The sequence below is a fragment of the Simochromis diagramma genome, unplaced genomic scaffold (assembly GCF_900408965.1).
Source record: "Simochromis diagramma unplaced genomic scaffold, fSimDia1.1 OVJJ01000317.1, whole genome shotgun sequence".
NCBI lineage: Eukaryota > Metazoa > Chordata > Actinopteri > Cichliformes > Cichlidae > Simochromis > Simochromis diagramma.
The window spans coordinates 2,621,263-2,693,351 of NW_024386994.1; the positions used below are offsets into that span (position 1 = coordinate 2,621,263).

Below are 72,089 nucleotides of genomic sequence, written 5' to 3' on the forward strand. Positions count from 1 at the left end.
AGTGGAGAGCAGCAGCTGTAGCCGGCGCTGAGGAATGAGGAACATCTGTTTTACATGAAGAGAGTTAATGTTTCTGCGGGCGCCAGAGGATCACAGGTTGGGATCGGATCTCTCTTGAAGTCAGCAACAGTTTGTTGTGAAGCAAAATAAATAAATGTAATTAACAGTTTATTTTCTATTATAAGAGGATCAAATTAATACAGTGAGAAGTGAATTTACAGAAATGCCATTTCCCCCTCCTCAAAGTGTTTACATGATTTCCATGTGAAAAGTAACGGGCCACCTTCACAAACCACCTTCAGCTCAGTATCTCAGATGTGCTGAAAGAGGAACCTGTGGGGAAGAGACTGTTTATTAACAATATTTTTGAATTAATTTTTAAAAACAGTCATTTCAGACCGGTTGACTTATATGGGAGAGAGCTTGAAGCAGCTCGACCGTGTTTCAACTGACAATGCAAGTCTCTGTGCTGTGAAAATTTTAAACAGAGTCGATACAGAGCCAGTGGAGAGGAAACAGTTTGTGAGGGAGTGATGTGGAACCATCTGTTTGTTCCAGGATGTAGCCTAGCAGCAACAGAGCTGTTTTACACAAAAATCTTAGACTACACACACTGACGTGAACAGAGGATATAGGCTCGAGATTATCATGTAGGCAGCATTTTCTGGTGCAACAATTAAAGATTCTGCCTTATCATCAGTGTATTTGATAGTATTTAGACTGTCCATTACCTGGATAATCTGTAAACCTTATCATTTCAGTCACATGTTAAGCTGAATGGCATAAGTAATTAAGTAATAGTTCATGTTGAAATGCTTAGTAATCTGTTCCAAATACAGCAGAGATAAAATGAATAAACAGTGTCCCAGAAATGAGCCCTGGGGGACACCACAGGAGAGAGTGAAATATTTGGTTACTAATACTAATACATTTAGTTTATAAATTACTTTTTAAACAAAGGTAGAGAATTTAACTATGACTATAATATTTAAGATATTATAGTTTTGCTTTATGAAGGCATCAAACTTAAAAAAATAAGAGTCTTCAGAGTCACCTGATCTAGCTCTAACTATATGCTTTCTCAAAACCAGCAGTTTGAGAGTGAAGTGCTCTAATGGGGTGATAGGGTACTGTGAGGTCTTTAAGAAGGACTTTAAATTTGATTTTGGATTTACAAGCAGCCAAATGAAGAGAAGTCATTATAGGAGAAATCTGCTCTCTCTTTCTAGCCCCTGTCAGTACTCTTGCTGCAGCATTTTTGGATTAATTGGAGGCTTTCATGGAGTTTTTAGGACATCCTGATAATAATAAATTACAATAGTAACATCTCGAAGTAATAAATGCATGAACTAGTTTTTTAGTGTCACTCTGAGACAGGATTTTTATAATTTTAGAGATATTATACAAATGGTAGAAGGCAGTCCTACATATTTGTGTAATATGCGCATTGAAGGACATATTCTGTTAAAAAAAAAAAATGACTCCAAGATTCCTCACAGTGTTACCGGAGGCCAAGGTAAAACCATCTGGTTAGATACTCTGTTTCTAAGATTTTTAGAGCGGAGTACAATAACCTCAGTTTTACCTGAATTTAGAAGCAGGAAATTCTTTAAATAGTAAATGGCCTGTATTTGTATAGCGCTTTACTAGTCCCTAAGGACTCCAAAGCACTTTACACATCCAGTCATCCACCCATTCACACACTGGTGATTGCAAGCTACATTGTAGCCACAGCCACCCTGGGGCGCACTGACAGAGGCAAGGCTGCCGGACACTGGCGCCACCGGGCCTCTGACCACCACCAGTAGGCAACAGGTGAAGTGTCTTGCCCAAGGACACAACGACCGAGACTGTCCAAGCCGGGACTCGAACCGGCAACCTTCCGATTACAAGGCGAACTCCCAACTCTTGAGCCACAATCGCCCCATTAAGTGTAAGTAGTTGTTGTGTGTTATCTGGCTTCATGGATAGATAAAGATGGGCATCATCTACATCTAGCTTTAAGTAATATTGCCTAAGGGAAGCATGTATAATGAAAAAAATAATTGGTCCTAGCAAGGAACCCTGTGGAGCTCCATAACTACATGTACATATTAGAGTCTATTAGATAGATATAATTCAAACCACTGCGGTGCAGTAGCTACAGCATGCACTAATCTCTGCAGTAAATATTGTAGTCAGTGGTATTGAAGGCTGCACTCGTGTCTCACAGGACAAGCACAGACGAGTCTACTGTCAGAAGCCATAAGAAGATCATTAGTAACCATCACTAATGCTGTTTCTGTACTGTGATGGAATCCGACTGGCGATGTGGATGCAGATGATCAGCCAGCTGTTTGACAACTACTCTTTCAAGAATTCTTCAGAGGAAGGTTGAAGGGCTATAATCAGGTGGCACTGTCATGCATTGCTATGCTACACATCCTTTAAAATAATATTCTGCTCACAATCTGTACAAAGTAGAATTTCCAGCTGACTGTACTGGACAGTAAATGTATTCATGTTTAATATCTCCATATTTTGAATACATTTTAGCTCTGTATATTAGTCAGCTAAATACGTCTGTAGTTCAAACAGCTTGGATTGCCAGAAGGTTTGAATTCTTAAGACACTGTTTGTGTGCGTGTAAGGGTAGGGGGATTGAATATTTTAAGACAAAAATTAAAATATAAATTACCGTAAGAGTATTTGCTGTTATCTGAAGAAGATGGCTTTTGCTTCTGCTAAGCCGAGCCAACTTCATCTGTGCAGCCCTGACCAGCTATGCATGCATAAGTAACAGTAGTGCTGATACTGTGCTGGAAGGCAGGCGAGAACTCGTACAATCTAGGCCAGAGCACTTATCTCTGTTTGGTTTGCAGTCCTCGTTACTACGTGACATTGTAAACTTCACAGGGCCCTGTGGTAGCCTCTTCTGTACATTAGTCCTCTAGTTTTAAATTATTTTGTCTGGTTTATAAAGTCCTGGTCTGCTCTTTATACCAGTATTTTTTGTTTTTCATGAAATGTCTGAAAAATATCTTCTAAGATTTTTACAGGTATGTAACTTTTTAATTCACAACTTGAGCTTGGTTTAACTTTTGTATTGTCACAAAGCAAAGTGAGTTAATATAAAGTTGTCCAGCGTAGGTCAGACGAACCTGTTCACCAATCAAAAACTATTTTGCCTGTGCATTTGGTACAGAGCTACATCTGGCTAGCTCAAGACCCGGATTATGCACATTTGCAAACTCACATCCAGATAACTGCAAACATTGCACTAAAGCTGTTATTCTCACAGTCCACTTGGGAAAAAGTTGGGCATACAATAGTGTCGCGTGGATGTGTCTGTCTGGCAACAAAAGATTGTAACACCTTGTGTTTGCGTTCTATAATAAGATGCACAGACACAAGAGCACCTTCTTCTGATTCAAGCAGATAACCATCACTCCTACATTTACCATTCTTTTTCAATATTCAGTAGTATTCAGAATGTAGTGCACGAACGAAAATGAATCGCTCTATTTTTGAGCTAGTGCTAATGTAAATTGTAAGAAAGAGAAGCCTTCATGTCCTTGTGCTTTTACTATGTTGCAAAGGGTGAGAAATTGTTGCAGAGGCTACAGTGACTGATGACGGCAACAGAAACAACCTTGATCTGTGTTTGAGATGCTTTGACATTTTGTACTTACCAAAGTCAACCCAGCAGGAGCCTGTAAAGAACATATTTTACCTCACATCAAAAGCTCTCATTTCAACAACAGTTAAAATTCTTCTGTGCATGCCCTTTGGAAATACAACCTGGGTGTTAAGGAACAGAAATCCCTCGGTGAGAGGGATAGCCATGGCTGTTCCTATGGCACATTATAGTTCTATAGTGTTAAAGTATACGTGTGTGTTCATGTATCCAAGGTCTGTAATGATTGATGTTCCCTCAAAGGCCTCTGGGCTTTGGGGATGGCAAATATGACCTCTACAGAGGTGAGTGGATCAGCAGCTCTGCTATGACTGACTGCTTGCGTGGAGGAATACTCTAGATGCCTCCTGTGACCTTGTCCAGCTTGGAAAACACAAGGCGACACTTTGTACGCAGATCTGAGTTGTTCATGTGTGTGGCAGTTGCACACCGTTACCCAAATGCATCCCCAACATCTAGTGGGCAATCCTTATCTTCCTACAAGGGTAATGGACTGATAAACAAAATGCACCGCACCCCGCCTCTGAACCTCCAAAACCAACCAATCAGAGCAGAGTGTTTCTCTGATGTAATTCTTACACAATCCTTCTTATAGGTCTTGTGGAATACCACTGAGACACACAGAGACACACACAGATTAACAGAGCATTTTCTGTCTTTTGGCAACGCACAAAGACGTGAAAACAAGCTGGAAAATAAACCTCAGAAGTGTCATCCTTCATTTAAACAGTATCCCACTTCACACACATCATGAGAGTGCCTGTGTGGGCAGCTTACATACATGTCAGGATTCACATGGGCGACTGTGTGGGGAAGGGGACAGACGTAGTGTTAACAGGGAGACACACACCTCATAGCGGAGGTCCTAAATCTTCATCAGCAGTACCAGCTCGCCTGAGGATCGGAGCAGAGAAAAAACTCACTGATGAATGGCTCTATACAAGTGTGTCTGGCAAAGGCTGTGTGTGCGCGTGTGTGTGTGTGTGTGTGTGCATTCATCTGTGTGAGGATGTCCGTTAGTGCTAATGTTCCAGGGGGGATTAGCTTCAAACCAATCAGGACAGCACGTTGTGATTAACCCCAGTGTGATATAACAAACCAGGAACATGCACATCCACAAAGCAAGCATCCTCTGCAAATGATGCACACGCACACACACAGGGTCAGTCAGTAACACAATGCATTATTCCTGAACATATAGCTGTTCAGTTTTGAATTTTAATCTTTGAAATGCCATAACCAATTCCCCAAATATAGGCCTCTAACATTTGTCATGCATAAATCAGCAGCTGGCTTGCAGCATAAAGTTTTCATTTCAGTTTTTACCAATGTAACTTTGAAGCCACATCAATCTAGATTTTTATATTAACATCAGAATATTTGTATGTAATGTGAAAATGGTAGCTATTATGAGCACACGGGGAATTATTATTTAACTTTGCACTTTGCAAGCTGCATCCTTAAACCATACAGGTGCGATGCACAGACACACACTAACACTGCTACATCAGCGACTAATAAAATACTAGGAATTTACACACTAAAACAAAACCACAAACTTCTAGGACGGGCTGTACCTCACAGCGGGCCAAACTGAAACTCAGCTGCTTCTATTAAAATGCCAAAAAGTTACCACCAGCACAAACACATTGTTTGTGCTGGTGGTAAAACAATGCACAGGCACTCAAAATGCAGGGTCTTTTGCCCCTGCATTTTGAGTTTAAGTTTTACAGTTTAGCCTTGGGTTTAGTTTTTTCTGTGTTTTTGACTTTTCTTGTATTTCCAGTTTATGGTTTATTGGCTGCGAGATTCCTCTTGTGTCTTCGTCTGACCCCTGTGTCACTTGTGTGAGCCTGTTGTGTCATCTGTGTTTACGTCTCCCTTGCCCTCTGTGTGTCCTAGTCATGTCCTTGTTCCTCTCCTTGTGGTTCATCTCTCTGCCTCCTCAGTCCATCTCTTCCCCATGTCTGTTTCTTTCCTCCGGTCCCCATGTCAAGGGAGTTTTAGTGTGTGCCTTAGTGTGTTTCCTGTTTTATTTGACAGTCTCTCATCCAATGTTCAGTGTGTTGTTATTAATCTCTGTCTCTCTTCCACAGCATGTCTTCTATCCTGTCTTCCTTCTCTCACCCCAACCGGTTGTGGCAGATCGCCGCCCCCCCCCTGTGCCTGGTTCTGTCGGAGGTTTCTTCCTGTTAAAAGGGAGTTTTTCCTTCCCACTGTCGCCAAAGTGCTTGCTCATAGGGGGTCATAAGATTGTTGGGTTTTCTCTGTATGTATTATTGTAGGATCTGCCTTACAATATAAAGCCCCTTGAGGCGACTGTTGTTGTGATTTGGCGCTATATAAATAAAATTGAATTGAAATTGAATTGAATTTAGTTTTGCTTCCCCTGAGTGTCGTTTAGTCTATTTGCCTCCTCTGGGTTCACATGAGTTTCCTCTCTCCCTAATCACCTTTGTGCTTTTTATATTGTGTGAGTTTCCCTTTGTTCCCCGTCAGATCGTCTATTCCTTGTGTTTCATGTTCCAGGTCTTTCCATGTCCAGGTTTCAGTGTTTCAGTGTTCAGTGCTCATTGTTTAGGTTATTTTTTCCCAGTTTTGTTTGTGGTTAACTTCGTCTTTGTTCACTTCTGCCTTTCGTTTATATTGTTTCTACAGCCTAAATAAATGTAAGTAATACTTTCTAACATGGAAGTCTATGGGGACTTGCTTGGTTTGGGAGCCAAAAGAACTGCTAGTTACAATATGTGTCATGTGTGGTGTGTTAAAAAAAAAATCAAAAACCTTTTCTCATTCAAATTTGTCCGATCCCACCTTCAAGGTCTTCTTGGGCATGTCTTGTATAGCTCCAGACTGCTCTTTGTTTGTTCTCACCAGTTGGAGCTCAAACTTGCACAAAGAGCAATCATCAAAGTTCTATTTTAGACTGATCCACATTTTGCATCCATGATCACTTCCGGTGATGAGAACTGGAATCTATCCCAGCTGTCATTGGTCGAGAAGCAGGGTACACCCTGGGCAGGTCGCCAGCATAACACAGAGCTTACACAGAGAGACACACAACATGACATTCACATTCACACCTGACTCAGAATTGTGAGTTAGTATTCAGAGAGAACCCAAGCAGCCACAGTCACAACATGCAAACTCCACAGAGGAACTGGACCACAGGGCCAGACTGAGCTGTGTCAGAACTTTTCAATGACACCTTTTATCTTCATTGGCTGATTGTCATACCAAAAGCAATTTGTTCAGACTACACAGTTGTTGTGTCATCATCTAATGTTTTTCACCCCATTACACTTAAATACATTATTAAAAGGACTAGCAGGTCAAGCTGCCCATAAGCCATAGACCTTGTGTATAGTGACTGCGGTAATTACTTCTCATTAAAGGGGCTTAATCAAAATTAAATGTATGTTGAGCGCATTTATTGGCTCCAGGCTCCCGGAGTATTTGACCTTAATGCTACCTTATCATTTATTAAAGTTTGATTCTATTTGACTTCTGAATGCAAATATGAGTAAAAAGCTGTGACTCCTTTTGGGATCACTGCAAGCTGTAGAAATCTTAAATCTAATATTTAGAGCATGGTGCTAAAAGAATATGCCTTGCAGTATGCATCATACATGAGATATGAGCCCAACACAACAACAGAAGAGTTAGCAGAAAACACTGAGTGGGTGGACCCCGATGGAGCCCTCATCTTTAGCTCCGTTCTCTTATCAGTGTAACTCAAAGGAACCACATCTATAGATCTCCATCCAGCTTCAAGTCGTTGACCCAACCACTGGCTCAGCAAAAGATTCCAATTCCATTTATCGATCTGCTCTCCTTCGTTTGTGGTTTTGTCGTTATCCGCTTCAACTGATGCTTCCATTCGCAATTTGATATTGATGCCTCTGCTTTGATCTGCTTTTCGTAGCGCCACAAGATTTTTGACTTTCCTTTGAGGTTTTCCCATTAACTCGTGTTATTCTTTGACAGGGTTCCCTTTTCCACTCAATAGGAGCTAGTGAACCATGACAAATGACAATACAGGCGATTGGTTCAAATAATTGATTTGATTGACCAACTTATTGCCCTGTAATTAAAACTGGTTCATGTCCTACATTTAAATGCCTCGAGATAAGGAAAACAACAGCATATACTTTAATCAATACCAACTAAAGACTTGAATGTATGAGTATCCACAGTCGCATGCATGCTGTAGGAATCTCCTATTCAGCCATTTAGGGAGATGCAGCAGTTCTCTATGACAAGTCTTGATAAAAGACTTTTTAATCCAGACTAATCTTCATAGAAACCAACTAGCTGAGATGAAAAAAGTCAGTGGCATTCAGTGACTGCATGTGCTGATGACAGGAAATAACCACTGGCAACAGGAAGTGCACAACTATCAAGTTAAACTTTCGTCAAGGTGCTATAATTGAACAACAGTGCCAACAAAGGAGGCTGTTGTGACATCAACATACTTACGGCTTTGTTTCCTACAGCTACCTTTTGGTTCCTGTCATAAAGCAATGGTTACCAAAGATTAAAATGTTTTTAACCTGTTTTTCTTTCTTTTTCTCCAGTACAAAAATTGTAGGTCAGAAGTGATGGACACAACACAACTGCCATCCCAGAAGTCAGCTTTCATCTCGTTCCTCCATAATGAGCTGAACTGCATAACTTTGTGAGAGGACAGTGCGAGAATCCTTCAGATAGATGAGTCTGAAGATGACTCATGTGTTCTCACTTCTGCATCTTCCTCCAGCTCAGCTTCTCCTATGACCTTGTTTAGCGACACTAACCCATCTCCTGCCACACCCTCCACCCTGGCCCCTTGATTTGTTCCCATACACCTACTGAATACATTTGAGTGTACTGTTGAATAATGACGTGGATCAACTCTTCCTCCACACCCAAACGTGTCCTCTGCTATCAACCTTGCTTTTGAAAGCCTGTAATTGAAGATATTTTTGTTCCCAGCTGGCTGGAAAAGGTTTTGGCAACTCAAATCAAAGGGGGAAGGTTTGCAAGAAAAACACAAGGCAGGGATCCATAACACTCTGCTCCTAACAACATAGTGTCCTCTGCTAGATCTTCCATCCCAGAGTGTCTGCTCAAATGGACTGTTTACCAGGGCCGATTTATCACTGGGCAATCAATGAGAAGAAAGCAGAAGAAATGTTTTGCACCTACAACTGCTTAAGGAATGATATAAAGTATTTATAGTTGTGAAGGGTAACCCGGATCACCAGGTGCCTCTACTTTATCGACCTGAGGCTGATAAATTGCGATTGCAATGGAAGTGCAGTTCTTTGAATGGCCAACTGATGGAGGCTCAAAAAGCATGTTGATCTCTGGCCTCTAGAATTAATTTCTCCCTTTAAAATGTCGACTGACACAATGCTAAAAATGAGAAACCAATGGGCAACCTCATTGTGTAGCACTAATACATGTATAGACTACATTTAGGGTTCAACGTAAAGCGTTTTAAAGTGAATATAATGTTTGGAAAATGCACTTCGATGACAGCTGTAAACTCCAGTCACCACTCGCAGATGGAACGCTCTCGTAAGCAAATTTTTATTGCTACTGTAACACTGGGATGGACTACAGCAGGCTACAGGTGTGGCTGTAGCTCAGGAGGTAGCGCAGGTCACCTACTGATCAGAAGGTTAGTGGTTCAATCCCTGGCTCCTCCAGTCTGCATGCTCTGCCAGCATGTCCAGTACTGTCCCTGGAGCTTGCTGCATGACTCCTGTCCTGCAGCAGAACCAGAGATCACACCTCCGCAAACAACCATAGAAAGTTCTTAAAGTACATTTGAAGAACATACACAAAATATAACAAGTAAATACTGCCCAGAGAGTGAGCTACGTTCTTCAGGATCCGGAGCATCTTTCTAAGATGACGACTTATCCATAAAAACAGGAGCCATTTCACCAATTCTGTGTAGTTTTTCTTCAACATTACAAACATTCAGCATCTCATACGTACAACTTTGGAACCTTTCACTTAATAGCAATCACTTTGATATATTTTTTTGTTTTATATATTATATTTTACTTTGCACAAATGCATCATCATTCAATTTCTCTCTATAACTCAGTGCGGTTTCTATTCAAACACTCTGTCCCCCCTCCTGTCTGTCACTCATCCTTTTTCCTCCTATTTGCAGCAGGAGATTCGGCAGACACTAGGGTTGTTGGTTTTTTTTTTGCTTGTTTGCTTGTTTGTTTTTTCCTCTATGTGACTGTATGATGCTTTCTAGCCCTCTGTCACACTCTACAGCCCCTCTCTGCAGGTGTCTCTCCCCATTCTGTTTCGTTCACAGCGCAGTGCCGAGTGCGATGACTCATCCTACAGTGTGAAAGACGTGAATTGCTGTCTGTGTTCAGCGCAGCACTTGCTTCTCTTCTCGTCTCCCTCACTGTCCTTCCTGTGGTCTCTCTCGCTCCTGCACCCCCCCCCCCCCCCCTTTCTGTCTCCGTCTATGAAGCACTGAGCCGTAGCTCGGCTCTGTCACATGTAGACGTTGATGGACAAGAGGAGTAAGTGGCTGAGACAAAGGAGCACATGTTATATATGCAGATAGAGCTGAATGACAGCCACCTCATGTCACCTCGCTGCTGCTGGCTGTTACTGTACACATCACTAGATACTCAGCACCAGAGACTCGACATGAGCCAGAGTCCCGTTGCTCTCACGGTACATGTGTGCTCAAATTTTACTGTGGAAAAAAATATTAAAAAACTGAGTCATAGAATAAATGTGTGCCTATGATATCATTTTACAAATGTGTTGCCAACGGGGATCAGGAATATGTAGCCATTAATCACATTGGAAGCTACGTATTAGCATGCTAGCTGTATGCAGAAAATTTCCAAATTTCAAGAGGATTTAAATCAGCTTAGCTTCTTTCCTCAGATTAATCATCTCTGTGCACAAAGATTATTTCAAACTAGTGAATCAGACCTAACAAATGTTGTCCTTATGATACAAGGAAATCTGAGAAAATGCTTTAAAGTTACAAGAAAATGCAGAAAGGTGTAACCGTAGTTACATTATTATATCCCGACCGTCCTAAATTCCTGACATAGCATAGAGGTTTGTCTTAACTGTGTTTGGTTCCAAGGCTAGCCAATAGATAACAGCTAGCATGCAACGTAGCACCCAGGGCTGAAAAATAAAGCTAGCATACCACCGATGCACAAAAGGCAAGACTTGAACTGGGTCAGACTTCTTAAAATTGCCCAACTTTACATTAAAAAGCATGTTTACTCTGCCATGTCAAGCTGCTGAACTCAACCTCTCGATCAAGGTTGTGCTGTTGGTTCATTTTATAGCATTTCAATGGAAATATCTAACAAAAAATTTGGTTTTCTGTGAGGTACAGTCCATCTAAGAACGATGTGCTCCAGCTTTGGTAAGCGAAATTGTAGTGTTTGATTAGTGTGTTACTTAGCAGGAATTAGCAGGTATCGTGTGTCATTTTTTGTGCCTGTATAATTTATTAATGTCGGCTGCTAATCAAAGTTGTTACCCAATAAATCAATAACATGATATTTTTTGGCTCCAAGATGGTGGTGGCCATTTTGCTAACATTAATTTTGATTACTAAAGTCCAGAAACAATGGGTGGCAGACAAAATTCTGTTGAAACTACGTGAGAATTAACAGTATTTTTATTAAATGTGTAAAAGAGACTTTTGTAGAAGCAGAAATCTTTTAACAAACGCAGCTATCATCATCATATGGCTTTCACATGGAATGCATTTTTAGGCACCTCCTCATGGGCTTCATTTTTCCAGCCGGGAGCAACGTCGATGTTTATTTTTGCAGAGGTTTAACTCCATATAAACACCCTTTTGTGTTTATAATGGTTTGCTCCACTAGCATACAGCTTCTTCCTGTTAAAAGGGAGTTTTTCCTTCCTACTCTCGCCAAGTGCTGGCTTGTAGGGGGTCGTCTGACTGTAACATTGCAGGGTCTTTGCCTTACAATGTAAAGCGCCCTGGGGCAACTGTTATAAAAATGAAATGAATTAAGCAGTATTTTCATGTAGCAGTCTTTTAGTTGATCTCTTTTATTATCATCGCTTTTAGGTAATAATTTTGTCATATTTTATGGTTTAAAATAAAACCCACTTTTTGAACACTACAGCTCTGCCTTCCTACACACTCTACAAAACAATCTGATATGTTTTTGTTTTGTTTTTTGTAGCTGTCGCATGTTTCTTGTCAGTATTAAATCCCAACAACATACACAGCAGTGAGTGTAAACAGCATTCTGCACTTTGGGTGCCGGAGGTCTGCTGTAACAATGTGTGTGTGTGTGTGTGTGCGAGCCACAGAGTGAGTTACTACAACAGTTCTGTTGTGGTGCTTTTGTGGGCTGTAATCTCTCTGTATGTTTACTTGTAAAATTGCTTTGATTTGTAAGTAGAGCAAATGATGAATTACCCACAAAAAACATGCACACACATAGTATGAATACACATACACACATGCACCAGCTCTCTGGCTGCTGCTCTTGTGCTGTTTGTATAATGTAAGTTCGCACCACTGCCCGTACATGAAAGGTAATATAAGGCTGAGATTATTACTCTATATCATACCTCCATATTTTTCTGCTCCTTTCATCTGTTTCCATTATCTCTCCCTGGAGTATTCACCGTTCTTCCAATCAGCCTGTTTTCACCTCTTTTTTCCCGTCACTACAGCCTCCCATCGTTTCCCCAAACACACACCCAGAGGAAAAAGTGTGTGCAAAAATGGATTACCTGCCTTTTTAAGTCATATCTGAAATAGCACCTTTGAGCCCAATCATAAGCTCTGCATATATATGTATACATATATATGTGTGTGTGTGTGTGTGTGTGTGTGTGTGTGTGTGTGTGTGTGTGTGTGTGTGTATGAATCTGTGTGCTTAGTGTATGTAAATATATGCACATACACTCACAGAAATACAGTACACATGTAGATTTTAGGGAAAAGTACAGTTTTGTAAAAGCACACATTTAAAGGCTAACACATAGACACACACATGCGTGCGTGCAGACACACATACAGAGGTTTCTTCTTCTGTTCATTACTTTACTTATTTTCCCTGTCATCAGTGTCAATAAAAGCTGGAACAACACATACACAATGTTGCATCATGGACCATGGATATTCACGATGAGAGGGACATTTCTATTCATGCCAACAAGCTTCATCTCTGTGTAGAGAATACAATTGACGGAGGACAAATTGATGGGTGAAAGAGAGGCTCACATGCACAAACACATACACACTCATATTAGTCTCAGTCCTATTAAACTAAATGCAAGAATAAATACAGCTCTGCTAGAATTATTCATGTGTTCTGCCGTCCCCTGGCCTGAGCGGTTCATGTAGGAGGGATGGTGAATAATCACAGAATGAAGAGTCGATGATGGCAGCAGGTTAGCCTGGAGGGAAAGAGGATGATTGACATCTCACATGTTATTAGTCTGGAATAAGGTTGAAGCACTTTTGTGAACTTGAGACTGGCGAGCGACCAGGGAACAAAGACATGTAAACACTTGGAATTTAGTGATATAACATTTGCTTTACAAACAGCATTAGAACATTATGCAACATTGCAACTGTGAAAATCATAGACTTTATTTGAAAGATGGATGAAGCCACCGTGACATCACCCAGTGAAATCAGGTAGGTTTGGTGGTGGTGGGCAATAAAGCAGTGGTCCCCAATCCCCGGGCCATGGACTGGTACCAGTCCGTGAGTCGTTTGGTTTCGGGCCATGAGAGTTGAGGCTCAGGTTTATGGTTTTCAGGGTGTTTCTCATCATTTTTTTATCGTGTTTATTGTTAACTCAGTTTCCCTGGGTTTTTTCCCGTGTTATGAATAAATCTTTTTTTTTTTGGTACTGGTTTTATTTAGTTGTATTTATCCACAACACCTTAAAGGCCTGTCCGTGAAAATATTGTCGGACATAAATTGGTCTCCGGCACAAAAAAGGTTGGGGACCGCTGCAATAAAGGATGTGGCAATATGTGAACGTGAGGGTAGAGCTGGAAAACGTTTGCTTTGTGTAATTAGCACTGGCTACCTAGCTTGCCTCGGATCACAAAGTTGCTGGGTGCTATATTTTTATTATACTGTAGGTCTTTTTTTTCTAAGCAAGTGTCCTAGCTGATCGTGCCTCAAGAGTTGGCAGTTCATCTTGTAATTGGAAGGTTGCCGGTTCGAGCCCTGGCTCCGACAGTCTCGGTCGTTGTGTCCTTGGGCAAGACACTTCACCCGTTGCCTACTGGTGGTGGTCAGAGTGTCCAGCAGCCTCGCCTCTGTCAGTGCGCCCCAGGGCAGCTGTGGCTATAATGTAGCTTGCCATCACCAGTGTGTGAATGACTGAATGTAGTGTAAAGCACTCTGGGGTCCTTAGGGACTAAGTAAAGCGCTATACAAATACAGGCCATTTACCATTTATCTGTAAATATGATTAAAAACCCTTTGGGACAAAAAATTGTTTAAGCAATGCAAATGCAATCTCTGTCATTTAAAAAAAACATTGTTTTTACAAGGCTACCAAAATACATCGATTTTACCATCAGTATGACAATCCCACTCGGTGTAATCTATTTTAAACAACAGATAAGAAATTAGCACTGGTAACAGGTAGATTTCTAAGTGTGTTCACCATCACTGACCCCCTGAAAACAACCCACCTTTTGGGAAAAAATGTGAATTCCTTGAGTGGTTGAAAGAGGTTACCTGCACAACTAAGTGAAGCTGACTGTGCTAGGGACTGTGATTAGTTAGCATATGTTTACAGACAAGTCAGCATCTTACCAGTAAAATTACGGACAACTGCAGCAATCTGCTAGCAACCAAAGCAATCTTTGGAATTGATTTCACCTAGCGACAGCTACGAGCCATTTGCCAACCGGTTGAGAGAATATACCTTTTATCCTTGTGGTTGCCAGGGGATCATCGATCAAGGCGATCTGGACCTGTTAGTCTAAGGCACAGGTGTTGAACTCCAGGCCTCGAGGGCCAGTGTCCTGCAGGTTTTAGATGTGTCCTTGATCCAACACAGCTGATTTAAATGTCTAAATTACCTCCTCAACATGTCCTGAAGTTCTCAACAGGCCTGGTAATGAACTAATCATTTGATTCAGGTGTGTTGATCCAGGGTGAGATCAAGGCCTGGAGTTCGACACCCCTGGTCTAAGGCCTCAGACTTTCAAAATTCACCACCAGTTGTCCCAAACACAGGAAATTAGCTACAGATACTCAAACTGTTGATGGCCCAGCTGAGTGTGTCTATTTCTCCTGTAAAGTTGGGGATTTTAACATGAGAGTCTACAGACTGCCCTGATTATTACTGTCTATATTCAGCTGAGAAGGTACACATGAAAACTGCTTTCAGTATTTCTAATTTGCTTTCAGCGTGTCACACCACAAACTCAACATGTAATCTGTACTATTGGTTTAACTCGCTGCTCTCCTACAAAGTCACAGCTTCACATAGTTGTCTTCCAGCGCCTGTAGCAGCTATGAATAATTAGTCTCTTTTCATAAATAAACTATTAAAGATGCTACGGGGAAACATTTGCTCTGAGGTCAGGAAATGAGGACAAGCAGGCGAGATACAGCAACAAATCATTGCACAATCTTTATTGAAGGCTCTGTCCTCTCACCCCTCTCAGTCTCCCTGTTGCCCCTCCTGTATCCTCATAGTGGGGTCAGATGTCACGTTGAGGTTGCAACAAGTGAAAGCTCGTTCCCAGCGTCACATTTTGGACATTAAGATTTTAAGCCTCCACCTTCCTCTGCGTGTCGATCCCGATGAAGCATCTTTATGTTCGGGTAGTAAATTTTGCTCAAGTAATTTCACTTCAAAGATACCGAGGCCGTGACCAATTTTCTTTGCTCGTCTCAGATTCCCTTCTTGACGATAGTAATTACATACAGATTTAATTAATGTGGGAACGGGAAGGGAGGAGCAGGAGGGGTCTTTGAACTGTACGTTCATAGTAGACGGAGGAAAAGATGGAAAAGGAAAAGAGAAGAAAGAGAGGGAGAGATTAGTGAGCCAAGGCAGAACGAGTTATTTTAGATCCCAAATTGTGAGCCGGAGCTGGGACCAGTAATCTCTGGTAGATGCGTAACATGTCAGTCTCTCATCTGTCTCGTCATTTTCTTGCTGTAAAGTTTAATGTGTATGGTTTGCCTCTCCATCACACGTGTCTTTGCTAGCCTTGCCGTTGCTCTTTCTCCGTGCCGCCATCTAGGATGGTAGCCATCCTATCGCCTCCCTCTCCTCCTGCTCCTTCCTCCCTCGTTTCCTTTTCTCCTGGGCTGCGGAAGCAAAAAGGGGTTGGAAAAGAAAAAACGCAGACGGCACAAGACAACTCCTGAGTGCTGCGTCAGCACCAGGCGCCTCAGGAGGATAATAAAACGACAGCATAATTCTGTACTGACGAAAGGCTAATGAGGGATGTAGAGGGGAAGAAGAGAGAGCAGGTTGACGGGGCTGGTTGCAGGTGGTCTGCCTATCAGGTGAGGCCATACTGCAAAAATAACAAACTCCTAATTTGTGTAGTTAGTCACAACAGACTAACCAGTGTTGGGCAAGTTACTTTGAAAAAGTAATTAATTATAGTTACTAGTTACTTCTTCAAAAAAGTAACTGAGTTAGTAACTGAGTTACGAGATTCTAAAAGTAATTAATTACTTGAAAAGTAACTATTGCGTTACTTTTAAAAAAAAACGTTTAACTCTCTCTACTTTTGATTTTCCCTCCACATTTCACCTTTAAAAACTATTTACTTTGCCTTGTTTGGCATCATCCTTTTCAGCACAACCTCACGTGTCTGAATTTACAGTTATGTTTTCATTTTGACATACTGTATTTACACAATTGATCTAAAATCAGACAAAAAAACATAAAATCTGAGTAGAAAAAGTGATATTTTTTACTGTAACAACCACAAACATGTTTATTTAATCAGGTTTCATGACTTTAAATGCAAATTTAAATGGTCAATTTTAAAATCATACGCACAAGTTTTGCAAACAACAAAGATATTTGTATCCATTTACCTTTTACCCCTTTTTTTAAATAACCATTTCAAACTATTTACATAACAATCAGCTGTTCTGCATTCAATAAGATGCAACACAAATTATTTGTGCCACTCCAAAAATTTCTGTCCACTATAAAGGAGAACATCACAGCCTGATACCTGCAGGCCTGACAGCAGCAGGTGTATCACTGCTCTTGTTTTCTACCCGTAGTCAGCAGTCGCCTCATTGTTCTGACACACAACACAAAACTATCTACAACACATTAATTACACGCTCCAAACACGCTAAACGTCACGAATCTCTCACATCTCAAAACTTTCTCTCTCTCTCTCACAGTCACTCCTAAAACTTCCCCCTCTTCCTAAACAGCCAAATGTCATGTTGCCATATCATTTTCTGATTGGTCGACGTGGTGCATTTTTCCACCAACACAAAAGGGTGGGGGTTTTTTGTTTTTTTTGTTTGTTTTTTTTTTTTGCTCATAAGCAGAGAGTGCTTGCTAGCGCTGTCCTTAGACAGTAAACATGACAAAACTATTCAGGAAAAAAACACGCGTGTATATTGTTTATCATGACTCTGGTTTTACGTGGCCTATCGACACAATTTCAAAACTGGTATCTATCACCTTGTTGCTTTGTCATGTTGAAGTGGTCGTGTGATTGGCTTACCATGACTATTCTTCCCCAGTCAAACAGCAGCATTCATGCGACTGTTTTGCCCCCTTAGCTACAGGTGTTGTGCCAAAAAGTTATTGTATGCCAGAAAGTGACTGCCGCCCGCGGGAGTGCAAATGGAAACCGAATCTGTGACTCTGTTACTTGCAAATTGTCACAGCTATCAATCAAAAGGAGATTTTAAAAAAGTTCAGATTTTGTAAGATTTAGTCAGAACTCTGAGATAATGATGTAATTTGCGATACATTCTATCTAAAGCTTGGCAACAGACATTGCAAATTGTCTAAATAATAAAAACGAAACAAAAAATTATTTCTTTCTTCTTGTTTGTCATGGTGCAAATCTGAAACACGTGGCTGTATAAAATCAATATTATTTTACAGTTGGTTATGACTGACTGGTGAAACTTTTCTCCCTCACCTCCAGGTCTTTTGTCTGTTTCCTTTTCTCAGCCGAACAAATCGCCTCTTATGGGACATTGATAAAACTCCCACGTCTGTGCCATACACTATGTCCCATCTGTTAGCAGCACATTTGTTAGTCATGTAGCTGCAAGTAAAAGAGGACAACAATTATATCTGATGTGTAAAGCTCGCTGGAGATTAAGTCAAAGCTGGTCTGCTGCTAAAGATGTTATCCAAGTTTTAAAGAAGATTTCTCTGGATATGAGTTAGACATTTCCTGCTGTGCGCACACACACACTCACACACACATGGATCTGACGCCAACAGCAGTGTCTGCAAAGTTGAAAGGAGGCGAGCAAAGGAGAGGAGAGAAGGTAGAGATGATCGATAAAAGTAATTGTGTCCAATGATGGGCATCACTGGCAGCATTACAATCAACAGTGATGTCATCAAGTGCCTCCTGCAAGAGTCGTCGAGCAGTCTACAGACAGAGACAACTGAGGAGGATGCTTATATAATAAGATGAAGGAACTGCTATGTGAGAGATTAATTCTGCAAGTGAACTTGATGACAAACTAAACAGAAAAAGTGCTTAAGTCATGAACAGCAGGGCAAACACTCTGCATGAGAAAGACACGCTGGTTTTTACCCCCGCTCCTTCTTCCGCTTCCTCTCTCCTGAGCCTGTAGATAAGAAAACTTGAGGCAGGAGGTTTTACATTCTCTGGCCAAGCCACAAAGTCAACAGCATCGACTACCCTGTCAAAAATCGATGGGCGCAAAAATCATTTTGGCATCTCTGCTTCTGCTCGGAGCCAAACTTACAGGGCCTCATTTGTATAAGGCATTCTCACCCTATATTTGATGGAGATTGGCTTAACACAGACACACGTACGCTGGTGAAAAATGTGACCTGCTGGTATTTCACATCATTAAATCAGAGCTGCAGCTGAGATGTGTAACAGTAGTTGCTGAGAAAACTAGCAGACCTGACCCGAGATAAAGGTTGGTCTGTGGCTAAAGGTCATTACTCACCGAGGATGCTGCAAAAACATGACACAAAATTCAAAATTATTTGGGTCTGAAGTTGTTGTGTAATGTATATGCACACACCAAACATACAGTACATACATACAAAAACGCATTGTGAAAACAATAAAGTTGACATCAGCGCTGGTCCTGATGTTTCTTGACAAGAAAAGGAAGAAACGGGAATTCTGGTTCATTTAAATGTCACAAGGAGGCAACAGCAGGAAGTTGAAGCTGTATCGCAGCTGCTTTTGTACATTTCAGGAGGTCAGCATGGCAGTTTGAGCTCTTGTCGGCAGAGTTGGCACCACATCTAAGGAGGCAAAGAAATCATTTCAGAGACCCATTCAAAGCAGTGGTCAGATTGGTCAAATCTGTTTATACAGGTCAGCAAAATCTAGCTTGTTTCTACAAAACAAAACTTGAAGTATTTGCATAGATTTTACGTGTTCGTAAAGCTTACGTCAAGCTCTTAAATGGGTAAGGTCTCCAATATATCAAACTGGCAGTTCCTTTGACCGAATTGCAGGAGGAGCCAGTTCACAATGAGAAAAACAGCGCTGCCAAAAAGCTAGCTGTTCTATCAGTGTAGAAATTAGCATAGCGCAAGCTAGCAAGCTAGATAAAATTTTGGTCTTTTACATTTTGTTTCATAGAGGTACTCACCTCATACTAATGTCATGTGAGCATATGGTTTTTAAACAGCATACTACAAGAATATAGACCTCTCACAGCTGCTGTTTGTTGCTATTATATGTAGGTTCAAAGAAGGTGCGCATAATGCTACAGCGTAGCTTATATGGCACTGTGACAGCTTTTGTTGTAGACATGGGTATGCCAAAATAAAACTAGAATTTCCCCAAAAATAGACAGCAAAAAGCTTATGGTAGAAAGTTCCAATCCAACTTTATTTATAAAGCACTTTAAAACAGCCAACACAGGACCAATGTGCTATACAGTAAATAAGTTAAGAACAACTGATAAAACAAAACAGCAAAAAAATTAAAAACTTAGGCTACGTCCACACGTACACGGGTATTTTTGAAAACGGAGATTTTCTGTTTTCATTTTTTTTTTTTTTAAATCCCGTCCACGCGTAAACGCAAAAACAAAGGAAAACGCTGCTAGGAACATGCTAAAGCAACAGGTGGCGATATATTCCTAACCGTTTAGAAATGTTGGCCAATCAGAAGTCTAGAAACCTGGGCGGGAAAGAGTAAACAAAGATAGCACATAGAAGCAGAACTGAGTCCTATGTGTGGAGGGACAGAAATTGTGTTGTATATGTAAGCATGTAAACACTGCAGAGAGTAAAGTTAACAATAACAGTATTTTGTCTAAGTCCGCCATTGTAGAAATCCATTTCACCGAAACGATAATGTGGCGCACAGTCTGACGTCAAAAAAGGCGCACACCTTTGACGCTGCGTTTTCTCCGTTTTTCTCGTCCACACGTAAATGCAAAAACTGAGTTTTGGAAAATCTCCACCGTGGCAGGAGTTTTTAAAAATCTCAGTTTTCAGTGACCGAAAACGCAAAATCCCCGGGTACATGTGGACATAGCCTTAACCCCAAGTATCCACACCATTTTTTTATTGGAGCTAGAGGTGGGCCAATTGATCTAACCAATCCTAGTCTAGAGGAAGGCTATGCTAAAGAGTCGGCTAAAGGTCGGAATAAGAGATCCCAAATGAAACATGCTATACAGTTGCACATGGAGAATGCATTACCCCATAAAAGATTAACTACACATACGTTTAGAAAGGCGACAGTGTGCATTTCTCTTGAATTTTACATCTACCTTCACGTGCGCCACTCAATCATAGCAGAAAACTATCAGCTTAATGACGTGTGATTCACAATCAGCTATGACAGCGGCCATTATGAGGCCCGAAAGGAGCGGCTGAAACTGTACAGCACAAGGGCAAAAGGTTGGGGGAGGCACCCACGACGTGTGCGCGGCATGAAAACAAAGCAGAGAACTCTCCCATTTGTCCTCCCTTTTCTTTCCCCCCCCTGCAAACTCTTAATACACGTGATTCAATAATGGAGATTAATGCACGCTGGCACGGGGACAAGTTTCACAGAAACACGCACACAGGGCATGATGGTGAGAAAAAGGCAGACAGAGTTTGAATATAAATCATCAATGTGTGAAGTGATGTCCACTGTGGAACTGATTTAGTGACGTGTCACGTGGTTTCACACACAACTACAGGTGAGTAAGGACGCTTTGAGATCCAGCTCTTCTGTCAAATCCACGGATGGATGATAGCGGGTTAAGGTGGGTTTTTGGTACATGAACACTTACATATTCACACCTTTTGCATTTAGGCAGGTAACTCGGATGAGAGGATGGGTAAAGGCCCAATGGCACAGTTACGACTGTGCGCATCAGGTGAACACATGTCCCCGTTCAGCCCCAGTTGCTCAGCTCGGTGGTAGTTACAGCCTGGCCTCATTCACAACTTCCAAACTGCAAACACACCGAAACAGGCTGCCTGAGGGCCGAGGTTACACTGGCCTATTTACAAGAGAGAGACACCGGTGAGGACATGTTAAACCCTACGGTGAAGGATGTGGACATGTGAATGTGAAGGGGGACCAGTGAACACAGTCACAATCAGGGAGTGTGACCACATACCCGCAGAAACATCTGACTTTTTTCTGTTATTGAATTCAATAACACATGTCTGCAACCAAAAAAACTGCATAGGATTTTTTGACTGCTCCTTATAGATTTATAATCACTGAAACCTGGAAAAATATTTTTTAAATTCCATCAAGTCAGGTTTTCATGCTTTTAGTTTACTTAAGCGTATAATTTCCCTTTTTAATCTGGTATCCTATACTGGAGGCAAAAAACCATATCTAGTAATAATTTCTTATATTAATGTAATATTTCTAAGAGTGAGAATCAAGAGAAATAAAGCGAAAGCGTGTTCGGAGGAGCATCAAAGAGAAGAAGAAAAGGTTTCACAGACAAAAAGTGTTAAATATATTGTGAAGGAATAGTTTTTTGTTTCTTTCTTTAATTATAAGAAAAATGATACATAGTTAATTGTAACAAAATATAGATTTTTTTCATCGCTGTTGTCCTTTTTTGCAAAAAAACTGTACATGATGGAGGAAAACTGAATTCAGCACCCTAAAAAACATGAAATTTAACAAAAATGTCCCATGCGGCTGAAAAAAAAATTTTTTTTTCCAGACCTGTGTAATCGATCGCACTCGCAAGGAGTGGGAAATTTCAACCTTCATTTCACTACCTGGGAACGCATCCTCATTTAGATTTGACGGGGTGAATGAGAATTGTGAACAGCTGCGGTTTAAGGCCTTCAAGATCTCCACGTTTATAAAAATAATACTAATGTAACCTCAAAAAAACACTCTTTTAGCCATCACTACACATGATGCAGTAATTCAACAACTTTTTGCATTATAATATTATGATCATGTCCCACAACAGTATATAGTATATGTGTTACTTCGGTAGCACATATACTAAAATTGGAACAATACAGAGAAGATTAGCATGGCGCCTACGCGAGGATGACACGCAAATTTGTGAAGCGCTCCTCATTTTTAGCTTATGGCCATACGACTCTTAGCACGCCCGAGCATGGTATCTGGGCAGCATGGTTGCACGGTGGTTAGCACTGTTGCCTCACAGTAAGAAGGTTCTGAGTTCAATTCTACCATCAGCCTGTGTGGAGTGTGCATGTTCTCCCTGTGTTTGTGTGGGTTCTACCTGGATCCTCCCAAAGACATGCACTTATTGGGTTTAGGTTAATTAGAAACTCTAATGTGAATGGTTGTCTGTGTATATGTGTTTGCTCTGCGACAGAGTGGCGAGCTGTCTAGGGTGTATCCTGCCTGTTGCCCTAAAACTGCTGGGACAGGTCTGTGACCCTGAAAAAGATAAGCGGAGTCATAACAGGTTATTGGTATATTTTAAAATATATATAGAGAATCATAGGATTAACCCTTCTCCTTTGGAAAAGACCCACTTGTAGTCTTTGCTGGTACAGAACTCTCCCAGCTCATTATTCTTAGAGGCTCATGTTGCTCTTGCAGACGATTTTGACCAGATTGCATAGTTAGTTGGAAACTCCAAAGGTTGCGATTATCAAACCTCTTGAATTAAAGCTGAAAGTCTGCACAGACTCACATCATGACTGTTTGGTTTAAAATCCACTGTGCTGGTGTAGAGGCAAAGTTATTTTTAAAAATTATAACTAACTGTATCCACAGTCTCAGGTTTAAAGCCAGGTCACTGTGGGGCCGACGGCAGATGAAGGGTCCACGGTGTCACTGGTCCCAGTGACTCATGAGGTCAGAGCGTGACAGAGCCGCATCTGTAAATCAAACAATCCAGCGATTTCCTCGCTTCATAATCTGCTTAAAAGACATTAACAGATTGCTGCTATCAGCATGAGGTCTCGGGCATTAATGGAAAACGATATGATGTGTGTGTTTGCACCAAAAACATCTGTGCCATCATCACATAACTAATGACAGGCTATGGATAACATTCTCAAATGTCACCTGGGGACAAAACCAAATTACTCATAATTATTTTTGTCAAATTACCCACCCGGGATCTGCACCCCAGGAAATAACCAACCACAGATGAAGAATTACACAAACCTCTGTTGAGAAAGTTCAAGAGCGATTACATGAAGAAACTTAAAGAAGTTAAAATAGTGCAAATGTGTTAACCGAGTATTTTACAATATAAATAATAGTCAGTGTGTCTGATCGTTTAACATTATGGAAAAGCAAGAAAGCAAAAGAGAAAGTAAGTGAGAAAAAGAAAGGGAAAGCAACCGGGAAAGACAAGAAAGCAAAAGTAAGAGAGCAGGGAAATATTCAAGCTAGAAAATAAGAGAAAGCTCCACATTAAGAACAAGCTGACATTAACAGACATGAAGGTGAACTATTCAATTTCATCAGCCTTGTGCTGTTCGGTGGTCTTTTGGTAAATGGAAGAAGTTTGTAGATTTAGATTAGTACTAGTTTTCTGAAGTAAACCTAGAATAAACCCAGTTCAAAGTTCGTTTAGGTTAATACTGCCATAACAATAATGATGAAGTAAAGTAAAGCTGGTGTATGAAACTCCAAGCAGTAACTTTTTCTCTCCTCAAAGCGAGGCTGTATGTAATCTGCTCCATTTGTTTGGTTGTTAGCAGTGTTGTGTGCACAAGTTGAAGATATCACATAAAAAAATGTGTGGAGGGTTTATAATAAAGGGGTCCTAAAATATGTGTATTTATTTCTCTTCATTCATCTCTTACATGTTGTCAAACGTCTTTTACCAATAGATCAGCAAGAATCTGTGTTGCTTAGGCTTCGAGGTTGACCTCTGACCTTTCCACATCCAGAAAACAGAACTGACTTTGTTGCTGTGACTTGGATAAAGAACTTGACTGAGATGTGGCTGCAAGGTTAGCACCAGTTTTAATCTGACATTCATCACGAGAGCGTACCGACGCTGACAGAATCCAACATCAGCTTCTTATCAGAGCAGCAGTGGGGCGGGTCTGTAGCGGCCTCGCTGTAAACGCTGTCCTGTGGTGCCCTCTGTTGGATTAAACGCGTGTTGCAGCTGATGTTAAAGCCTGCCGTGCTCTGTTAGACTGCAGACTAGTCACAGGGAAACACAAGCACTGTTTTATCCTTATAAAAATGATGCACACATAATCAAACAACAGCACGTGGTAGCATTTTAAAAGTAATGTTTTATTTCATGCTAAAGCTTTAAGATCAATCAATATAAACCCCGAGAACATAAACAGTAATAAATAAAGCAAATCAGTCAGCATAGAGAGAAATGAAAACTTGCTTTTTCTTTTTAAAGAAAGAAAGAAAAAAATAGAGAAAGAACTCAAGTAATAAGAGAGATATGAAATTCAATTTCTCAAACTGTGGACTGACTCGCTACAGATGCTTATCTCAGTGCCTGAGCATAGAGCACACTACATCTGCTTAGATAACAGTGAAGGGTGACTGATCTCAAGTAGGGAACAAATTAGAAAGATATGGAGGATACATTCAAAAGTTTTAATAACCAAAAGTTTTTCTTTTAATTAAGAGAATAGCAAAGAGAAGACAGTGATGTGTTCAGGTGTTTCATTCCTGGAGACCAGATAGTGACTCAATCCCTCGTTTTTTACATCGACAATAAATCTACACACAGGCCGTTTGATTCGGGGGTGTTGTTTGCATATCTATGAATCAATACTAATACCCCAAAGATTTTATGTGTACAATTCAACAATTCAGGTAAAAACATTGATTGTTTCCAGTGTCTAGTAATCTCTAACTAGGCCTGTTAAGGTGTGACACGTTTTAAACTTCCAACACTCTCAGTCGGACGTCGAACGTACCGTTAACACACCTCTACGCTCCAATAAATAAACGCTGTGATCAAATCTTGTCTGGGCAGCCATAATCCGGCCCATCTTGGAGAAAGTGCTGAAAACACCCAGTCCACCTTAACAGCTGAATACACACCATGCTGAGACATTCTGTACAGCCTCGACAACACACTTTGGTTTTCCTCAGGCTCACACACGCACGCACACACATATTATTTACTTTTAAAAATCATTCAGTAGTAAGTACACAATAGCTGACAGTGTAACACAGGACACCTGAAACATTCTAACCAGTAGTTTAAAATCAACCACCACCCTGATTTTTAAGGAGACTTGTACCCACTCGTGTGCTTGTTGTGTTTTGTACCCAACACTGAAAGCAGCATTGCAGTGTCGGGTCAACTAATTGAATCAAAATTTAGCCATGGCGTCTCAAATTCACTTAAGCAAAACAAACTCTCTCTAAATCCATGTAAGTGGAAGTGATCTGGATTTGCTTCTCGCTTCTGCTGCAGCGGCTTGTAATCAAATCAGCGAAGTGGCGCTGCAGGAGAGCGTCTGCTAACAGAGTAAACAGCGTGCTGGAGTGATACCAAGTATAAAGAGCTTTTTGTGTGTGTGTGTGTGTTTGGACCAGCAAGTTGCCAGAAGAAGTGGGATGAAGTTAAAAGGCCAACTTCAAATCACCTGCACCCACGGAGGGGGGAAATTACACAGTCACCATTTGGGTGTCTGTCTGCACCCTGCTGTAAGGTTAGTCTCTCAGTGAACACACACGTCGGCGCATATACAAGCACATGAAGCTCATTAAAAAAAAAGACTAGTCAAGCGGAGGAGACGCGACAATTACCAGAAGCAGTCAAGTCAAAAATAGCCTCCAAAAAAGACACTAAACTGTGTGTTTCCCCTACAGTACGTGAATGGATGTGCTTACACAATGTTTAAAACGAAGAGATGTACTGGAGTATGTAGACTTAGTGGTGGCTGTAGTACACAATAGCGCCAAAAAAGAATTATCTATTTCTGCGTCCAAATTCTCCTTCGGTTCCCAAAAGTAAACACCTTTTAGGCAGCTTTGAGGGTTAAAACGGCCCAAATTCATTCAACTCCAATTAACTGTGTACAATCATGTGTAGCATCCAGGCGGTCATTAAAAAGATGACGTCCAAAGTTTAGTGAAGTTAGCTAGCTACTTGATGAAGTGTTCATAAAGTATACAAAAGCTATAACTTTAAACAAAAAGGAGTGTTAGTGAAGTCAGGCTGGCTGACTACAGAAGTGTTGTTATGCGAATATCAACACAGCAGCAAAGGCAATGAATTAGATATGCTTTGGGGTGAGTACTTTTTATCCATAAAGTACAGAGGGGTACTTTATGGAGAAGTACAGCAGCGAGACGAGTTGCCGTCATGCACAAAACTGACTAAATGGACCTGGAAACAGGGTCCATATGTCGTCACACAACAAGCAGAGTATAGTTGCTGCTTTATAGTTACCTTTTGTATTCTCAGTTTTCTTAATCCCCTTTTAAAGTGCCTACCATAGCACTCAAAAGTCAAAACTGAAAAGCTTAAAGTTTTATGGATTTATCTAGAACTTACAGTGATAACTTAGCAGTACCAGCAATTTCTTAAATTCTTGAACTGCTTGAATTTTAGTTTATTCTCACACCAGCAAGTGAAATGACAAAGCTGAGCCACATCTTTGACAATAGCTTAGCTGACTGACAGTCTCCCTCTCATTCTTTTTACATTATTTTACTCTTTTTGACTTGAGAAAGGTAATGCTACAGATGCTAGCTGTGTGCCAGCTGTCTTAAATTAACAAAGTTAACAGATGCTTTTAGTTTTTAAGAAAAAAAAGCTTCCTTTTTTAATAATCAAACAGTAGTTCATAATGTACATACCGGTTTCAGTACCATAGTGAAGTAACTGTTGTGGCTCTGGAAGAGGCAGTGTACTACTGTAGCCAGCACGCTAACAGCTAAAAGCAAGCACCCAAAGCATGCTAGCACTAGTCAGTTATAATAGCCCACCCAGGTTCTTTCTCCTTTCTTCTCACTGTGTTGTTTTTGTTTGTGGGATATCATTTGATGCGCTTCAGTTCTACTAAAGCGGAGGGAAAAAAAATGGCTTCTAACAACTTGCTAACAGTCAGTCAGTAAGCAAGAAGTCGAGCGCTAATGAGATAAAACGTCTGGCACACTTTAGCTATTGACTCCTTTCTCATTATCGTTTGCATGAACAGTTTTCACTGTGACAGAGGAATAAAATTAGAGGTGCAAAACAACTAAAGAGCTGCATAGCTCCCCTAAATCAACTTGAAACATTATCATTGCACTAATATGACTTATAGGAGTTTCATGGTAATATCGTTGCATGAAAACTGACAGTCGTCAGTTTTACTTTTATATTGGTATTGGAAAAAATTAAATTGCCTTTCTTTGCCGATTACCTACCAGAACTTAAATGTTTTTCATTCATTTATTACATTTATTTTAAAGGCCCTGCTCCCTTTTCTCTACTCCTAGTTTCTTCTAATTATATATAGCTTTATGAGTTTTAAATCATAAACATTTTAGACTCAAACTTATAATTTCATATTTTGAAACCATTACTTTCTCAGACTGTCACCGTGCTCCGATAATCTTGTTCTGCTGCAAGTTTTGCACTTTGTATTTGATCCACTTTTTACACACATTTTAACTGTAATTTTAGGGTCACTTTTACCATTTTACATGCCGGTGTGAGACTTTCAAAGGATAAAAGGCAAACAAACATTCTGACCGTGTGGAGTACGATGTCGACACATGTTAAAAACGTGTTTGTTCTGCTCAAACGTAGCTCTTTGGTACATTCCATCACCCCATGAAATGTATTTGACATGAAACATTATAATCATAGACCTACAAAAACAGGGTTGTGCATACCTGAGAAAGATTTTTTTTAAAGTGAGGAGGAAAAAAAGTCATAAATTGAGGCATGAGGGTCAAAAAAAAGGGCTAAAATATAGCTTAAAGAGAAAAGAGACTATAAAGACTCGGCAGTTCTCCTTACAACATTACATTCAGTTACATCAGCCACACCTTGTTTTTCCTTTCTAATTCAGCTATCGCCCACTCTGATCTGGAATAAAAAAGGGAGAAATGCACCAAACATGGAGCTTTTCTCCCGCTGACTTCAGAAGTGTAAGTAATAGATGAAAACTCTTGGGCGAACATGTACACGCGCGCACACACACACACACACACACACACACACACACACACACACACACACACACACACTTTGTGTTCATCTCCACTGGACTTATTTTTCGTGACTAAAGCCCGGCCCTTGTCTTCAGCACCAGCTGATAAGTCTTGTTAAGGCCAGCTCGTTAGGAGAGGGCCATCTCCGTGGCAACAGCTTGGTGACATCATGTCCATTATGCAACGTCGTGTAAACTGGACGTTTTTTGTTTCGTTTTTTTCAGTAGTGAGAAATGAGTGTTTTTGGTTTAAAGAGTCAGTCGAGCAGCACGGCTTCATCGCCGTAGGATGGTCAAACAGGAGGCGTGTGCACAGCGTTCTTCAGTGTGTTTGTTAGCTAAACACACCTAATTCCATACGTCTTCCCTGCAGCGTGTCTGCGTCAGTAGAACTTGTCATCGATGCGGAAGTGTGGCCTGGTGACATCATCGGGGTTGAGGAAGACGGATATGGATTTCCCAGGGTTCTCTGTGACCAGCTGCTGGAGCCGCTGCGCCAGCTTGTCCTCTGAAGGTGAGATGATGCCGTTGGCCGAGTGATGCCCGGGGGAGTTGTGGCCGTTAGTGCTTGCTGTCAGCTCCTTCTTCAGCTGGCCCGCCTGCTGGGCTTGGTCCAGAGCCGCCCGCAGGTGCTCGCTGGGATCCGAGCGCACGTGGGCCAATTTCCTGGCGACAAGGAGTGCCTGGCCGTCTGTCAGATGCTCCAACATGTTGCATTGGGGCAGGAAGTAATTCGGACAGTTTTTACCCAGGATGCAATGAGCCAGGTCATCCAGGAGTCCCAGGAGGAGGCGGCCGGGTGTGTCGGTGTCCGGGCAGGACAGGTAGGCAGCAGGAAGTCGGTCACAGGCCCAGAAGAGAAGGGTGCGCAGGTGGTAGAGGCTGAGGCCTGTTCGTGGACGGGCCAGGATACGAGATAGGACGGCCTTGGCTGCTTGGAACGCCTGGGCCATGGGGAAGGGGATGCACTTCTTCAGCTGAACCTGTAACAGAAGAAACAAAAGCCAATGAGTGACCAGTTAGTAGGAAAGAGTGCAGGGAGCTGCTGTTGATTTTTACTTAGATTCCTCATTTATGTGCACTTGTTTCTCTCTAATTTATCGCCTCTACAGTCTAGTTTGGTCATGCTAGCTTCTTTCAATAGTTTCTTTCTGTTACCAGATGTCCACATATGGCTGTGTGTGTTTTAGAGACGTGGTGAGAGATGGAGTAGAGCACACAGAGAACTAGCAGAAGGCAACACAGCCTTACTCGAGTTGATCTCAACGTGTCAGCTGGCAACAAAAGTTTCCCACAGAGTGTTTACTTCTCTGAAGCCACAGAGAGAGACGCTGACCTGTCCACACCGCAATAGAGCGACTTACATAGATAGACTTGCAGTGACTCTTTCTGTCAGATATTGTCACAGGCTGCTTTATGATTACATATAATGTAATATGCTGACTCTTTTTAGAGTCAGCATATTTTCACTTCTGAAACTTACTTTGAGGCATCAATTTTCTGTCTCCAAAACAAGTCAGGGTTAAGTAACACATCATCTTTGCCTCGCCTGTCGTCATGTGTGGAAGAGCTGCCTTAAAATCACCAGCACTGAATCAGCGAGCAGAAAGGACGCAAAATAATTCTCATTCTTCAAAAGTAAAAATACCTGTAAGTGCTAAAAATGCTACATTTTCTTTATCCTTGTGTTACACACAAAGATTATGAAGAGTATTATCAATAAGAGTATCAATAAAATGATACCCAATTTTGCAAATAAGAGTGAAATAAAATGGGGCATAAATGAAAAAGAACACTGGAAACAAAGAAAATTGTTACTACGGTAACAATCTCCCTCACCTCGCTGCGTGAGAACGCCAGTCTCCACTCCCTGTCGGGCCGACCACCCAGCGGGGAGCAGCAGGGCAGCAGATAGAAGCCAGATATGGCCTCCTCCTCTGTGATTTTACCATCCCAGAAGTGGTTGGCAGTCAGCCAGCCTTGGGCCACAGCGGGCCAGCCTCGAAACGACACCACCGGCAGAAGGTCGTACAGCACCCGGCTTGAGCCTGCCTGCAGGAAGGAGAGTGTGGAGGAATATTAAATGTCACACACTCGGTGCTGAATTACAAACAGGGCGCGAAAAAAAATGATTTTAACATTTGACTACAATCCTCTGCAATAATGATTTCACTCCACATAAACGTCCCATGAATAGGAGCAATTTTCTCACAGCTGCAAAGTTAAACAGCCCTGATGTTCTTTATCGACTGAGGCGTAAAGAGGGCTTCAGTTTATCACCGAAAGAAGAGCCGAAGCTGTACCTGCAGGATAATAGTAGTGAGGGGTCCGTTTCTCTCCAGGCGGTCTGGGGTGGGGATGCCTCTTTGGGGGCTGCGCCTCAGCTCCTCTACAGCCTCGCTCACGACCCCCCAGAACCAGTCCGTCACCAGGGCGGGAGAGAAGTAGCATCCATCCAGAGACTGAGGGGAGCCCAGGGAGGGGATGGAGCCTTTACCTGAGCGGGGAAGGGATGGCGTGAGGCAGGATGAGTCACTGCTTCTATACATTTATCTCACAGCGTGCAGTCACAGAGCCCGAAGATCTCACATTCATCACTTCAGGTGCTTAGCCAGAACCCCACAAGACCTGGAAGACCGTTGTTATTGTTTTCTGTACTTCTCGTTCACTTTACTTGAGACGCTGCGCTCTGCAGCCTGCTACAGTAATCTTGTGGGGCTGTTTATACACACTAAAAAAGTAGGACACTCAATACATCACATATTTACGGCGCCAAAGTTTCAGGGTCCCGACGGAAGCCAATTTCAGACAAATACTCCGGGCACGCTAATGGCCCGTTCCCACTGAAAGCGTCATTTGTCACATAAAAATCGCGGGCAAATTAAAAACTACTGCAGCCGCTGAAACTGCTCCCGCAGGACGTGCATAAGTCGCAACATCATTGGGAGCAGGCCTCAGGGCTGTAAACTTCATTAAATAGATTTAATTGATCTTCCACTGTTTACGTGTTTCCCCTTTATTTCCTCTGTGCTATACAGTGTAAACTGTGACCTAAAGGATGAGAGAGGCTGAGACGTGAGTAAAAAAGGTGTTACACTCGTAAACGTCGCTCAGTTTATTTAAAATTGTATCACAACACCGTGGATCAAGTTATGAGAGACATGACTTCGATTCAGTCAGCCCACACACAGTCCTCTTCTCCGTCTGGGAAATTCTCCATCCCAGTTTCATCTCTGATTATCCTTTTTTTTTTTTTGCAACTCACCCATTTCCTCCTCCTCCTCCTCCTCCTCCTCTTCCTCAGTGGGATGCCCATTCTCCTCCTGGCAGCAGATGCTCCAGCGGGACAGGATGCTGGAGTCACAGAGGCGAAGGCTGAGCCACGAGTGGCAGGGCGGGGAGTGTCTCATGTCCAGAGTGACTGGCTGGTTGCGGTCGTGAAGCTTAAGGGCGGGCACCAACAGGGTGAAATCCAGGTCAAAGTCGGCCCCTTTGGCGTAGTCCCCAAGATCCTCGGGGTTGAGGTCCAAGACGCCCTCACGGGCCCCGCCAGAGAGCAGCAGGTACTCGTTGGCCACCGGGAGGCGCTGGTCCACTTTCTGAACTAAGCCTAGAATTATTGAGCAAGAGGAAGAGAAGCTAATTAAATAGGTCCTGCTCTTCTTTTCCTTGTTCTCTGTCAGATTTCATTACACTTGTAGATGCTCACAGATGTGTGAGTTTGTCAAAGAGTCCTGCATGAGCACTGCACTAGACCCTAATGAACAATTCAGTTCTTACATGTAGGACTGAAAAATCTCAATCCCAGCCCCACATATGCTACACAAACATGAAGAATAAACAGACACAAACAAAGATCCTTTTACACATCTCCAGGTAACGAGCTAAAGAAAAAAGGATAAATGTTTTATAGTTTTGTTAGCTAAGTGCATATATAAGATGAAGGTGGGGTGATAAATATCAGTAATCAGATGATCATCTCATTATATCCTCATTGTATTTTAGTCCTGGCTGCATCAGGAGTGATAAAAAGAATTCCTCACTCTGTTATTTGGACAGTTTATACGAGAGAAACTCGAGCCCTCAAATCCCTTTATGGCTACTTAGCTGTGCTGTATATGTTACAGGCTCCAGGCCCCTGGGAGCTGCAGTGCTGGAGTCAACTAAATTATGTTTTGCCAGCTGTAAAGTGCAACTGAGAAAGCCTTGATCATACAGCCAAAACTGCACTGGTGTGAAGCTCCCTGCTAGCTACTATAGGTCAAAGGTAAAGCACAAATATTTCAAAAACACTTTGCAGGGAAGAGATTGTTAGAGGTTGAACCTGAGAGTGTTTATCCCCACAGGGCAGTAAAGCAGCTGGAGATAGCTGCAACGGGGGCATCAGACCAAGCCAGCAGGCCATGGGTGGGGGCGCAAAGCTCCTAATGTGATCCTCTCATCCTGTTACATGGGTACAAAACCTCAGTGGTATGTGATGTTTTCACGTAGAGCCATGTGTGCGCATGTGCGTGTACCTGTGTGCAAGGCAAATATCTAGATTACTCTACGCATTATCACAGGTATATGACCGGTGCTGGTACAAGCAGAGACCCGAAGACCACAGGGACCCGCTGTCATATCAGAAAAAGTTTGTACAGCTTGCAGTTACAAACAAGCCAGAGTGACAAGTTCTGCTAAGTTACACCGCTTGCCTCCTTGAAAAACACTACCATATTATTGGACAATTATAGAATATAATTTATACACAAAAAGAAATTGTGCTTAATCCATAAAAGTTCTTTCAACGAATTAAGCAAATACATTGACTCGTGGCCCATCAGCTTATTCAGCTGGCTAGCAGCCAGTTTCATCCACGACACACAACTTAGTCTAATGTAAGACTAGCCTCAGCAAACACTTTAACAGCTACAACCGTTTGAAAGTAACTTAACAATGTAACTTTTGTTTAACCCCATCCTACACACTATTGCTTCACCTAATAAAACCTCCCCCCAAAAACCATAACTGAACTTAAATGAAACTCCCACACACAAAAAAAAACAACAACAAAAGAAAAAAACAACTATCTGTTTGACGTCTCACGGCCACCGTATCAGCCAAACGATGAAGCTAATAATTCGCTAACACAAAGTGGTATAAAGAAAGCCTTTCTTAAGTCTTCCAGTGATGTAACCTGTTAAATTTAATGTGGTTTATCTGGCTGGTTTCCTAGTAAAAATTTAAAGAATTGTGTCATATAAATAATAAATATAGAAACAGCAGGAACAGCTGATGAGAACCAATGCAGCAGCAGCATCACCACCACCACATGCTGTGTGCTACTTTACATGAAAAAGGCCAAAGAGTTAGATTAACTATAAAGTATTAACAAAACTGGCTGGAAACTGGAGGAAAAATGAACATGGGACCAGCGTGTGAGTCAAAGTCAAAACTGCTGATGAGGATCTCTCTGGTGATTTGCTTTGAGAAGTAGGAGGGGGAAAAAAGAAAGCACCACAGGGTGAGCTGTCGATGAGAAGAAGGAAAGCAGGAAGTACGTGACAGCTCGTCTTTAGATCTTCACATTTCTCAGCAGAATCGGCCCATCTAACTCTACGAGCTCCATTCGTTCTCCGACTAGACAAGTGCTGCTCACTCCTAAGACAGATGCTCCTGTTGGACTATGTAAAACACTCAAAGTCCTCTGCATCTCCAGCCGCCCTCAGCCTTCCTAAAGGTGATAGCGTTACTAGTTTTAAACAGGTAATTCAGTAATCGAGTCTGTTTATCAGCCATCTTGACAGAGGAGTTTTCCAGCACTTAACCTGTAACAGTGGATCTTCAGCAAACATCCTGCTAACAGAAACCTCATATTGTTGTAGCCAACTGATGATACCATACGGGGGTCAAGCATTGGTCCATGGTGCTCGCTACAGTGCAAAACACATCATCAACTGACATGCACCGATCAGGCGTAACATTAGTGAGAACTCTGAAACTTTGGGTCCTGCCATCCATGTGGATGCTACTTTGACACACATCACGTACGTACATGGTTGAGGACCATATAAGCTTTTCATGGCAACGGTATTCAATGATGGCTGTGGCCTCTTTTAATATGATAATGTGCTCAACCATAAAGCAAAAATGGTTAAGAGTGCTTTAAGAAGCACAACAATGATTTTGAGGTGTTGATTTGGCCTCCAAATTTTCCAGATCTCAATCCAATTGAGCATGTTTGGGATGAGCTGGAAAAACCTGTCTGATCCAAAGAGGTCCCACCTCAAGACTTAGACAGGACTTAAAGGATCTGTTGCTAACATCTTGGTGTCAGGTAGGACAGCAAACCTTCAGGGGTCTAGTGGAGCCCATGCCTTAACGTAGGGGTGGGGGAACGTCCTCAAGGGTCGGTGTCCTGCAGGTTTTACATGTGTCCTTGATCCAATAGGGCTAATTTAAACGGCTAAATTACCTCCTCAACATGTCTTGAAGTTCTCCAGAAGTCTGAGGCCTAATCACTCGATTCAGGTGTGTTGACCCAGGGTGATCTCTGAAACCTGCAGGGCATTGGCCCTTGAGTCCTGGAGTTCCCCCACCCCTGCCTCAACGGGTCGGGGATGTTTTGGCATCAAAAGAGGGGCTAACACAATATTAGCCAGGCAGTTATAACAGTGGGCACAGTGTGACCAACTGATTATCAGAACTTCAAACCTGAAAAGACAGAAAGAGACAGGGGGAAAGGGTAGAAATGGTAAATGGGCAGATCAAAGTGAAGAAGAAATAGAAAAGACAGTGTCAGAGACGCCAGCCAAAGGGCAAAAAGTTTGAAGCTCCAGCTCCTCTGATTTGTTTGGTTTTATCTGCCACTGATAAAATGGGTCAAATAGGCGAGGAGGAGGAAAAGAGTGATGAAAAAAAAGAAAGAATAAAAAGCATCTTATCTCTCCAGCTTCGCTTAGAGACCAGAGCACAGAGGAGAAACTGCATCAATTAGTGAGGACTCTTCAGTCTCCACGCTGGATGTGGGGAGTTTGAGGTTGTTCCAAAGAACACAGTCGACTTTTTAATACCAAACTCTCAAATCGACAGTCGCACGCTGCTTCACTGGGCATCTGCCAGTGAACATGCGGGCACACGTGACTCGCACAACACACTGTGATGTGTGAGTCTATAGGCGAGCACACACGGTTGAGAACAGAACTGAAATGGAGACAGTCTCGGCTGGTTTCACAGCCACGGATTAACCCTAATCCTGTAAGAAATGTCTTTGAATGCAGATTTCTATTAAAGGAAAATTTTTCCGTTAAGAGCTATTTCTACTCTAGACTCAATTCTAGGTCTGTGAAATGAGTATTTGATAGCAGTTAGCTTCCCCACATGTCCAACCTGTCTGACTGATGTTATTAGCATGTAACTGTCAACTTGCCCCCATCTAACTGAGCACTGATTGCAGACTGGCTCCCTCTTATGGTCATCTCATGCACCAAAGCCCCTTTTGAAGTCTGCTGTGAGTGGTTGCAGACAGGTCCCCATCTTAGAAGCAACCACTTCAACCTCAGTCTCCAACCACTGTTTTCCCCAGTGTTTCCATTAGCACACTTTTAGAGGGTTTTACATTTGACCAGTGTTACTACATACAATTATAGTATTTGCTTTTGTGAGCACTAAAGTTAAATTTAAAAGAATACTTCAAAATAAGCCCAAAGGAGTGTCTGGAGGCATTTCAGGATGGCTGCCAAGTGGCAGCTTCTAGACAAGGGGTGGGGAACTCCAGGCCTCAAGGGCCGGTGTCCTGCATGTTTTAGATGCGTCCTTGATCCAACACACCTGATTTATATGGCTAAATTACCTCCTCAACATGTCTTGAAGTTCTCCAGAGGCCTGGTAATTAACTGATCACCCAGGGTGATCTCTAAAACCTGCAGGACACCGGCCCTTGAGGCCTCGAGTTCCCCGCCCCTGTTCTAGAGGGACGTGGGCCCAAACGAAACTGAATGAAAGAAAATAAACTAGCGTGAAAAAGCAGAGGTCCACTTTTGATCATGATAAAAGAGGCTTAGGTGAAACATGATTTAAACTTGGAGATTCAAATGCATTTACATACAGATGTGCTTTCAATCAGGTTCCTGCCTAAAACGTAGAATAAATATCATGACTATTTCATTTTATTCTTTTTTAAACACACAAACTAATTTACTAGGATTTCAAAATCAATAGCCATTTATTTATACTACGACTCCATTCTGTCATTGTCATCTGTCTTTGTCGACAACTGAACACATCAGCACGTAATATGAGTGCAAATTGATCGAATTGCATCAGTGCACTGTGGACTTACATAGCTAAACAGACCAATTAAAATATGAGATATCTCGATTTGAAATGAAGTTCAAGCCAAAGTTTTCAAAGTGTACAGCGTTAGAGAGTGAAGACACATTCAGACACGTCTTTAAGAGAAATACTCTTCTCTGCATTACACAATGGTGCATTCAGGTGTCAGAACAAAGCTACAGTACAAAGAGACGCTGCTGAGAGAGCCTCCCTGAAGCAGAGCGCAGGCAACATGGGAACGACATCCTCTCTCATAGCAGAGCGAAAATACTCTGCCACACACCTCTGCAGATTCATACACCCACCCATAGCTCTGCAAATCTCTCTGGAAAATGTGATTCCTCTAAATAAACCGAGGATTCCTACATGAACCTGACTGCACTAACAACTGAGATGTAGGTAACGCTAATAATACCATCCTCACACATTTATTTTTAACGCTTATTTATCTGCAAGAACATTTCATTTGTGACATTCCTCATTAAAGGACTTCCTGTTTCCAGCACTATTGTACACGTGGATACAGCCCTAAGGAACGCTGACACTTAAACCATTACTGATTGCTAGTACGTTAAACCATGACATAAACATGTAATTACACCATTAGCTTGTTTAATCACTGTATTCACATCAAACCAGCCAATTTCAACTGTGAATGCTTCTGGGAGATTAACTAATGAGGTACATCCAAGTTCTTATTTCAGGCCATCTTTGTGCAGTAGTGGGAGGGGATGTCATTTGTCTCAGAAAGTGATGTTTTTTTTCTGAGAATCCACCTCTGCGTGACCTCTCTGTTATTCCAGACAATAAAATTCTAATACTGCTGCAGAGCGCGCCATGAAAATCATTTTAAAAGCAGCCACATCCCGCAAGGAGCAATTCAGTCCGTTACAAATGACTCCTGACTAATATAGTCTCAACCTGGATGTTATCTGTGCTTTTCAACTGCTGCTTCTCGCAGCCTCACCTCGCACGCTAATAGCCGGATTAATCCGAGACAACCCCGCCGCTGAAAGGTGAGCCATTCTGACGCCGCGCTGTTTATGAATTCATATCGAGTCAGGAGATTAGCTCCAAAATAGGGCTTTCAGAAGGAGAGGAATTGAGAAGTTCCAATTTAATCTGATTGGAGGGGATGTCTCACATCACTGAGCCAGGTGTTTAGTGTGTGTGTGTGTGTGTGTGTGTGTGTGTGTGTGTGTGTGTGTGTGTGTGTGTGTGTGTGTGTGAGAGAGTGTGAGAGAGAGAGAGAGACATAAAATGTGATTAATAGGAGCAAGAAACAGGGCTGAGAGTGACGGCAGACATGGTGTGTCTGAAACCACCTGCAGAGAGAGGGGATGCAAGAAGCTGTCAGTGTGTTCCAGCTCCACATTGCTGCTTTGATGCCAGTTACTTTGTGATATGATGTCCCACTAAATGACAGGCAATTATCGCCGAGGGGAAAAAAGCCAGGCTGCAGTTTTACTTTTACATTTTAGAGAAGCAGTGAGGCTCATTTGTTTGAGAAGCCACATAAAGATGATGTATTTCAATAAAACGGGCCAAAAGAGGTGGCTCAAATTCTCCTCGGTCATCAATTCAGTGTCACAAAGGAGCCCTGTGTAACATCCAGAGAGCCATTGTTACTAATTAATGATACCCACGGCAGTTAAGCGAACTGTAATCAGCATTCACCACCTCACAGATCAGGGCTGAGCTCTATGCAGAAGACAGTGCGCTATCATGTATCAGATATAGGGTTCTAGCTAAATTACAGCTAACTGGCTAACTGCCCGCATGTTGATTATTGCTGTTTTAGACAAGTCAGTCGTTACACGAGTGACTGTTAAATAAAAAATGAATTTGTTAGCAGCAACTACCATTGAGATAATGTTACCTACTTGTACATTAGGTACCCTGAACAAGTCTGGCAGTGGTTAGTTTATAAAATGAGCCAATAAAATAACTAAAATAATCAGCTAAGTTACCAAATCAGTTCTGAGAGTCTGGATGAATTTGCCAATCCATGTGTGTTAGCCACAGACAGCTTAAACAATGGAATGGAGAATATTATAACCCATAACAGGTGTAAACTTCCATGCTATGATTTTTGTTGTGGGGCATTATTTAACATTGTATGCCAGCAGGTGGAAGTGTGCCGCTTTACACAACCTTTTTGTAGCTTCTTCACTGCGCCGAGTATAGCTGCACTGAACATGAAGCCAGCTACAACCTCTCTCCTGTTTACACGGCAGCTTTTATAATATTAACAGCAATGGGAGGTAGGTTAGCATTAGCTAAGTCTTGTAGTTTTTCTCCATGATTTGGTTTCTTTGAACAGAGAAAAATCCAAATGAACACCAAGTGAACCAAAATGCATCACTACAAACCACAGACGTGTCTGAGGCGGGAGCAATAAATGTAAATATAGGAAGAAGGTCCTTGGAGAACATGCAGACTTTACATTGATTTCTCAGCTAGCTGCTAGCCTGTACAGACATTTACACATCTATAGTGTCTTGTCGGATTCTAATACAGTGGTCCCTTGCCATAAGGGGGTTCACCTTGCGCAGCTTCGCTGTTTTGCAGACTTTTTTTGCGCAATTTTGCATGCTTTTGGTTGGCTGTAGACCATTGTCAATCAATCTCCTCCGTCCCGTCTCCTGTACAGTACAGATTGCATTCAGATTGTCAAATTTACATAAATCTTCGATCACTAGCAGTCTGACTCTGAAGTGCTGCACTGTATGTTTGTAAGTTTTCTTTCCAACAAACACAACAACATCGGCGAAATGTTTTGCACCGTCAAAGGCACCTGCAGTAGCACCCAAAAGGCAGAGGAAGATGCTAACCATCACACAAAAAGTTGGACTTCTGGACATGCTAAAGGAAGGTAGAAGTTACCGTATTTTTCGGATTATAAGGTGCATTAAGCAAAAAAAAAAACAAAACAGTCAGATAAGTCAAACTTTACTCAACTCATCTCTTCTTGCTTCCTCTACTTCCGTACCCTTGATTCATTAATGTTGGATTCTCTGGCAGCTGCTCTATTCCCATGTTCTGGACCTAAAACACGGTTTGATCTTTGGTTTTATTCTATACTGGACTTATTTTTCTATGAACGTTCGAACTTGTGTGAGTGTTTAAAAAAGAGAGAAAAGTGTGAAAATATTGATGTCTGTCAGAAAAGTGTATAACGTGTGTAGTGAGGGGGTTTATAGCCTTAAAACACTTATAACTGTAAAAAATAAAGCTGGCTACTTCGTGGATTTCACCAATCGCGGGTTATTTTTAGAACTCCCGCGATAAACGAGGGACGACTGTAATACGTGTACGTGGCTCCGGGACGCTCCTTAGCTCAAACTTCCAACGTACACCTGGTATGGATTGAGGTCGGATTACGTTCACAAATCGCACAATTTACATCACAATGTGCTCAGGTGCTGGATATAAACAGTGCACACAGAGCATGTTTACCTATGCTAATAATAATAATAACCCAATCCCACTACATTTGCATCCTATATTCAGAAATGTAAGCAGTCAGGGAGCAAAAGAGCTCCATAAACTGACACATCCAATAACTGCACACCTCGGCATCAGTGACAAACTCTAGAGCCTATTAACACGCAAAACAAACCCAGCACAAGCTCCACTGCCTCCTTGGATTATATTCAACATCAGTCCCACAATAATATATTCAGGTCTTTTTCCCCCCAGGTCTCCTTCGGTCCTCGCTCGGGTTTTGAGCAGTTACACATGAACGAGTTCAGTGTATCAGTTAATGTCACACTTGCTGAATTTTATATGAAGGCTCAGTCACTCCGTCCATCGCGACGCTCTGTGTTTGGAAATGTTCAAATGTCTTCTTTTGAAGTATAGACGGGAGCTCGTTTGAGACACTTAATGAAGGCAGAAATTAAATTAGTCAAATTAGGAGAAAATATGAATGGTGAGGGTTTAATTGTTTGTAACGAAGAGGTGATTTTCTCGTGAAAAACTTTGGAGAGCCTGCGAGTGAGCTGTGAATCCAGCGCCTCACGTAGCTGCACCCTCCTCCTTTGACTGTTATCGGTTGACAGCTACTGCCCAAATTATTCCCTTTTCTTAGCCTCGGGAATACTTCCGAGAGTGATTATGAAGGAGCAAAAATGAGAGTGTCAACCACAGTTATTAAAATGAGCAGATACCGTCACCCAGTGTCAGAATATTTCTTATTTAACATGATAAATACAACAAGTTCAATTACAATGAATGACGTCTGTGGCCATGTTCAGTCACAGGATGCAGACGGTTGCAACAATTTAGTGTTTCGCAGTCATTTTCACTGACACGCCAGCTTTCTGATCGTTTAGATTTGAAGCTACAAGGTGCCAAAAAAAGGTGTCAACAATGACTATCGCTTATGGCAGGCAAGATGCTGTTCATCTGTGCTGCCTGGCACTGGTGAGCCTGAGCTGACGGAAAGTGAACAGAAACCAAGCCTAACTAATCCAGCACAAATATTTCATTCATCTTTTCTGTCTGCAGCGCCGTGATTCTTGCGTACCTGCCAAGAACGAATGAAGATGGGCTCTTAAATACAAAATGGCATTAACTGAGAATTAATGAGAGAGAGGAGACCACGTGGAGCCACCAGCCCAAGCCAGCGATAAAAACTACAGCTGGACCCGGAGCATCTGAGGTAGAGAAGTCACAGCACCCAGCTGCGAATCAGTCACGCAGAAGCCCACCAGCGTTCACGGGCGAGAGCGGGAGACCGGCCAGACATGGCTTGGACCACAGCGAGCTGCTTTCCCACAGGGATGCCGCTGCTGTTTTGACGGTTCAAATTAAACCAAAAGGGATTTTTTTTCCTCCCGCCCCTCACAAAAATGAAATGCATCGCAACATGTGAGAGTGTATGAAACTGCTGCAAAGGTTGAGGGGAGAAATTCAGTGCTGGATAAATGCACTATATTAAAGCGTTGAAGGAGAATAACATGTTCTGCTCTGCTCAGTGTTTGGATACTGCTGCTGCCCAACTGTGGAAAATAAGCTATACAAGCTAAGAAAATATGCAAGTCTCTGCATTTTGTGCACAATCCTTGCATAATTAAATGGCTTTGCCAATTTGCTATGTGCTCTTCACAAATAGCAAAGATTATGTTTGATTCATTTCATTCCTGTGTTACTACAGCTTCACTAGCTGAATGCACGAGGCCATGTTTGGATATTAAAGAGCAAGGCTGCTTCAAGCTGCTTTAAGATCTTCATACAAATGTAATGAATGACAGTGTTGGAGCACCGTTTTCAAACTTACATTACATATTATTGAATAATAATAAAAAATGATTAGTCAACTGATGGCAAATTAATCCATTTATGTTATTTTCTAAACAAGCAACAACCTCCAGGGCTAAAAAAAAAAAACAGCAGTCAGCCAAAACTTAAGTTCCTCTAGTGGCCACATGAGTTTGGATCCAAAACAGTCAGCCCCCGTGAACTTAACATGTTTACATCTTTGGTGTAGAAGGACGATTTCCCTCGTTAGAGGAACCACTCATCAAATCGTCCACATGCATCGTTAAGGAACATACTCTGAGTAATGTGAGTACATCTGTCTTTGCAGTGCACTAATTAAAATTATAGATGAATCTTGCTAATCACATTTGCTAGCATTAGCTGCTAACTTTAACCTCTCGTCTAAATATGGTAACTTCCTGCTCCTGAAAACCAGCACGGCCACACCTAAAAGACTAACTCTGAGGCCAAACACAAACTGGGAGACGTCACAGGGGCCACATCCATCTTTCATTTACAGTCCATGTTTTCCAGCTGAAACACTGAAAATGTCAGTCGTTCCAGCTTCTCAAATATGAACAGGCGGTTCAGTTAATAATTAATGGAATATATTTGAGTTTTTGGACTGTTGGCACAACAAAACAAGTTATATAAATGTGCCTTCAAGAGCTTTGGGATATTACAATAGACAATCACCAAAACACCTAAAAATAAAATAGGGGCAAATATATTTATAGACTGTATGTTTCAGTGCTAAAGGCCAGCGCCTGCAACATTCACAGAACCACGATAACTTCATGAAATGAGATTATAGTGATATCGCTGATAAAAATCACTCAGATGTTCACTAATAAGTTCACAGCTCAAGGTGACCTTTTCACTCATCCTTCTTCTGACTTGGACAAAAGCAACTAAGGTGCTGATGGCACTTCTCAGTCTAACCACCCCCACTTATCACTCAAATGGGCACACAGTCAAGAGGTCTAAGTGTGAAAAATAGCAGCAAAGCAGCTGACATAGGCGAGAACGGAGGTCACTGTAACTAAGGAAAGGCGGAGATCTGATGTATACTCAGAATTTACTGCTACGTTTTTAGAACTGATACCAAATCCAGTTATGACCAAGAGAATGACATGCATAACTGCAACAAACCACAATGACTGAGTCAATAAACATACATTTTAACATATGCTTCTATCCAGAATAATTTGTACAGATGCTGCTTCACACATTTCCACCAAACAAACGGCTCATGCCAGCACCAAACACCAACCCAGCTGCTACAAAAACTCCTCTGTCCAAATCTGAAAAATGCCGAATATCCCTCCCAGTGATCGACTCACCACTAATGTCAAGTACGAGGAAGAAAAGTTCTCATTTGACTTTTGTTTTTTAATATATACAGTTTGTTAAAACTGTTTTTTCTTCAAACATTCATACACAGTGCAATTCTTCAACATTTCAACCTACAACTGAGAACTTTCCAGATAAAAATGTCAGAATCTGGGCCGATGCTGAAGAACACTCGTGACTTTTTTAACTTGGATCAAAAGTAATTCCCTCTCCCCGACATCAGGAGGGGGAAGATGAACTCTGAACTAAACTCGCTAACAAACTTTAAGATCTGTGATGCTGGGTTAAGGGTACGTCTGGGCCCACACCGGATCGTCTGCTCCGCCGGCAGCGTGGATCTATTTCTGCCCTCATCACACTTTTGTTTTTCAAAAGACATCCACAGTAGCCCCCCCGCCACTGTAGCCTGAAGGCAAAACCACAGTGTTTACTCAGATGCTGGGTAAATAAGGGCCTCTTCTTGAATCTGTCACGCTGTGAGGGGAAATCGCTGGGTACACCGGGTGCGTGCGCGTGCATAAGAGTTTAATCTCTTTTCTCCTTCCTTTTCTCTGACAGTGTGCAAATCCCAGCGGGGATCCCTTTGGAGCTCAAACTTTAGAAAAGGCTGGCAAAAAAAAGCTGAAGCGAAGCCACTAGTGTACGGCATCGACACGCCAGCACGCCAGCACCTTTGCAGCCCCTCCAACAGCAGGCCGGCATGCTTTAACAAGGCCCCTCCATCAAGATATTTGCTTTTCGCTGCTGCTTCTCCTCCTCCGCAGCGCCTCGAGAGGCACAGAAGCTGCTAACGTGGCTACCGCCGCATACTTAACTTTATATTCCTAGAACGCAAACTGTCTCCCTCAGTGGAAAGTGCCAAACTTTTTCTGTTTTTTTCCTTTCCCCTTTCCATACGCAGTTGGAGCTGTCACAGCAGGTGGTGAGGCACAGGCTATGAAAATGCTAGCAAACCATTGGTGATTATGCAGGCAAAAGATGCCTCAAAAACCAAGAAAAAAATAAGAGCGTTAGAGAGAGAGCTTCTCAGCCAAGATAGAGCAAAGAGGAAAGCAGAGGGCTTTGCAACAGATTCATGAAAAATGAGAAGTGAGCAAAAGAAAAGGCTAGAAAGAAAAAAAACAAAACAACCTTTACACAGAAACAGGAATATCTGCTGCACTTGGTGACACAATGATACGATAAAAAAAAAGCCGAGTTCCATCTTGATTTGTGTGATTTCTCCCCAGGGGAAGCAGCCCGTTTGATGAAGCTATTTCAGCTTAGAGGAGGAGAAGCCTTGAAACTTAGAGAAGCTGTCTGTCAAGCAATGCTACAGTACTGATTTGACAGGAATAGTAATTCTGGGTGATCCAGGCATCTCTGTGCACTGACAAGAGGATCTACAGCAACGTAAAACTTGGTAATAAAAATACACACGGGAGAAAGAAGTGTGTATATATATATATATATATATATATATATATATATATATATTAAAAAAACGACCTGAAACTTTCTGGCCAAACACGCCTCATTTCAAGAAAGAGGGGCTGGCTGACAGGAGACAGCAGGGAGGGAGGAGAGTGCCACCTATTGGACAAACAAACACACTTTGCTTGTTACTAATAAACACAATCTGAGCATCAAGTCTTAACAAAGCCAGCCCCTCAGGTGTGCGATCAAACTACGCACTAAATATTTTTAAATCCAATTAACTCTAATCACTAATTATTAGACGATAATTCTTACTCAAGCGTTTCCAGAAAAACTAAGTAGATACAATCATCTCAGTTAACGCTGTGTCGTTAGTCACACGCAAGAAAGAATTCAAAGAGGTCACTTTGATTTGTGACTCTCTGGGTAACTGACTTTGTAGCGTTTCTGTCTTTATTCACACTGATGCCACACTACATTCTGTTATGGTCTCCCATGCGATGTCAGCTTCATGTACAGTATTTGGAATACATGTAGAATTACACGTGTGCCCTTGCAGGGCTACTGCAACACACAGCAGCACCGAACACTTTGTGTGTGAGCTGGAGAGTGAAGCATTATGGTTTTCTGATCAGTTTGGACTTTATGCAAACTTCTGAGTAAGTCTGAGCACTGGATTTGTTTTGTAAAGAAGAAAGTGGATAAATAAACCTCGCATTGTTTTCTACAAGAGGACTTTGGGGTGAGTTAACTGGATTAAGTAAGGAACATGTGCCGGCTCCCAGCTTACCCTGTGCAATTCTAAGTGTGGCTTCTACACCTATTGTTACTCTTGACTAGGGCTGCACGATATTAGGAAAACCTGCGATGTGCGATAACTGTGATCAATACTGCGATAACGATATGACTTGCGATAAAATAAATAGCAAAAAAAACCAAAAAACAAATACATAATTTCCGTTTTACTGCACAGTTTTATTTAATGAAAGCTGCTGTATTAGCAGTGTAACAACAAAGTGCACTTTAACATTGAAACATTGCCCACATAAAAAAATTCTGAAAGACATCCTTCCCGGTCTCTAGAATTAGTTTTAAATAAACATAACTTAAATTATACTGCAAATTATCTCAGTGCAGTTGTTCATCATTTTACCACTCACCAAGCAGTTATGATGTAAGTCAGAACTGGAGAGGAAACTTTACTGTAGTGCTGGCGTAGCTTTCAGCTTGGCTCAGTTCAAACATGTTTCGAACATTTGTGGAATGGCGACATGGGAAAAGTCGTTTCGTGAGGGGATGCGGTATCTCCGGTCCACTTTATGTATCAGACTGGTGAAGCCCTCTCTGCTAACTGTATTTATAGGCATCACGTCTTTGTCAAAAAATGTGTAATGGCCTCTGTTATTTCTTTGTAGCGCTTCGACGTTTTCTCATAAGGAGTTCCACTTGAAAAACTCAGATACAGAGACGGCTGTTGGACTGCTGCGCTCTTTGTCTTAACATTAGCAACCTTTGTTTGGCTAGCCCTGTCTTTCTGGAACTCTTCAAACAGTTCTCTGTGGTTGTATTTGAAGATGATGGTGGAGATTAGTCGTGTTTCCTCTGGTGGTTGCCACGAGTGTTCGGCAAGTTTTGCAGAGCACCTGTGTTTGGAGAACGTCGTCTATATCAAATCCAAAGTACCTCCAAATAAGTGAGGTACTATTTTTTTTTGAGGCACGAGTTCAGTAGCGTTCTTGTCACGCGTCTCGCCCTCAGCCTTTACAACTCTGACTCGTTGCTGCAGCGTTGTTCGCTCCCCACCTGTGTAGGAGGCGGGCCTCTAATCCATTTGATTGGTTAATGCCTTGAAGGGCTCTATTCGACTGGTCAAATGTGTAAAGGGGTTTCTTTGATTGGTAAATTCTTTAAAGCACGTGTGTAAACATTTTAAGGTACCCAATTATCGCAGTTTACGTCGTCTTTTGCGATGGGCCCATCGCGCAGGCTGATATCGCGATGACAATAAATTTTCGATTTATTGTGCAGGCCTACTCTTGACTGTTTACACATAATAAAACAACCTGACAGGTTGAGGAGAACTATGATAGCATGTGGAGTCTGCACATTGTCCCTGTGCCTGTGTGGGTTTGGGTACTCGGGCTTCCTCCCACAGTCCAAAGACATGCTCGTTAGGTTTACTGGTGATTCTAAATCAGCCATCAATGAGGCAGATGTTTGAATGTTTGAACTGCAGAGCATAAAGCAGTTTATAAACACGTGGTTAAAATGGGATTTAGAGTCTAAAGAGCTTTGAGCGGTCAGTAGGATGGGAAAAATGCTACATGAATGCGACTGCGTGACATTATCTGTCTCCTTGTGATAAAGGCTAACTCATTCACAAGTGAACATGAACGAGGTCGACCCTGATTCGCTGCGTTCTAGCTCATCCACAGTGCTTTGCTTTCATTACATGCTGAGAGAGAGAGAGAGAGAAACTCTCTGCCGTGTCTCTCGTTTTCACTTCCATGTCAAGAAACAAACATCAACATAGCAAATGTTTGTGCCAAGTGCTACGACCAGCACGTGTTTACAGATGCTGGATCTGGGTCTGTGAGATCGGCTCTGCCGCCGCCAACTTGCTGTTCTGACCAGCTTCTATAGAGAAAACCAAACTTTAGTGCTCGTTTTCAATCTTCAGATGAAAACTGAGCAACAAGAAATACCTTTACACACGTGAGAGGCTGCTTTATTGTTTAAAAAAGATTTGATTTTATTCCCGCAGTCTTAAACACACCGCAACAGATTTCTGGGGAATGTACTTTTCTTGATTTTAATTTCAGACTTCTTAATGACCCACTGGAGCTTCAGTGCATACGGGAGGATTAAATTAAACATACTGTACCTGGTCTACGCTGTTCATTATTTTCCTGCATGCTGGCTCCCAACATGAGCCACGAAACGAAAGAGAATCCTCTCACACTTAAATGGGAACTCTTTTTGCCTCAATTATATTTCACTACGAACAAAAACTGTCAAAAAGAAATGACCTCGCTGTACTAAAGTCTGACGAGTAGTTCGACACAAATCCAAACCGCTTTTCACTCGTCACCTTTTCATTGTACTTGAAGAGCCTTGTGATGCACTAAATCTACAGGGACAGGTAAATCAGCACATGCACAGCAGGATGAAGCTGATGACTCTAATCATTATTTCACATTAAGCATGCCAGCACAGATCACTGCATGTTAAGCCAGCACAGCATGGTGTGATTGTGCTGGGCAGAGTCCAGGTGACGACAGCAGGGCGTTGCTAAAAAAGACTCCTCATTGCTCACATAGGTCGCACAGCCCTGAGTAAATAAATGCATGCATGCTTGCTTGACCATAAAGGTGCATTTAACAAAAACAGTGGGCATTACATGAAAAGGTGTGCACTGTAAGCAGGCTTGGTGAGAGTGGTGTGCCGACCGAGGCGAGGCTGAAACCTTAGAAGAAAGCGTATTTGCCCCCTTCCTGCCACATTTGGCAGCAAGAACTGCAATTAAGCATTTGTGATAACTGGCAGCGAATCAGTCAGTGCGTTCTTGAACTACTTTTGGTAGGTCGGCCACTCCTGGGAAAGGTGCCCCACTGTTCCAAGTTTTCTCCTTTTGTGGATAATTAACAGCTACTAATGAACAAGAAGCGGAGCTGGAGCCCAACACAGGATGTGAGACTCACTGAAGATACACCTAATGACACTGCTCTGTTATTTGTTTTTAAATAGAGTTACTCGGCAAAGATGATCGCTACAGAAATAGAAATCATACACACGCATACATTTGCATGCACATACAATATAAATCTGTGGGAAACCTTTTCCACCCAGTCCCAATTGATTGCAGCTACAGGAAATGAATGATTACCATCCAAAAAGTTATGCTGTTAGAAATATGTGCTGCACATAAATGGTCTTTAAGAAACCAGTTTGAACTGATTAGAGCTTTGTGACATGTTATGTTTTCCTACTGGAAGGAGCCATTAGAACATGGGTGCAGATGGACATGGTCAGGAACAATACTCAGGTCAGGTGAGATTGTACCAGCTGTGCACTAGATTAATGCTAAAGGAGGCCAAACTCAAGCAGGTCATCTTGATAGTGGCTTAAGTCAAAATGCACTGACTTGCTGCCGTGCTATTGGCTAATTAGATATGTGCATTTGTGTCATATCTCTGCAAGGTTCCTGTAACAGTCACTACAGGAAGGGAATCGGAAAGGAAGTGTGTATTAGAAATGAACCTCTCTACCTAGCATGTTGAAGATGAAGTCCTTGGCAGTGTGGACCTCTAAGGCGGTCTGGTCTCCAAACTCCCCCTGCTCCAGCAGTACCAGTTCAGATACCTGTGCCGACAGCTGCTCCAGGGTTGCCCCTGAGCGGAAGTCCACCTCAGAAAGTTTCTTGGCGGGTGCTGGGGAGCGTGGAGTCACCGCGCTCATCAGGGACTCCATCTCTACAACCCTGTTAAATGAGGACAGAGAAAGTGAAACTGTTGTCATTATTTTTAACCTCTGTGCTCAAATGTTGGAAAACCACAATAGCCCTACTGTGATGACTAAAGCAGTGGAAACAGCTCCCCTGAGGGATGAATTATACACTCACAGTGCCAGTAATAACTATTTGTTTTAAACTTTACCATTTAGCACACTAGAACAAACCACAGGGCTATCTGTTTACAGGATGTGCCTGACACCAGAGCCTGTGCTCAGACAGTTTTAGTGTTGCAGTCATGTTTTCACCCATATAATATCTGCCTTGTTTTCACCAGCCTTGTGTGAATCATGAGACTCTGAGAGGCACTTTCACAGAGAAACATATGACATTAAGGAACAACTGCCAATGCATCATAACAGTTGAAAAGGTGACACTGATGTTTTGACCAAAACTGCTAAAAGTGGAAATTCCAGCTTTTTAATCATATGAGCACCAATAATTCTTTTTTACCAACACCTATCATGTTTCAATCGAGCTTCATTCACTTTAAATGTCATGAAATTACTTTAATACAATTAACAATAAGCTCTTTCGGCAAGTTGGTAAACTTAGCATTCAAGGTTTCAGTGACCATTACATTTAGCTATTTACATAGCTATTATTTTTTAGCATTTTCAGCCATTTACACTGTTGCAAGAATTTTTGCTAGAGACAAGATTTAGGAAAATCAGAGCAGGTGTTACATTATGAACACACAACCTTTTGAAAGCAGTAGACTCGCAGTCTTGTAGCCATCCAAAGTCGCAATAAACATGACCAACCAAAGCCTCATGAAGAAAGTTACAATAACACATTTACTAAAAGTACTAAAACTAACGATATCACCTCTATATATTTTTTCCCGTATCTTTCGTAGGTTCCCAAATCATTTCAGTTAGTCTTGTTGTTTAGTCAGTTAAACAAAAAAAAAAAGTCTAGTTTTTGTTTTTATTTTCTTTAACTAAAACGAGTTTTTCACATCTAGTTTTAGTTTTGGTTAACTATGATAACCCTGACCTCTTGGAGACACTGTAGAAACACCCCCAGAGTACAAGTGTTCACTTCCTTAAAGGAGAGTCAATGTATCTACAGAAAGTAAAACTCAAAAACATACATACCGTTTAATAAAACCTGAGCTATTACTTTTTTAATGACATTACAGACTTGTAATTTGGTTGTAAACACGACCATGAGCAAAGGAATGAGTCTGTGAAGTTAAATGTACTACAGGTGGCCGGACTAATTGCGGGACAGGAGTTTTTAAAGGGTTTAGCGTATTTGGGAATGCATTACGTCAATGATGTGCTGTTAAAAATACTGCTGTCCTTTAATAGGCTTGAATAATTGCATTAAATAACGTGCTCTGAAAGTAAGAAGCCTAAAAGTTGTAATGTAAACAAAGCTCAGTCGAGCGGAATGATATCTTGGCCCTTGCCCCAGCAAACTGGGTCAATTAGCGAGCCAGCCCCCCCACTTCTAGCTGCCAAGCTAATAGCCGAGAAAATTAGCTACACTGCTGTCTAAAAGTCAACGCAGGCTTCTTAAGCGATTCTTTAAAGGCAGCAAATAACGCTGTTCTGCTTAGAAGAGATTGCAATCAGTGTGTACTATCGTATTAGCTCAGGGTCTGACTCGCAGTGATAATGTCGGTGCGGTGCCTCGCCCAGAGTCGGCTAATTTCTTTTATTAGCCAATATTAGCTCATCAAATTAGCATGCTAGCTAACGTGACAGATGGGGACAGTGAATCCAAGCGCAGCGTCATACACACACACATCCACACTGAAATGTATACACACACACATAACCCATACAGATGCATGCACACACATGCACACACACTCAGCGAGAGTGGGTGTCGTTAGCTTACGAGTCGCGGTTCACAGTGAAATGATTAGCTGTCAGGCTAAAGCTGCCAAATATCCCAAACGGACACACACCCGTTACACGCTGACGCGAGGGACTCTTCGCTATCTTCTATCTTTAATGTTATTGTGATGCCTTCGCTTCAATCCGCTTTCCTCAGCTGTCATTTCCAACAGGTCCTGGGCACCACCTTTCCCCTGGCAACACCGTCCCAGAAATCATGGTCCTACTCAGAGGATCCAGGGATTAGCGGTGTATGTGGAGAGCACGCCCCGCGTTACAAAACTACAAACGGATTTGTGAGGTCAGGTTTATGATTAAAAAATGTGCCTCGCAAAGAAGATAAAGGCAAGAGCTGAAGGTTTGATAGGAGGATTGCACAGCTGGTGTTTTGGAAGGCTCCAAGTCCATCAGAGCAGTGGTGCACAGTGATCCAGCTATCTGCTGGATGCTGGAAAGAAATAAGAAATACTCATCCTGTATGATAAAAATGTCACCTTTAATTTTGAGGTAGGTTATGTAAACTGGATTCTCGTGACATTAGCAATGTCACTCATTGGTTGATTTAAAGATGATGGGGATCAGACACAAATATACTGGATAGTATTAATATATTCCCTGTATTTATCTGTTGTATCATATCCATTTTTGTGCTGGTTAAATGCTCCAAAAACAGTGTGATGAAAACCTGAAAGACATCTAGGGTTGTGGTGGAGATTGAGCCAATCCCTGCTGTCAAAGAGTCGGCAGCAGTTACACTCAGGACAGCGCTAACACAGAGAGACAACCATTCAAACACCTATGGCCAATTTGGAGTCACCAGTTAACCTAACATGCATGCTATTAGGCTGTGGGAGGAAGCTGTGGTTGGATGCATTTTCTGCCTCTTCTATAGTTCCAGTTGGGCAGCAGTCTAAGCAAAAACACCCAGACCCCCCTTCTTCCAGCAATTGACTCCAGCTCTTTCACAGAAATGCAGAGCTGAGAGACATAATCTCCCCAGTGTGTCCTAGACTCTGCCGACCAATCGGACACCCTCAACGCACCTCGTCTCTGAGGAGTCATCCTAGTCGGTTACCCAAACCTCCACAGCAGACTATATTTAGTGCAGCGGCTCTACTCCGAGCCCACCCGTTATCTCTAGACATGACCCCAGAAGACAACATTTGGAGCAAGCTTATTTTTGCTCCTTGGATCCGAGATGTTCTGTTAGTCCTGTCCCAAAGTAGGAAAAAAGGAAAGTAATCAGAAACCTCACCTTGAACGGAGCAAGGCCTGGGGAAGGAGGTCATAAGCAAGCTGCCCAGAATGAGCCTGATGAGTCCTGAGCAGTAGGAGGCTTTGTGGTTAATGTGTTGGTTAAGAACAAAAAGCTTAGCATGTTATGCGTAACTCTTAATGGTACCAACTTTCTGCTGCAAAGCTGAGACCTAGGTAGACAGTCTCAGCTGTGCTGCAAGACCCTGTAATAAAGTTTCTTTAAGTTTGTCATCTTTCTTGTGAAATATTGTGTAACCTCACAAGGAGATACAGTCAGAAATCTTTAGCATCCTCATCCAACAAACTCCAATCCTCTATCCAGATCGTGTCATCTCAGGTCAGATTTGAGATGATTGTGATGACATCCTTGTGGTTTTTATTCTATTTTTTTTACCCTTTAAAGATCTCTTCAGGTGACATTTCAGAGTCGGGTTAAATTGAACTTCTCGTGACACTGAAGTTCAGCTGCAAAACTTTTGGCTCTTTAAGGAGTAACTTCCTTTTTTATATTCCCAAATGATATTTGACTTAGAAAATTTCACACAGGGAAGGTGGAATTAAACTCCCAAAAATAAGATGTGTTAAATAAAATGAAGCAATAATGTCTCCCTGGGATCCCCCAGCAGTTGTTCAATACTGGTAGGTGAACCACTTACCGTTTAATATCTGAGGGTAAACCTCGTGTGCACATTCCCAAGTTATTCATATTCTGCATCGCTGCTACATTTCAGTGGATTGATAGCGCCTGGAATAACCTGTCAGACCTCCCCCTCAGCTTGTCAGTGGATCATTACCACCTCACAGTCTGCTATCACACTGTGACAGTGAGAAGAACTGGCCATATACAGCCCAACGCTGTCTGATTCATCAGCCTATCCCGTGCCATAAGAGGAACATTTATCAAGATAATGCTGTACCACACTGCACTTAATAAGCAAGCTGAGGGAGCGACACTAGCTGTCTACCAAATGAGAGGTAAGAGATAACCATAGCCTTCAGCAGACAGAGTGAGATGCTTCAAAAGAGGAGTGTGATGTCTCTTAAACTCTTTAGTTTTTACTTCCTTTTACTGAGAGAGGAGACGATATGCGAAACATCACTTCATACAGTGGTGTGAAAAAGTGATTTCCTATTTTTTGCATGTTTGCCACACTTAAATGTTTCAGATCATTATCCAAATTCAAATATTAGACAAAGATAACACAAATACAAAGAAAATGCAGTTTCTAAATGAAGGTGTTTATTGTTAAGGGGAAAAAAATCCAAACCTATATGGCCCTGTGTAAAAAAGTGATTGCCCCCTAAACCTAATAACTTGTGTGGCCACCCTTAGCAGCAACAACTGCAATCAAGCGTTTGGAATAACTGGCTATGAGTCTTTTACAGCGCTCTGGAGGAATTTTGGCTCACTCATCTCTGCAGAATTGTTGTAATTCAGCCACATTAGAGGGTTTTCGAGCATTATCCGCTTTTTAAAGGTCATGCCACAGCATTTCAATCCGATTGTTAAGTGATGACGTTACGAATCCTACTTCCGGGCCTAAAGTAGTCTGCGTTTAATATGGCTTTTGTGTTGTTAACATGTTTAATGCTTTGTATTTTCTTCTATTTAATCTCAAAAAGCTCCTAAAACAGTCAGTGATCACTGTTGACCTCCCTCGGCTTTTATTACCGCTAATCATTTATTTAAGCTCAGTTTTTAAAACCTTAGGATGTAACTACAGCCCAGCCCATGCAGCAGTATATGAATGACTAACCTCGTATTGTGGATGGATTATCTCAGTTGTTCTCCTGGCTGAAGTTTGGTCCTTTTACAGCATCCTGCCATGCGATTACATTTGTTCCTGACCACCGAGAACACTCACGTTAACTTTTATCGAGTGGAAAAAAAAGTTAGCTTGTTTATATTATGCTAACATAGCTGTGTCGCTAGCGGTCACGTAGCACATCATTATATACCAGCTAGCCCAACTTCAGTAACCCTACAAACGTCACTGCTGTTTAGTTTTCTGTCTTCATTTATGTTGGAAGTGATAACAGAGCTGTACGTTTTAATTTGTTTCCAAAACCCCGCAGTCAGGACATGCTATATTGTATTTAGATAGAAGCTAGCGAGCTAACTTCCTGCTAACTTCTAACTCCGTTAAATGTCATAAATTCCGTTTTCATGGATGCCTGGATGTTAAACTTAATTGTTACACCTGGTAGAGCAGAACGCTGATCATTTTATTAAAGATGAAAGACTTTAGACAGTTTTTCAACTCTCAGTAATGCCATAGTGATCGTTTGATATATGGACCTGCAGCGGAGTTTAGGTCCAGACACGGCTAGTGACGTCAGACTGAACAACCGGATAGGATTCGGGTCAGGACTTTGACTAGGCCACTCCAGAGTCTTCATCAAGCTTCAGTTTGAGGTCATGAACAGGTGGCCAGACGTTCTTCTTCGGGATGTTTTAGTAGATACCAGAATTCATGGTTCAGTTTATCACAGCATGTCGTCCAGGTCCATAGGCAGCTTAACAGCCCCAGACCATCACACTACCACCACCACTGTTGGCAGGATGTTTAGGGCTGGATATCGTCACTGACTTCTATAATCGATTCGATTGAGATTCACAACGTCCCGATTTGATTCGATTAAATTTTGACTCAGACAGCCAGAAATATTATAATAATGATTATTTATCAGTATATATCCATATTTTTATATCTATGTTGGTTATAAAAACAAAGCTGACACTTGTGAGACTTCATCAGAGGTTTAAGCATCACAGCAGATGCATTTGTGTCAAAGTAACTGAGGAGATTTTCCTGTCCTGGCTTTTTGTAGCAGATAACTGCCGTAACCCCTTAGCAGTCGGACGTACCGCCCACGGTACGTCCGACTCCTAACCCTTTTAGGCAAAATTTGTAGGACTGCTAAGGGGTTAAAAATATTCTGCAGTAGATCAAAAATGGAAGAAAACCATGAACCAACATTTGAACATTACCTGATGTAAATGTGACAAATATGCAAATCAGGAATGGGGTAAATACCTTTTCACACCACTGTATCACCCAGGTCTAGAATTAAGGGCTGCCTTAAAAATATTCCTCCTGGCAAGTCAAATCAAGTGGAAACTGCAGGAGCCTGTGAACATGTATTTGGGAAAAAATGTTTTGTTTTATGGATAAACAAAAGAACATTTGTCACAACTGGAAAATGTGAGCATTTTAAAACAGCAAAGAAAAAGTCTGGCAAAAAATATTTGTCTTTCCAATATTGGTAACCTATTCTTTAAAAACACCCACTCAGACTTCCATTTTTGGGACTGGGTTTCAAAAAAGCCTAAACCTTCCTCTCCTCAGTCACCTCCTCCAGCATATCTGGAGGAGCACTGATGCATTCTCAGCCAACTGAAAGAGATATAATCTCTCCAGAACAGTTCACCCAGGAGGCAGACTAGTCTGATGCCTAAACCCCCTCAACTGGCTCCTTTCAATGTGGAGGAGTAGCTGGTCTTCTTAATCATTCGAGCCCCTCTCAAATGACTGAACTCCTCACCGTATTGCTAAGGGAGAGGCCAGCCATCTTTTGGAGAAAGCTCATTTCCACCGCTTATATCTCATTCGTTCAGACCCTACCCAAAGCTCACGATCATAGGTTAGGGCAGGGACATAGATCGACTGGTAAAACTCTGAGGGTTAATAACTAGTTTGTCAGCAAAATGTGTCTCTGTGACAGTAAAATTAATATTTGGGGGTTTGAACTTGGGGTCAGACTGGAAAACAGTTACAGTAAACAGAGGAAATCAGCTTGAAATTAAGATAATATGTCAACCATATTGAATTTAGCAAGAGTGGATTAATAGTCCATTAGAAGCACAAGTCCTGAAGGTAACATTCATTCTACTGCAGTAAAACCAACAGTATTTTCAGCTAAAATGTAGCCAAGGAAAATCGCTGTGACTGATTCATGACTATATATAACATTACGCAGTTAATGCTGATGAAGCGTTGAACTTCAGGCATGCAGTCCAAACCTGTTGGTCAGCTCTATGTCAGTGGGTGATAAAATATCATATATTTTAGCCTTATTTTTTAATGTTCTCTTTTCTTTTTTATGAAATCTCCTTTCTTACTTTGATTTTGTCTCAGCTGAGTCTGTGCATGGGCCTAATGTTGGCTCAAGAACATTTTTAATGCTACTGAATATAGAGATGCAAATCAGATTCATTCCTCATGCACATGAATGTCAAAGCAACATGTAATAGTTTTAATCATTTCTAGAACTGAAGATTGTACAACATGCATCTTTTAGAGTAAAACAAAAATCAAGCTTTGTTGTACAGGTTCATTTATTTTCTTAACGCAACTTGGTAGAAATCACTGTATATGTACCTTGAGGTGATTGCATGAAATGAAGCACATGCAGAAAGCTGGTCAGCAAGCTAGCTGGTGGTGTCATGTCTTGCTAGAGTAGTTGTAGCTCAGGTGTAGGTAGCCTTATAAGTGGAAGGTCGGTGGTTCAATCCCTGGCTCTCCAGTCTGTATGCCAAAGTATCCTTGGGCAAGATGCTGAACACCAAGTTGCTCTCTTATACATTCAGCATAAATGTATAAATGTTAGGTAAAAAAAAGCATTTAAGTGTCCAAAAAAAGGGTTTGGGTGAATGTTGTATAAAGCACTTTGAGTGCTTAGGTAGAGTAGAAAAACACAATCTAAGAACTAACCCATTTATCATTTTACTGGCACTCTCGCAGAGTTTAAAATTGAACATAGTTTACTGAAAGACCTCTAATCTATTGTGAGCAGATTTTATTACTTGAGGGATTACAGAAAATAAGCTCTGGAGGGATCTGAGATGAGGAGGGCCTATTCCTAGACAGTGGACTGTGGGCAGGCAGGTGAGTTGCAGGTAAGTCCGTCTCTTTGCAGGATTCTTTCCAGAGGTGAGCGGCTGGTGGTGTGCACCAGTGTTTCCAGAGAAGACAGAGTGGGAACAAAGTTTCTTTAACAGGTTATGGACTGAGAACTAAAAAGCAGAAAACAAACCAAAAAACTCATAGTTAGCTGAGGAACTATTCACACAGGGTGAGAAGCCAGAGTGCATAATGTTCATCATGCTAAGTAATATTGTTCAAATAACTGCTGCACAATCAGGCCTTAAATATCCACAGGTGGATGAGTTACAGAGGAAAAGATTTGAGAAGCACAACTGAAGACAAAGAAACCTCCTCAGAACTCCACCAATGGCTTAGAGAGCATAAAAGCCAAAAGCATGACATGTAGAGACAACAGAAAACAATGTATGTGGGGGCTTTCAAACAGATGTACAGTCGTGAAATTTCCTCACTATTAAATATTACACAGTAAACTGTTAGTAGCATTATAACAAACTACAAACAACTGGAAAAGACAGCAACTCAGCCATGAAGTTTTAGGGCATGTAAATTGCAGATCTGGGTCAGCAGATGCTGATGTGCACAGATTCTTTCTACAGAGTCAGTCGCTACAGAGCTCCAAACTTCATGTGGCCGATTAGCTCAAGAACTGTGTGTAGAGAGCTTCGTGTAATGGGTTTCCATGGCCGAGCAACTGCATCCGAGCTTTAAATAGCCGAGGGTGCAAGGCAAAGCATTTATTGAGAAAAACACGCCACCACTGGACTATAGAGCAGTGGAGCAGTGTTCTCCAGATTGATGAATCAGACTTCTCCATCTGGAAATCCCACAGAGTCAGGTGTCTGGTTTGGTGGTTGCCAGGAGAACGGTACTCGTTTCACTTCATTATACCAAGTATAAAGCTTGGTAGGGGTTGTTTTTCAGGAGTTGATTTCAGCTCCTTAGTTCCAGTGAAAGGAACTCTTAATGTTTCAAGACACCAAGACAATTTCATGCTCTCAACTTTGTGGGAACAGTTTGGGGATGGCCCTCTCCTGTTCCAACATGACTGGGCACCAGGGTACAAAGCAAGACACATTAAGACATAGATGAGTGAGTTTGGTGTGGAAGAACTTGACTGGCCTGCACAGATCCCTGACCTCAACCTGACAGAACACCTTTGGCCTTCTGGTTCAACATCAATGTCTGACCTCCCAAATGTGCTTCTGGAAGAATGGTCAAAAATCCCCAAACCCCGTGGAAAGACTTCCCAGAAGAGCTGAAGCTGTTATAGCTGCAAAAGGTGAGCCAACATCATATTAAACTCTGTGGATTAAGAAAGCGATGTCACTAGCAGACGAGCAAATACTACTGGCAGTATAGTGTATATATAATTTTGACCCTGTGTTTATTTCAGAAAACAACAAAATAAATACACAGGAGACAGACACCCTTTCTACTTTTAAGATTAGCCTTAAAGCCTTTTTTTTTTTACTTTGTGCTATATAATAAAATTCTAGTTACTCTTAAAGCTGTATGTCACCCTAGCTCAAAGAAATTACTAAAAAGCCAGTGGGGACAAAACTTTAGTGTCCACAATGGAAGTATGTAAATCTCCAGCTAGAACTATAGCACAGTAATTCTCAGCAACAGGTTTAAAGTATACATCAAATTGATTATAGTTATACAAAAGCATTTTCTTTGAATATTTACAAAAGCGAGAAATTCATTGTAAAGTGCTTTGTTGAACCGCAGATCATAGCGAGTTTATGTAATATCATTTATGCAACATAATCCCAACCACTGTTCGCCATTATCTTTACCATCCCAGCTGTCTAATAACAATTTCCAGACACCACATTACTCTGTGAGACGGCTGCTGATGACAGTGGTAACAATAGCAGCTCCCTCCGGTGTCATCCCTTTAGCTCCTCTGATGCATTGCCATCATGACTGTGCTGCAGAGTGAAGCGAAAAGATTGGGTATAAAGCCGTGAAAAGGGGGCTGAAGTGATGGGGCCTCGATGTCCATTGAAGTGAGGGTATAATCTATCTGAGGGTGTGATATCATTTAAGTGTCTTGAAAAGGTCAGAGGGGGGGACCGGGATGTGGGAGCGCTCGGGACGGCCGTTAGAGTCATTCCGCTCCGCAATGCGAGACGCTGCGTCCTGATTGATGCCTTTGAGAGGGGATTTGGCGCTGCTGTGGTGGCATTATACAGCATGCACTTTAATTTATTGCCCGTGTGTGTCTGTGAGTAGGTATTTGTGTGTCCCCTGGTTCATGTGAATGAGAGGGAGGAAGCTCTGGGCAATCAAGTGGCCTCGCCAAAGACGGCCTAGCCAGAGAGTTTCATTCAGGTCTTCAGATTGAGGATCTGGTGAGTGCACATCAATCCATAGCCAGGGTCTCAATTCCTATAAGCTCACTGTCACCTTACTCATTCATGACTGATAACGCTCACAGAACCACTTTCTTTATTTTTTGACCAAAATAAACTGAGACACACACACACACACACACACACACACACAATCCCCTCACAGAAGATGCTGATGTAATTAAATCTGTCTGCAGGGTAAGATGAGAAAAAGGCCAAAACAGAGGGAAAAAATGGCGAACATTTTTGACTAAATAATATATTCTTGAGTTGAGGGGGAATAAAAAGATAGGAACACTTGTGAAGTGCAGAGGAAGTCCCTGGAGGCATAATTAACAATATCTACCGTTGGTATCTTTGCCTCTGCTTTCTCCCAAGCTTGCAACACTACAGACTGAGTCAGAGGCAAAGGCAGACAGCCCATGGGTTTGCCTCTGTAATCTATTCAGCTTTATGGATTAAACAGCAACACACAACACATTAAAACCACATTCAATCAAAGGGCATTTAGTGTACTTTCTAACACTTATCACTCGCCCATGTAATAGGACATGTGTAAATCATAACAGGTGCACCCAGAGGGCCTTTTTCACAAAGGACACTTTAATACGTCTCAGTCGGACAAGCTGCTATTGTCATTTCAGTTTCAGGATCCTATCCTTGTACACACTAGTGTTATACTGTGCAATACGCTAGCGCAATACTGCAAATCTTGGTGTTGATTGCAATACCAAATAAATATAGGGTAAGTATTGCCAATACCAATACTGATTCCAATATTTTTAACCTATACAAGCAGCATATGTAGGGGACAGCAGCCTTTCATGACTGACGAGATGAATCACTACTTAACTTCGCAAATGAACTGAGTCATTTCTTCAACAGATTTGATTCATCCATGAGGCAGTCTTCAACATCGGCTGCAGACTCACCCACCCCCACTGCTGCCGTTCCACCTCTGACACCTCAGACACTTCACACCTCCTCTACTCACCCTGCTCACTCCTCCCCAACCCCAACAACAGCATCCAACACACACTCAACTCAAGGCTCCAGCCTGTCTCTCTCAACCACCCAGGTTAGGAGGGAACTGAGGAGGATTAAAGCCAAGAAGGCAGCGGGCCCAGATGGCATCAGCTCAAGGGTCGTCAGGTCCTGCGCGGACCAACTGTGTGGGGTGATGGAGCACCTCTTCAACCTGAGCTTGAAGCTGGGAAGAGTCCCACAGCTCTGGAAAACCTCCTGTGTTGTACCAGTGCCAAAGACTTCACGCCCCAAGGACCTCAACAGCTACAGACCGGTGGCTCTGACCTCCCACCTGATGAAGACCCTGGAGCGGCTCGTCCTGGCTCAGCTTCGGCACCTGGTGAGCTCATCATTGGACCCACTTCAGTTTACTTACCAGCCTGGCATTGGAGCGGATGATGCCATCATTCACCTCCTACATCGTTCTCTTGCTCACCTGGAGACCGCTGGGAGCACTGTGAGAATCATGTTCTTTGATTTCTCCAGTGCCTCTAACACCGTTCTTCCGACGGTCCTGAAGGACAAGCTGGAGAATTCAGGAGTGGACCATCACCTCACAACATGAATACTGGACTACCTCACCGACCGACCACAGTATGTGAAAACTCAGGGCTGTGTGTCGGACCGGGTCGTCTGCAGTACTGGGGCCCCACAGGGAACGGTTCTGACTCAGTTCCTCTTCACCATCTACACTGCAGACTTCTCCCACAACTCCACCCAGTGCTTCCTGCAGAAGTTCTCTGATGACTCTGCAATAGTCGGCCTCATCACTGATGGGGACGACAGGGAGTACAGAGGACTGACTCAAGACTTTGTGGACTGGTGCCAGCTGAACTACCTCCAGATCAACACCAGTAAAACCAAGGAGCTGGTGGTAGACTTCCGCAGGCACAAACATCCTCCACTGCAACCACTGAACATCCAAGGTACGGACATTGAGGCTGTGGACAGCTACAGATACCTTGGTGTTCATCTGAACAACAAACTGGACTGGACTCATAATTCAGACGCCCTCATCAGGAAAGGGCAGAGCAGGCTGTACCTGCTGTGGAGACTCAGGTCTTTTGGAGTGAAGGGCCCACTCCTGAAGACCTTCTATGACTCTGTGGTGGCCTAAGCCATTTTTTGCAGTGTGGTCTGCTGGGGTGGCAACATCTCTGCCGGGGACAGAAAGAGACTGAACAGGCTGATCCGCAGGGCCAGCTCTGTTCTAGGATGCCCTCTGGACCCAGTGGAGGTGCTAAGTGACAGGGGAATGATGGCTAAGCTGTCATCCCTGATGGACAACATCTCCCACCCCATGCAGGAGACTCTGACAGCACTGAGCAGCTCCTTCAGTGGCTGCGGCACCCACGGTGTGGGACGGAGAGATTTCGCAGGTCTTTCCTCCCCACTGCTGTCAGACTCCACAACAAAGACTTTAACTAATCAAACACACACATCCACACATGTGCAATAACACTAAGTGCAATACTCTTTTCTGGCATCGTTGTATTTTTACTCAGTTGTATACAGCATTTGTATTCTACTTTTATCCTATTGTATATTTTATTCTATTTTATTCTACTGTATATAGTATTTTATTTTATTATATTCTGTACAGTTGTGTATTGTATTTATTCTTATTGTATTCTAATTTTTGCTTCATAACTTTTGCACTGTCCACTTCCTGCTGTGACAAAACAAATTTCCCACGTGTGGGACTAAGGTTATCTTATCTTATCTTATCTTCTAGTAAACACAACAAAGCACACCTTTCAACCATTGACACTCCTTTGTAAATGTGCTATAGGCTATAAATAAAGTAGATGTGATGGTCAACACAAAAATGATCAGACATTTTTCATGGTACATATTTGAGGTTTATTGATTTCCCAAAGAACATTTTATTTTACACAGTGCAGTGGGCTACATACTGAACTTAGAGGATAGCAACAAAGTATCAATGATGATATCGATCTGACAGCAATACCAGCATTGGTAATGATACTTTAGATATTTGGATCGTTCTGCCAAAAGACACTTTCACAGCTGACTAGCGCACTGGATAGAATTGATCTACTGCTATTAGCTATTAGTGAGAGATTGTCTTTTCTCACAGCAAGGAGTATGGTTGAATCAGTCCACAAAGGAACAAATGAAATGAAGAGATTGACACTTCTGTCGTAACTGTCTGTAAGATATGAAGCTACTGCCTGCAGCTAGCATCAAGACTGAATGACTTGGAAAACAGCAAATATTTCTTTGCTAACTGGTTGTCATGTGGCTATTGTAAATTGTACCATAAATTGCAGAGTGTAACACATTCCAAAGTAACGTGCTACTTTAGTTGTTATTGCACAAAACCACCAGAGGATGATAGTCCAGGGAAAACTGGGTCCAGGAATGAAACACTTGACATTATACTGATAACAAAACTTTAGCTCTTTCTTAGCATCTGCACAGTTAGCATGCTAACAAGAGCTAGTGGAGAATCCAGAGTGAGGTTAAAGCTGAGTGAATGCTGACAACAGCCATGTGGCCAGGTTTCAAATCCACCGAACAGCTACCCTGAGGGACCCCTGAGTAAGGTACCGTCCCTACACACTGCTCCCCGGGCGCTGGATTGGTGGCTGCCCACTGGTTAACTGAGTGAATGGGTTAAATGCAGAGGACTAATCCCCCTACGGGATTAATAAAATGTACATTACTGTTCAGTGGGTAATTGTTTTAAAAACTCACATACACTCAACAAAAATATAAACGCAACACCTTTGTTACTGCTCCCATTCCCCATGGGATGGACGTAGAGACCTAAAATTCATTCCAGATATACACAATATAACCATCCCTCCCAAACAGTGGTCACAAATCAGTCCAAATGTGTGGTAGTGGGCACATCTGCTATATTGAGATAATCCATCCCACCTCACAGGTGTGCCACATCAGGATGCTGATCTGACATCATGAGTAGTGCACAGGTGTACCTCAGACTGCCCACAACAAAAGGCCACCCTGGAATGTGCAGTTTTTTGCGCTATTGGGGGTCTGGGGACCCAGAACCGGTCAGTATCTGGTGTGACCACCATTTGCCTCATGCAGTGCAACACATCGTCGCATGGAGTCTATCAGATTGTCAATTGTGGCCTGTGGAATGTTGGTCCACTCCACTTCAATGGCTGTGTGAGGTTGTTGGATATTCGTGGGAACTGGTACACGCTGTCGTATACGCCGGTCAAGCACATCCCGAACATGCTCAATGGGTGACATGTCCGGTGAGTATGCTGGCCATGCAAGAACTGGGACATTCTCAGCTGCCATCTGCCATGAACAATGTGAACCATGATTCATCCGTGAAGCGCACACCTCTCCAACGTGCCAGACGCCATCGAATGTGAGCATTTGCCCACACAAGTCTGTTACGGCGACGAGCTGGAGTCAGGTCAAGACCCCGATGAGGACGACGGGCATGCAGTTGAGCGTCCCTGAGACGGTTTCTGACAGTTTGTGCAGAAATTGTTTGGTTGTGCAAACCAATTGTTCCAGCAGCTGTCTGGGTGGCTGGTCTCAGACGATCTTGGAGGTGAACCTGCTGGATGTGGAGGTCCTGGGCTGGTGTGGTTACACGAGGTCTGCGGTTGTGAGGCCGGTTGGATGTGCTGCCATATTCTCTGAAACACCTGTGGAGACGGCTTATGGTTGAGAAATGAACATTCAATGCACGGGCGACAGATCTGGTTGACATTCCTGCTGTCAGCATGCCAATTGCACGCTCCCTCATTGCTTGTGGCATCTGTGGCATTTTGCTGTGAGACAAAACTGCACATTCCAGGGTGGCCTTTTGTTGTGGGCAGTCTGAGGTACACCTGTGCACTACTCATGATGTCAGATCAGCATCCTGATGTGGCACACCTGTGAGGTGGGATGGATTATCTCAATATAGCAGATGTGCCCACTACCACACATTTGGACTGATTTGTGACCACTGTTTGGGAGGGATGGTTATATTGTGTATCTGGAATGAATTTTAGGTCTCTACGTCCATCCCATGGGGAATGGGAGCAGTAACAAAGGTGTTGCGTTTATATTTTTGTTGAGTGTATATAGGGAGTGCAGAATTATTAGGCAAGTTGTATTTTTGAGGAATAATTTTATTATTGAACAACAACCATGTTCTCAATGAACCCAAAAAACTCATTAATATCAAAGCTGAATGTTTTTGGAAGTAGTTTTTAGTTTGTTTTTAGTTTTAGCTATTTTAGGGGGATATCTGTGTGTGCAGGTGACTATTACTGTGCATAATTATTAGGCAACTTAACAAAAAACAAATATATACCCATTTCAATCATTTATTTTTACCAGTGAAACCAATATAACATTTCCACATTCACAAATATACATTTCTGACATTCAAAAACAAAACAAAAACAAATCAGCGACCAATATAGCCACCTTTCTTTGCAAGGACACTCAAAAGCCTGCCATCCATGGATTCTGTCAGTGTTTTGATCTGTTCACCATCAACATTGCGTGCAGCAGCAACCACAGACACTGTTCAGAGAGGTGTACTGTTTTCCCTCCTTGTAAATCTCACATTTGATGATGGACCACAGGTTCTCAATGGGGTTCAGATCAGGTGAACCAGGTGGCCATGTCATTAGTTTTTCTTCTTTTATGCCCTTTCTTGCCAGCCACGCTGTGGAGTACTTGGACGCGTGTGATGGAGCATTGTCCTGCATGAAAATCATGTTTTTCTTGAAGGATGCAGACTTCTTCCTGTACCACTGCTTGAAGAAGGTGTCTTCCAGAAACTGGCAGTAGGACTGGGAGTTGAGCTTGACTCCATCCTCAACCCGAAAAGGCCCCACAAGCTCATCTTTGATGATACCAGCCCAAACCAGTACTCCACCTCCACCTTGCTGGTGTCTGAGTCGGACTGGAGCTCTCTGCCCTTTACCAATCCAGCCATGGGCCCATCCATCTGGCCCATCAAGACTCACTCTCATTTCATCAGTCCATAAAACCTTAGAAAAACCAGTCTTGAGATATTTCTTGGCCCAGTCTTGACGTTTCAGCTTGTGTGTCTTGTTCAGTGGTGGTCTTTCAGCCTTTCTTACCTTGGCCATGTCTCTGAGTATTGCACACCTTGTGCTTTTGGGCACTCCAGTGATGTTGCAGCTCTGAAATATGGCCAAACTGGTGGCAAGTGGCATCTTGGCAGCTGCACACTTGACTTTTCTCAGTTCATGGGCAGTTATTTTACGCCTTGGTTTTTCCACACACTTCTTGCAACCCTGTTGACTATTTTGAATGAAACAAGGTTCAAGGTTCTTTATTTGTCACATGCATAGTTATACAAGTATAACACACAGTGAAATGTAGCCTGACACGCTCCTCGACATGTGCAAAAAAATTGGGGGGAGGGGGTGTAGAGGAAGAACATTATATATATATAGTATATACATTGGGTGAATGTGCTTGATTGTTCGATGATCACGCTTCAGAAGCTTTGCAATTTTGAGACTGCTGCATCCCTCTGCAAGATATCTCACTATTTTTGACTTTTCTGAGCCTGTCAAGTCCTTCTTTTGACCCATTTTGCCAAAGGAAAGGAAGTTGCCTAATAATTATGCACACCTGATATAGGGTGTTGATATCATTAGACCACACCCCTTCTCATTACAGAGACGCACATCACCTAATATGCTTAATTGGTAGTAGGCTTTCGAGCCTATACAGCTTGGAGTAAGACAACATGCATGAAGAGGATGATGTGGACAAAATACTCATTTGCCTAATAATTCTGCACTCCCTGTATAGATAAAGGTCAGGCTTAAATTTAGACCTGTTGAACTATGTTTGTGGTGTTGATACCTTTTAAAACATTTTTTAAAAAGACAAATTTTAAATATGTGTTGCAGTTTAGGACAGATATTACGAGACGGTTCTGCTTTAGTTTTGGACACTGAATTTTGTTTTATAGATTCAGCCCATTAACCAAGCTTGCAAGCCACATCTGATAACTTGGTTGTTATAGGAAGGGCATGTCAAAAGTAGGTTCTTTTATTTTAAACATTACAGTAATTAGAAACAAACATCACAGAGCCTGGCTGCAATAGTTATAGCTAGAAATTGATTTGCTGGAAAGTGAACCAAGAGTCTTGGAAGTAGAAGGAACAAAGAGAAATTGTGAGCTGCATTGATAGCGGGAGATTGGACCTCTGAAATTAATCCATTTTGAGTTTTTTAAACATTTCCGTGGTCAAAATGGTTCAAGTTCCTAAATTAAATGTAGGATTTGGATTAGCTGCAAACGTTTCCCGATGAACTGTAGCTCAGTCCATGGTAGATGGTAAAATAAATACATAAAAAGTGTAGATGTTCTTTCACTTAAGCAAACTGTATTTTATATTTGTAATGAAATATATTAGAAAACCATTTTCTCTTTAAAAAATAATCTTTGAAGGCACCGTACACCGAGTGCTCAACAAGCACTCCTCATAGATACACTGAAAAGCTGACGCGTCGTCTGAATTAACTCGTGAGATTATGGTTCTGAGATAAGGGTCTCCCTTTATCTCACTTTCCATTTCACCCCCCCCCCCCTCGTGTGCTCACACATCAAATGTGTGTTGGCAGACCAGAACTCTGTGATCCAGTTAATGGATTTTAACACTGAGGTGTGCTGCTGACAGCAACAGGATCCACCCATGTGAACGTCAGCTACAGACGAGAGAAATAAATACCCTAAAATAAGACTACTGTGTGAAACTGTTCTGAACTTGTAGCTCACATCTTGTCAAGAAAAAAAATCACATGGTTTTGCTTTAAATATTTAACAAGTGGCTGAAAATTTGATGATAGCACTTCAAATATGCATCCGACAGAGCGGAACAGCCTGTAACTTTCAGTCAGGTGTCTCCCATATGCTTGAAAGCTGTGAGTCATAGATGTGTGACCCGGTGTCAGAGCTTTTTCTTGTGTGATTGCTTGGTCCTGGAAGAACAGAATTCTCCTCAGCAGCTACTTAATTCTAATGAGGGTTTTATGACTCGTGATCAAGAGCTCACTGGCAACGCATTCAGTCAATAGTGCCTTCTCTTTTGAGCACAGCCTCGGCTTATGTACCGGCCCCAGCAAATTGACCCAGAGATTTATACAGCTATTTTCTAAAGGTCTCCATTCATGGGCCCACAGTCAGGAAGGGGAATTAGTGTTTCAATGGATTTCACTTTCAATTTGAATGCCGAGTGGTTGGAACATGGTCCCGGCTAACGGGAGGCCATTGCTAAAGAACTCTTTTGTGTTCTGCTACTCAGAGGCTCAAACCCTCAGGGCTGTGAATACATTCACCACAAGAGACACCGTTTCTACTGCCATAGGTTGTGAATCCTGTGGGTTTATCTAGCCTTTAGTGAAACCAACACATTGAGGATGCCCTTTAAACTAGCACTACCATTACTCAGCTTCCTTTTTCCTTTCAGATGAATGTGCACACAATAAACCTCTAGGACAGAAGTTTCTACTGTCCAGGTATGATAACAATAATAAAATTTGCTATTAAAGCTGCTTTAACATGTCAACTGCTGTACTGTCCACATGTAGCACACAATCTATATGTGCTTGTGTATTGGAATACATAAAATAATACTTTTGTTTGAGACCTGGGTGCTGTCTAATAGTGTAGAAGACCACTCGATAGACATGACTTCACCAGACTATTACACTTAGCTATTAGCTACTACTTTAGCCAGTCCAATGTGATGGTTTTGAACATTGGATTCTCATTTACCAGATAATAGCTAGATAATATCTAGAAATGTTCAGAGTCACAGCATGTGTGACAACAGCTTTTAATGTTGCAGTGAAACAAAAAGCACTCTTTTGAACTGAAGTCTGACGTCATTAGCCGTTTCCGGGTCCAAACTCCACTTCAGGTCCCAAAGTCAAACGATTACTGCAGCATCACTGAGAGTTAAAAACTGTCTAAATTCTTTTATCTTTAATGAAAAGATCGGTGTGGCTGCCCTGCCAGGTGTAACAGTTAAGTTTAACATCCAGGCATCCATGAAAACAGAATGTATTCAATTTAACGGAGTTAGCAGTTAGCGGGGAGTTAGCCCGCTAGTTTCCATCTAAAGATGATATACCATGTTCTGACTGAGGGATTTCTGAAGAAATTAAAACGTACAGCTCTGCTATCACTTCTAACATAAACGAAGACAGGAAACTAAACAGCAGTGACTTTTATAGGCTTACTGAAGTTGGGCTAGCTGGTATATAATGATGTGCTACATGGTGGCTAGCGACACAGCTATGGTTAGCATAATATAAACACAGGAGGATGAACGCTAACTATTTCCCACTTGATAAAAGCTAATGTGAGGTTTCCCGATGGTTAAGGACAAATGCAATCGCATGCCAGGATGCTGTAAACGGAGAAAACTTCAATCAGGAGAACAACTGAGATAATCCATCCACAATAGAGGTTAGTCATTGATATACTGCTGCATGGGCTGGGCTGTAGTTAGACCGTAAGGTTTTAAAAACTGAGCTTTAAAATGAATAGTGGTACCAAAAACCGAGAGGCCGACAGTGATCACTGCTCTTTGTTAGGGGGTGTTCAGATTAAATAGAACAAGATACAAAGCATTAAAACATGTAAAACACAACAGCCTTAATAAACACAGAGTAGTTTGGTCCCGGAAGCAGGGTTCATACGTCATCACTTAAAGACCAGATATTAACACGCATTAGTTCTTTTTAGCACACAATGCAAGTATGCAACTGAATGCTATTTACTATTACACAAACATTGGGAGGTTAAAAAAAAGTAATACTAAAAACTTTGACCTAGTGTTCTAGCATAAAGTTCTGTGTCAACACTTGCTTATCGTCTTTCAACAAAACAATATTTGACTATGCAGTCAAATGAAAACACTTCTGAAAGCTTGTTTGAGTTCAAGATACCAAGACAGTGAAGACTGAAACACTCGAGTCTTCAAAATGGGTTTACAGAAATCAGAGGGTAATGTCACATCTTACAGTCTTGCCTCATTTCTTTATATTTTGCTTCCAAGGAGCCAGACTTTGCTGTAATTTTGTACGACTTTGTTGAGCAGTAGTTCTCCAGGCTTTCAGAAAGTTTGCTTAAGTTTTTAAGTGGACATGTGGCTGCTTTTTCTCAGATTTTCTCTCCAAAATAACAATTTGTTCCCATTCGTATAGTTAAATCCATGAAAAATCTCAAGGATAACAAGACAGGCATAAAACTTTATTTTTGCACCAAAAGGGAATTCCCAAAGAGATATTAGCTGCAAACTTGACAAATCTCAGCATGGTGTGCAGTGTGTCCTTAAAAAAAGACAAAACTGAACAAGTGGAGGAGAAAAGAGGAAGAAGATAACCTAAAAACCCATCTACAGCAGATGATCAGTATCTGAAAGTGATGTCTGTAAGAAATGGAAAAAAGCAAAGACTTGACACGGACCTTTGGTATACAGCAGATTGAATATTCATTGTTGAGATTTATTCATGCTGATAAATGACTGTTTAAAGGTAAATAAACAATCCTTGTGGGAAAAAGGATTTCAGAGTTTAGGAAACGATTTCGTTGTTAATCTATCATAAGGGATTCTTTATTTTTACAACAAACACTGTCTTATTGATGCATTTTAACTCAAATCAGCTCATTATTGATTTTCCCACCAAAAGTTAAAATGTTCCATAACAAATTGGATGATACAGTTCATTCCATTCATTTTGTGTTAAATTAACACATAAATTTAACATTATAGTCAAAGGGCAGCAGCCACAAACAGACAGCAGTGGCAGAAAAGTGATCATCCTGCGGTGACCTTATCTCCTGCTGACATCCACAACCCAGGGCAGGCGGTGGTTGGATGGGTGACATTATAACTCAGCACTAGCCCTCAGCCAACTCTTACAAGTTCTCCAGTTCATTTATTAGCAGTCTGACAGTTTAGTGTCACAGTGTGGCTCTCTGGAGAAGATGTAAGCTGTCACAGTTCAGAGAATCATGGCCAGCCATCCAACAATCATAGCTACGCCCCCCACGGGAGCCGCTTTGCGCAGTCCGGGGTCCCCTGTCAGAGCCTGGTGGTATAAAGAGCCACAGAACATCCCCATGCCCGCAATCAGAAGGCTACCAGCCTGTGAAAAAGAAACATTTTGGTCTCAGTCAGTTTAAATCTGTAAGTTTGCAAACACATTGTAGTAGGGCTGCCATGTACTCTCCAACCTCTCTTGCTTGAGACTCGCCCTTGCTTGAGATGTTACCCCACAGGGACCAGCAAAAAGGAGTTTTTTGTTTGCTTGTTTTGCAAGAAAAGTTAAAAGCATTAAAAGCAAACCATTATTTAGAGTCAGCCTTCTTAAATTATACTTATATTATAATATCATCCTATAATATAATTAAATAATATCAGCCTACTTAAAAATTGATGCATCTTATTAGCCTTGCATTGTTAGCTAATATAGCTAATTATCTTATTAGTATAATAGAGTATGCTATTATTAGCCCACTATTCAGTTAGCCAGTGCATGCTATTATCCCACAAATATGCTATTGGCTAACATAATTTAATAGTTTATGTTACATCAGCTAATTTATAATATTAGCATGCTTCTTATCATAATAAAACATATCCGGTCGTTAAGTGATGACTTGACGAATCCTACTTCCGGGCCTGAAGTAGTCTGCGTTTAATATGGCTTTTGTGTTGTTAACATGTTTAATGTTTTGTATTTTCTTCTATTTAATCTCAAAAAGCTCCTAAAACAGTCAGTGATCACTGTTGACCTCCCTCAGCTTTTATTACCGCTAATCATTTATTTAAGCTCAGGATGTAACTACAGCCCAGCCCATGCAGCAGTATATGAATGACTAACCTCGTGTTGTGGATGGATTATCTCAGTTGTTCTCCTGGCTGAAGTTTGGTCCTTTTACAGCATCCTGCCATGCGATTACATTTGTTCCTGACCACCGAGAACACTCACGTTAACTTTTATCGAGTGGAAAAAAAGTTAGCTTGTTTATATTATGCTAACATAGCTGTGTCGCTAGCGGTCACGTAGCACATCATTATATACCAGCTAGCCCAACTTCAGTAACCCTACAAACATCACTGCTGTTTAGCTTTCTGTCTTCATTTATGTTGGAAGTGATAACAGAGCTGTACGTCTTAATTTGTATCCAAAACCCTGCAATCAGGACATGCTATATTGTATTTAGATAGAAGCTAGCGAGCTAACTTCCTGCTAACTTCTAACTCCGTTAAATGTCATAAATTCCGTTTTCATGGATGCCTGGATGTTAAACTCATTTGTTACACCTGGTAGAGCAGAACGCTGATCATTTTATTAAAGATGAAAGACT

General features: G+C 41.9%; 2 protein-coding genes and 1 non-coding gene across 4 annotated transcripts in view; 1 reads left to right on the forward strand and 2 right to left on the reverse strand.

Moving 5' to 3' along the window:
- The first annotated feature begins 22,328 nt into the window (after positions 1–22,328).
- LOC120739194 lies at positions 22,329–22,434 on the forward strand. Its single transcript, XR_005697135.1, has one exon. It is a non-coding gene; the product is annotated as a U6 spliceosomal RNA (small nuclear RNA).
- Positions 22,435–24,568: 2,134 nt separating this feature from the next.
- On the reverse strand, positions 24,569–51,980 carry tmem102 (transmembrane protein 102). Of its 2 annotated transcripts, none has more exons than XM_040040772.1 (6): positions 51,255–51,980; positions 49,092–49,303; positions 31,742–32,086; positions 30,780–30,973; positions 30,316–30,528; positions 24,569–29,459 (listed from the first exon to the last, which is right to left on the reverse strand). In XM_040040772.1, the coding sequence occupies exons 2-6, from the start codon at positions 49,291–49,293 to the stop codon at positions 28,860–28,862; spliced, it is 1,554 nt and encodes a 517-aa protein (XP_039896706.1). In that variant the 5' UTR covers positions 49,294–49,303; positions 51,255–51,980; the 3' UTR covers positions 24,569–28,859. The 2 variants fall into 2 exon arrangements, with proteins under 2 accessions (XP_039896706.1, XP_039896707.1); XM_040040773.1 differs by having other exon boundaries at positions 51,185–51,980.
- Positions 51,981–69,944: 17,964 nt separating this feature from the next.
- Positions 69,945–72,089, reverse strand: part of tmem256 (transmembrane protein 256) — a 4,936-nt gene continuing 2,791 nt past the window's right edge. Inside the window, exon 4 of the mRNA XM_040040867.1 lies at positions 69,945–70,864. Within this exon, the coding sequence (XP_039896801.1) occupies positions 70,721–70,864 (144 nt within the window). The 3' untranslated portion in view covers positions 69,945–70,720. The remainder of the gene's footprint in view (positions 70,865–72,089) is intronic.

Coding starts and splice junctions, on each gene's coding strand:
- tmem102 (XM_040040772.1), bottom strand. CDS start 49,293: ATGGAGTCCCTGATGAGCGCGGTGACTCCACGCTCCCCAGCACCCGCC. Junction 30,974..31,741: donor GGAGGAGGAGGAGGAAATGG/GTGAGTTGCAAA, acceptor TTCCCCGCTCAG/GTAAAGGCTCCATCCCCTCC. Junction 29,460..30,315: donor TGGCGTTCTCACGCAGCGAG/GTGAGGGAGATT, acceptor CTTCTGTTACAG/GTTCAGCTGAAGAAGTGCAT.